The sequence below is a fragment of the Theobroma cacao genome, chromosome 1, assembly GCF_053813885.1.
Source record: "Theobroma cacao isolate CCN51 chromosome 1, ASM5381388v1, whole genome shotgun sequence".
In the NCBI taxonomy this organism is placed as follows: Eukaryota; Viridiplantae; Streptophyta; class Magnoliopsida; order Malvales; family Malvaceae; genus Theobroma; species Theobroma cacao.
Window position 1 is genome coordinate 17279182 of NC_142639.1, and position 70658 is coordinate 17349839.

The 70658-nt window shown below is 34.9% G+C and overlaps 6 protein-coding genes across 13 annotated transcripts; 2 read left to right on the forward strand and 4 right to left on the reverse strand.

Annotated features, from left to right (window-relative positions):
- The first annotated feature begins 17138 nt into the window (after positions 1-17138).
- LOC18612777 (chromatin modification-related protein EAF1 B-like) lies at positions 17139-31454 on the forward strand. 3 transcript variants are annotated; one of them, XM_007049706.3, is made up of 23 exons: positions 17139-17534; positions 18844-19050; positions 19171-19225; positions 19302-19399; positions 19494-20952; positions 21060-21179; positions 21348-21623; positions 22346-22531; positions 22735-22815; positions 23061-23118; positions 23197-23711; positions 23834-23887; positions 24403-24460; positions 24582-24772; positions 24876-24929; positions 25024-25104; positions 25364-25498; positions 25616-25732; positions 26502-26602; positions 26762-26977; positions 27148-27439; positions 28357-30191; positions 30614-31018. In XM_007049706.3, the coding sequence occupies exons 2-22, from the start codon at positions 18908-18910 to the stop codon at positions 30106-30108; spliced, it is 6042 nt and encodes a 2013-aa protein (XP_007049768.3). In that variant the 5' UTR covers positions 17139-17534; positions 18844-18907; the 3' UTR covers positions 30109-30191; positions 30614-31018. The 3 variants fall into 3 exon arrangements, with proteins under 3 accessions (XP_007049768.3, XP_017977668.2, XP_088662984.1); XM_018122179.2 differs by having other exon boundaries at positions 17144-17534; positions 27064-27439; XM_088806858.1 differs by lacking the exons at positions 17139-17534; positions 18844-19050; positions 19171-19225; ... (10 more) ...; positions 24582-24772; positions 24876-24929 and adding an exon at positions 31325-31454 and having other exon boundaries at positions 25006-25104; positions 27064-27439; positions 30614-30673.
- A 1004-nt stretch (positions 31455-32458) lies between these two features.
- On the reverse strand, positions 32459-33716 carry LOC18612778 (Homeodomain-like superfamily protein). Its single transcript, XM_007049707.3, has one exon. The coding sequence runs from the start codon at positions 33619-33621 to the stop codon at positions 32797-32799; it is 825 nt and encodes a 274-aa protein (XP_007049769.3). The 5' UTR covers positions 33622-33716; the 3' UTR covers positions 32459-32796.
- Positions 33717-34053: 337 nt separating this feature from the next.
- Positions 34054-41093, reverse strand: LOC18612779 (Sec14p-like phosphatidylinositol transfer family protein). 5 transcript variants are annotated; one of them, XM_088806868.1, is made up of 16 exons: positions 40611-41093; positions 40204-40246; positions 39802-40114; positions 38649-38748; positions 38165-38431; positions 38014-38091; positions 37809-37910; positions 37639-37688; positions 37441-37540; positions 37188-37277; positions 36991-37083; positions 36748-36829; positions 35629-36026; positions 35464-35538; positions 34459-34627; positions 34054-34378 (listed from the first exon to the last, which is right to left on the reverse strand). In XM_088806868.1, the coding sequence occupies exons 2-15, from the start codon at positions 40208-40210 to the stop codon at positions 34574-34576; spliced, it is 1809 nt and encodes a 602-aa protein (XP_088662994.1). In that variant the 5' UTR covers positions 40211-40246; positions 40611-41093; the 3' UTR covers positions 34054-34378; positions 34459-34573. The 5 variants fall into 5 exon arrangements, with proteins under 5 accessions (XP_088662994.1, XP_088662992.1, XP_017977706.2 ...); XM_088806866.1 differs by having other exon boundaries at positions 34054-34373; positions 34459-34630; XM_018122217.2 differs by having other exon boundaries at positions 34459-34630.
- Positions 41094-43290: 2197 nt separating this feature from the next.
- On the reverse strand, positions 43291-47870 carry LOC18612780 (uncharacterized). Its single transcript, XM_007049709.3, has 3 exons — positions 46657-47870; positions 45091-46325; positions 43291-43631 (listed from the first exon to the last, which is right to left on the reverse strand). Exons 1-3 carry the CDS (start codon positions 47309-47311, stop codon positions 43572-43574), a joined length of 1950 nt encoding a protein of 649 aa, XP_007049771.3. The 5' UTR covers positions 47312-47870; the 3' UTR covers positions 43291-43571.
- A 1093-nt stretch (positions 47871-48963) lies between these two features.
- LOC18612781 (uncharacterized) lies at positions 48964-55793 on the forward strand. Of its 2 annotated transcripts, XR_001926211.2 has the most exons (11): positions 48964-49194; positions 50151-50489; positions 51257-51329; positions 51459-51571; positions 52018-52102; positions 52291-52360; positions 53131-53186; positions 53893-53958; positions 54674-54739; positions 54813-54956; positions 55286-55793. XR_001926211.2 is itself a non-coding variant. In XM_018113967.2 (10 exons), the coding sequence occupies exons 1-10, from the start codon at positions 49013-49015 to the stop codon at positions 54891-54893; spliced, it is 1131 nt and encodes a 376-aa protein (XP_017969456.2). In that variant the 5' UTR covers positions 48964-49012; the 3' UTR covers positions 54894-55793. The 2 variants fall into 2 exon arrangements, 1 of the variants encoding a protein (XP_017969456.2); XM_018113967.2 differs by having other exon boundaries at positions 54813-55793.
- A 32-nt stretch (positions 55794-55825) lies between these two features.
- On the reverse strand, positions 55826-61567 carry LOC18612782 (Leucine-rich repeat protein kinase family protein). Its single transcript, XM_018113965.2, has 16 exons — positions 61257-61567; positions 60223-60763; positions 59690-60141; positions 59498-59615; positions 59347-59415; positions 59182-59250; positions 59037-59105; positions 58807-58878; positions 58625-58693; positions 58318-58553; positions 58032-58237; positions 57567-57693; positions 57374-57442; positions 56698-56887; positions 56469-56601; positions 55826-56199 (listed from the first exon to the last, which is right to left on the reverse strand). The coding sequence occupies exons 1-16, from the start codon at positions 61330-61332 to the stop codon at positions 55981-55983; spliced, it is 2715 nt and encodes a 904-aa protein (XP_017969454.2). The 5' UTR covers positions 61333-61567; the 3' UTR covers positions 55826-55980.
- Positions 61568-70658: the final 9091 nt, after the last annotated feature.

The window sequence follows — 70658 nt, forward strand, 5'->3', positions numbered from 1 at the left end:
GGCAATTTATGGTTTTAAGTCTTAAACGTGTCAGACACGATTAAACACAAACATGACACAAATATTATTTGTGTTTTAAATTTGAAACATATACACGTATATGTTTAATAATCATGTAACACGACACGATTAACACGTTTGAACATGTCAATATATGACACGACACGATTAATAACACGATTAAATAAAAATATTTATAATTAAATATAATTTTATTATTTAAATTTAAAATCAATAATTATAAAAATAATTATAATAAAACAAAATAACAATAACATCAAATATAACAAAACAAAATTTAAAATTAGGGTTTAGGTATGACATAATTACATTATTATCTTTAAAAAATTTAAAAATCTTAATAAAATAATTGTTTAAAATTATTTAAGTAAGGCTAAAATTGTCTTTGACTGTTAATTTTTAATAAGTTGATAAACGTGTCATGTATACACGTTTAAACATGATAGCATGATTAAACACGTTTATACATTTAAACATGATAACACGATTAATTAAACGTGTTTAAATGTGTTTTAAATGTGTTACTTGTGTCTGACACGTTAAAACACATAAATTTTTGTGTCTTAAACGTGTCAGACACAATTAGACATGAAACACGTTAAGACTAAACCCAAACTTGTTTAACCTCGTGTCTTCTCGTGTCTTGTTAACGTGTTGTGTCTAAAATTACCAAGTCTAACCTAAACAATGGAAAATAGAGTCTAGGAAAATTTGATACTAAAAGTGATGAAGGAATCTTTTTAGGATACTCTTTAACTTCTAAAGCATACAAAGTTTTCAATAAAAGAACATTGGTTGTTGAAGAGTCAATATATATTTTTTTTTATGATTCCAATTCACCTCCTAGAAAGGAAGATTTTGATGATGATATAGGTATCCATCAAGAGTAAATTGAAGAACTCAATCTCAACCAAGAAGGATCCAAAGAAATTGAAGAAGCATCATATGAAAAAAAGCAACAAATTGAGCAAGTCTTTGAAGAAAATGAGCCTACTTATCTAATGGTAAGGAAAGAAGTTGATGAAAGTAAGATCATTGGTGATCCTGCTCATGAGATAAGAACTAGAGCAAAAATTAAAAATGTTTTTAAGTACGTTGCCTTTATTTCTTAAATTGAACCTAAGAACATTGATGAAGCATTAAATGATGATTATTGGACACTAGCCATGCGAGAAGAATTAAATCAATTTGAGAGATGTCAAATATGAGAGTTAGATCCTAGGCCCAATGATTATCCAATTGTAGGCACTAAATGGGTTTTTAAGAATAAAATGGATGAAAATGTAGCCTTAATTAGAAAAAAAAAAGTTAGGTTAGTTGTCAAAGGATGTAGTCAAGAGAAACGAATTATGATGAGACTTGCTCAGTAACTAGATTAGAGGCTGTTAGAATGCTTTTAGCTTTTGCATGTTATATGAACTTCTAATTATGCCAAATAGATGTTAACAGTGTTTTTTTTAACGCTCTAATTAATGAAGAAGTGTATGTTGAATAACCTTCCGGTTTTGAAAGCCTTACTTTTCCAAATCATGTCTTTAGATTAAGAAAAGCTTTGTTTGGGTTAAAACAAGCTCCTAAAGCATGATATGAAACTTTATCAAATTTCTTAATCAAAAACAATTTTAATAAAAGCAAGGTTGATAAAACTCTCTTCATCAAAAACAAAGGCAAAGATATTTTAAGTCTGAAAGTTTAAATTGATGATATTATTTTTGGTGCTATTAATGAGTTTTTTTTTTTTTTGTCAAGAGTTTACTAAAACTATGCAAGGAAAATTTGAGATGAGCATGGTGGGTAAACTCAATTATTTCCTTTGACTTCAAATAAAACAAAAGAAAAATGAAAAATTTATAAGTCAAGCCAAGTACACAAATGATATGCTCAAAAAGTTTGGCATGGAAAGTACAAGAACATACCACACTCCAATGAGCACCTTAACAATGCTTCATAAGGATGAAAAGGGTACACTTATTGATCAAAAGCTCTATAAATCCATGATTGGTTTATTACTTTATCTTAAGTTTTAGAGTAGGATTGTGTGCTAAGTTTCAATCATCTCCTCGAAAACCTCATTTAAGTGTTGTCAAAAGAATCTTTAGGTACATAAAAGACATAGGAAATATAGGAATATAGTATCCAAGGAGTTCCACATTTGATCTCCACTCATATTCAGATGTTGATTTTGATGGATGCAAAATAAATAGAAAGAGCACATCTAGCACATGCCAATTTCTAGGTACTATGTTGATTTCATGGTTTTCAAGGAAACAAAATAGTATAGCTCAATCACTACCGAAGCTGAGTCTGTGGTTGTCGGAAGTTGTTGTACTCAAATGTTATGGATGAAATAACAATCAGAAGATTATGGACTAGCTATGAAAAGAATTCCCATTAAATGTGACAATCCTAGTGCCTTAAATCTTACAAAGAATCCCATCCACTACTGTAGAACCAAACATATAGAAATAAGGCACCATTTTATTAGAGATAATGTTAAAAAAAAAGATGTTGTTCTTGAATATATAAGTACCAAAGACCAATTAGTTGATATTTTCACCAATTGGTTGATAGAGAACAATTTAGCAAAATAAAAAGTGAACTAGACCTTATGAATCCACTCTAGATGAAAAGACTGTCAAGGTTGAATGAAAATGATAAATTTTGTTTAAAGCTATTTGAATAAAGTATGTATATATGCTTTACTATTTATATCATTCATGACTTGTAATATGTAATGGGCATATTTGAAGATTGGTTATTACATTTGGTATGTACGCTGCTTATAGAATCATGTCATGACATATATACATTCATATGCATTCATACCATGGCCATCCAACTCTTAAGATATATGATAAGGTGGTTAAGGGAGCTATTTTCTTTAAAATTCATGATTTACTGTAAAAAACTCACTTGCACTAGTTTAAGACAATACTTAAAACTATTTTTAAACAAAAATTTCACATTATTTTGATTGCAAAACATGGTTGGACCAAATCACGAATTTTTAGAAATAAAAAAAATCACTTTTTTAAGGCTGCAAAGACTCATGTATTGATTCTTTCACCTATATATCAATACATGCAAGAACATGTATCAATAACCAGACTATGTCATTATATTTATGTGATAAACTAAGAATGAGGAGGCATGGTTTAGAGTATGGAGTCTTAAAGCTCAATAACCATTTGAAGAGATTACTCTTTTCATTGTTTCTACTGTCTTAATTGTGTTAGTTTATATTCCTTCCTTGTTTATTGCTTAATTTTTTAATTAACTTTAATCCTTTTATTATTCTTGATTTGTTAACATGTTTTGTGGTACTAGCTAGCTTCATTCCATATATTGAAAATCATTTCATTCCTTCGGTTTTTCATTTGAATTCATGTGTCCAAGGTCATTTGAGTTGTTAGTGGCATAGATTGTTCATGTGTGATGCTTAAGTTTTTGTTGAAATTGATTTCCTACTAGTAAAAAAATTAATAACTAATAACAATTTGTCATTTATTTTGTTTAGGGAGTACAACAAAACCTGTTACTTTGATATCCCATGGATTTGACTAACCAACCTCAAATTGAATTTAATTTAGGTTAGTTGGTTAGGTCTATAGAATATACAATCTGTCGACATTGTAATATTTTCAGTTATGTACAAGCAGAGGCAGAGTTAGCCAATTTTTATTAGGGGGGCTAAGAATAAAAGTTAAAAATTTTTAAAACTAATATATTGAATTTAACCATTAATAATCAAAAGATTTATAATAGACAAAAATTTTATATAACATGTAAATCAAAAGAAACAAAAAGAGAAAAACTTATAATAATGCTCTATGAAAGTTTTGTTTGACGATAGTAATATCTTTTTTAATATAAACAACTAAATTATTTGTAAAAAACTTATCATCCATTTTGTTTCAAAGTATTGTCTTTCTCAATATAAACGACTAAAAAATTAATGTAGTCAACATCTAATATTCTTATTTTATTATATTTAAGTTTGTAACACTAAATATTAAACTATAATGCATAAAAATGAATAGTTAAATACGATATACAAAATTAATAATTTCTTCTTATACTCAAGATAATTTCCTTTCAATCAAATATAAAACATAAAGCACATTGAAAACATATACTCAAGATAAGTTTTTCTTATATAATTAGGATTAATAAAAAATAATATATTAGTGAAATTTTAAACAACAACTAATAATGCAACACTAGAACTTATATTTAAAAATTACATATACAATAATTTTTTAATTTTTAAAAATTAAACTCATCAAAAATAAAATCCACATAACATAAAAAAAAAACATGACAAGTAGAAGATATAACTTATATAACAAAAAAAAAAGAATGTGATTGATGATTTGTAGAAATTTAAAAAAGAAAATCTATAGAAACTTAAAATATATGAGCAAATAGAATATAATTGAAATAAATAAATAAAAATATATATATATATATAAATAGAAAAAATTAAATAAAAACTTTACCTCTTTATAATTTCACATGATAAAGACAAAAAAGAAAAGAGAAAAAAATAGATGGAGAAACTTAAAAAATTAAAAAAAATTAAGAATTTGAGTAAAATTTATTGGTCCCGATAATATGTGCTAAAGGGGGGGTGAATAGCACAATTTGGCTCTTGACAAGATTGGAAACTAATTTTCAAAACTTAAGAAAACAAAAAACAGAGTATAAAATGCATAGCAATTTAGAGTGGTTCGGTCCAAGACCTATATCCACTACCTTAATTATCCAACCAATGATTTTTTCACAAATCCACTATGGACCAGTGAAATTCACAAGCTTTCACCAAGCTTTACAATGGCTTTTACCAGGTTCAGCCAAAAACCTTTTACACTAGTTTTTCACGGGCTCAACTAAAACCCAATATAGTTTTCCAAGAGTCAACCACAACCTACAACAATCAAGCTATCCCAAGCTTGAACAACCCCTTAGAGTGACTCCTTCACTCTAAGAATACAATAGAAGTAATAAAAAAGTATCCATGATCACTTACTTTGATCTAGATGGTACAAGATGAAGTGCTGAACTCTATTACAAAGATTGGCGTTTAAGTGCAGTAAGGTCCAGTGAAGCTTTTCTCGTTTTTTCTACTTTCTATAGCTCAAATCTCATTCAAGGCTTCAAAAAACGTGTTTCTCATTGTTGGAAGACCTTTTTATACTTGGAGATGCAACTCTAATGGCAGTTTGACTATTTATGGCTATTGAAAATAGTTGAAGATAAGTTCTAGCCGTTAATCTATCTTGTAGTACTCTAGTTCAAATTACAGACAGAGACCTCTTAGTCGACTAACTTAGTTGACTAAGTTGGTTATGTTTCTGGTTTATAGATTCTAGCAGAGAGCACTTAGTCGACTGACTTGGTTGACTAAATTGGTTCTATTTCTCAAACTCTTCAGCCCGTCATTTCTTCAATTTGAAATTTGGTCAACCAATGTTCTTCCTTATTTCACCAATAAGCTTCCTCCTTGTTATTTAATTACATCTTGTTGATTTTATCCCTTTTTTTCTTTCAAAAATACTCTTTGAAAAGTCAATTAATTAATTTCATATATTGATTTCCTGCACACTCAAGTAAAGGTATTAGATATAAATAAATGGGAATGTTTTATTATCATCAAAAACTAATGAAGCCAACAAAATTGAATGAGGCTTGCAAGATCATTTTGTTAATTTTTAATTATATTAATTATTCAATAAAAATTATTTTAAAAATTTATTAAAAAATATATAATATATAAAAAATTTCAAAAATGCCCCCCCCCCCCATTACAAAGGGATGCTCCGCCCCTGTGTACAAGTGGTCGACATTGAGTACATTAGTCAGGTGGATGGAATATCTGAGCTCTCGTTCAAAGAGTACAACACAATCTAGAACTCGTTGCTTAAATGAACTTAATCGAATTACTTGGCATTATTTACCAAGTAGGCGTTGAGCACATAAATCTTTAATAATGTTGTCTAAGTAGGTTAGGTCCATAAAATATACGAGGTGATGACATTATGTAAGTAGAGGTTGATCACAATGTCAAATCCCTCATAATGTTAGGCAAGATATTGAGGTTTGCGAGCTACCAGTATTCGAGTGAGTGTCCAAAAGATCCTAAATTAGGTGATGTCGTTAGTAATCAATGTCAAATCTTCATCAAAGAGATTGATGGGCCATCATAGCAAAAAGATGATTGATAACTGTATTTTATAGAGTTATTTTATCACATTTTGAGTATTAAATTGTCTAAGTTATTGAAATTTAGTTTAGGAATTAGATATTTTTAACTATTTATCTTGGTTTTGTAAATCATGTTGGATTGATTTAATTTAAGTTACTTTATTTTAGTTTGATGATAGTTTGCTTTTAATTTAGTTATTATTGAGTTAGTTTTATGCTTTTATAAGTGTGCAATTAAAACAGCTTCAATTGGTGAAGAAGAATGCATGAATAGCTAAGTGATTCCCTCGTATATGTTTCATATTTTGAGCATAACTCTCATTCTAGAGGTTCAATTGACACGATTCTTGAGCTATTGGAAAACTAAGATATAGGGCTACAACTTTCATGTTTACACTTTACCCAGTTCTGCACAGATTAAGGAGAAAATGATGTCACAAGTTGATTAAGTGTAGTAAAAAGTGTACTAAGAGACAACAAGTTGGGTACCACGGCACCGACAGGATATCCGGACATTCTGATTCTATATTGGACTCAAATTAGGTTTTTTGGGAGCTTATTTAAAGGCACTTGAGGCAATTGAAAGACACAATAAAACTAAGGGTTTTTTGAAGAAAAAAAGTCATCAAGAAAACAAGGAAAAACTCTTGAAGTTTCAAGACCTAGCAAATCCTAGTTTTCATTTCTTCTTTATTTATTTTTATACTTTCTTTGTTTTGCTTTGATGGCTAATTTTCTTTTTTTGTAATATTTATATGAGTTATGAGGAACTAAATTTCTTATATAAAACTGCAATTGAACCCAACATGTAGTTTAAATTTTTAATATTCTCTTTAATGTAGTTTGAGTTGTTTATTTTAATTCTATTCTTAATACATTTGATTGATTGGCCACCAATTAGATTAACAAGGTAACCTAAATGGAACTGAAGAGGGAGTTTAGTGTAAACCTTGGATGAAATAGCATATGTTCAATATCAATTGCATGAGATGATTGATTTGATTCACGTGTGAGGTAGACATACATTTGCATGTCATATGTAGCCATAATTAGAATATAAGCTTAATGAGTCTTTCTTAACTGTAATTTGCTTAGACATATAGTGAATTGGTTGAGAAAGATGTTTTTATAAGAATCTTGATAGAGACTTATAAATATATTAGAACTCTAGGTTAACAACTCAACTATCTAGTAAGTAAAAAGAGAGTATAAAAGATTCAAATGAAGTGTCGAGGGGATATTGTAATTCTATGTCTTGTTTGATTGATTAATTCTATTTAAACTGTGATTCTTGTTCTTAGTTTTAGTTTCTTTAATTTTCAATAGCTTTAATATTGGTTGTTTGAATAAGATTAGGTTGTGTTAATTTTAATACTTAGCAAAAAATTTTGGTGCAATTCTCCGTGGGAATGATATTCTACTTTCTATTATATTATTTGTTAACGATATGTAGTTACGTGGTAAATCCAACAACAATGATACATAGTAAAAAGATTAATATTTATATTTCATTTGTATTTTTCTTATAATTGTACGTTTTTTACTTTTTATTTTTAATTGATTGTAATAAAAACAATACAATTTGTGTTCATTTTTTATATAATTAATAAAATATATTCAATATTAAAATTTAATGTCACAACCCTGTCCGAGCCATGACTAACACGAGGACTCAATAAAGCTAATCCACCAAGCCCACGTAAGCGTAATTATCTTTTTTGATTACTTAGTCTATCATGGGGACTTTTAACACTAATTCATTAGTCATACTTGATATATAGAACATTTTTGTAAGCATATGCATAAAGCATTACATAGTGCAAAAACATTTGCTATTACTTATAATCGATCTTATCTACCATTTGCCAAAGGGTGGCTACTCAAAGTATATTGGATAATTCATTAAAGTCCCATAACCCACATACATTTGTACATACAAGGCCACATGGCCAAACACATAGCATAACTAAATGACTGACTACCAGTAGAGTGATTCTTTGGTGTGGACGGTATTGTCAAATGCTTTGGTCATTTATTTTACCATAATACAGATACGGATCCCTTATGCGTCTTTGTCTTAAGTAGCTTCAAATCTATAAAACATGAGAGTTTAAAAACATGAGTACAATTACTCAATAAGGGTTGTAAAGGGGAATAAGCATTAATTTTAGAAGGTTTATAAACCATGCTTATTTCTTGAAAACATGCACATTTTCTTATGCAAATCCATGATGCATTTGGGATTTCACCCAATAAAACTTATTTATCTTAAACTCATCCGTTGTTGTCATTCATAGACTTCGGCATCTTGCCTTACTCATAGCTTACTTAAGAATTTAAAACAATACATTATGAAATGTCAAGAGATGAAATGGGCAGATTGCCTGAAAGGCTTTGAATCTTACCTTATTTATCTCGATACTTCAGCTTAATGTGCAAAATCTTATGCATAAATTTTCATTTTAGGGTCATCCAAGCCTTCCCTATACTTACTTTCTACACTTATAGTTTTAACTGACATTTACCTTTCTTAGTTCTCTATTTTAATACATAAACATTAAAACATACATTAAACAATTCATTTCATCATCAATATCAGCATATAACAATGCACACATAAGCTTTTCTTACTCTAGTGGTATTCTTTTGCCCCACCAAGGCAATACATATATGGGTACTCCGACCTTTTATATCTTTGTGGTATTCCTTTGCCCCACCAAGCAATACATTTCAGGTACTTCAACTCCTTTCTATGGTGGTTTTACTCTACCTAATCAACGCAATACATTTTGGGTAACTTTGACCCTTTTCTCCAATGGTATCACTCCACCCCAAACATAATAGCAACATCATATTGCATTCTCATTATATATCATAACATAATGCCTACATAAAATAGCATCTAATAATAAATCATTATATATATATATATATACCCACATGACATGTAGCTCAACTACCATACCCTTTCATAAACCATTCATAACTCAACATATACTTATATGCATAAGCATTACATCTAATCATAATCTGTTCATGGCTTACCACATATACTTATGTGTATTAACATGTCATTTAGTCATAATCCACCCATGTCTTAAAGTTACAGGGGTTTTCTCTTGATTTGTGTGGCCTAGCCTTTACCTTACTCAAAGGCTTTTAGAAAGGCTAGCAGCCTACTCAATTAAAACAAATTAGGATTATTTAAGGCAAGCACAACTGAGAAAGAGAGCTTAGGGAACAAAAAGAGAGTTTTTATTTCATAAAAGTTCAATACATTAGTCATTACCCTTAAATGAGGGAGCTCAAGGGGTATTTATAAGTCGTGGACCCCTTAGAGCAGTCACAAGGCCATTCCTAACAACTAGGAGGGATTTTGAGCTCTAATGGGCCTTCTTGACGTGCCTCAGCCACCATTCCCAACAGTAGGCAGTGTTTGCCTCACAGCCCCTAGCTGGCCAGTAGTTCCCGCCCATAAGACAAACTGCCTGGGCAATCCGGGCACCTCAATTTCGAGTTAGTCTGCCTATTGTGCTATGCGCCCTTTTCCTACTGGCCTATGCATTCAGTTTGCTTGCTGGCCCCGTGCCTAGTCTGCTTGCCTGCTTGCGCGCCCCATTTACTCCCGAGTGCCACTACTTTCGAGCCACAGCGTTATCCCCACATCGAATCGGAGTCCCAACCCATGGTGCTCGTCCATCCCTGAATTGGCTCGCCTACTCTCGAGTCTTAGTCCCCTACTGTCAAGCTAGCCCGCCCATCACCACAAAATGGGCATGACATTAACACATTTACTTATGTATATAAACATTCATCCTAACTTAGGGTTCATATAATATCATAGAATTCATTTCAAAATAGCTTGTTTCCATGCACTTTTCTATAAAATCATTTACATAGCATCATAATTTTAAAACCTTATTTCATGCGTTTTTCAAAACCATTTGGATGTAGTATCCACTCACCTTGTAGTTTTACCCATAACATGATTTTGTTTGTATAGTAGATTAAATCTCCTTTTTACTAGACTTGGTGTTCCAAGATAGTCTATCATTGAACTAATGCATAAATATCAATAATATATTTAATTCATAATCTTTCTATCTAATTACGTTCTACTTAACATTCTCCAAAGCATTTTCTATCACATTTTCAACAAACTTATTGGTAATTGATGCAAGTCTAGTAAACTCACCTTGAGCTAACTCATTTCTAGCTCAACAGCTCCTAAAAAACCTTACTTGATTGAATTGTACTTGTTCTCTGTAAAACCTGACCCTATAAACACATGTCATGACATACATGCACTGAGTAGTATGTTATTACGCTAGGAAAGTCTCTAAGAATAGATGAAACCCGGTATTGTACCTAACAATACACTTGAGTTGATTTAACCTCGAACTACTTCAAATAGGAATCGTAGAATGAAATTTAATATTTTATAGTCTAGGAATGACTAAAAATGATTGTTCGGAGTTTGAAGGTTCATTTGGGAAAAATTTAAAAATTTTGATGTTTAGGGGCAAAATCGTCATTTTGCCACCTAAGATAATAATTTGATCATGGAGTGAAATTTTTGACCAAGATTAACTATTTGGAGTATAACTTAATGATCGGAAGTGAAAAAGTTTAATTCCGATGATTTCTAGAATGTAGGGGCAAATTCGTAATTTTACCATCCGCGAACAAAATTTGAGATTTTGAGAGAATTTAGATCAAATTTGACAAATTGGAGAATGGTATGAGTATAAGGGATGAAAAATATGTGTATGGGTAATTTTTCAGTTTTTGAGGCAAAAATATAATTTTTGACTTTTACGAGGGTAAAAGTGTAAATTTTAAAAATTACTCCACCAAGACTTTGGATAAGTCTGAGAATTTTATCTAAGCTATGGATATGTGGGACAAGTGTATGGTGAAAATTTGGAAACAAATGGATGACTAGAATTTAAGGAATTAATAAAACATTAAAAAATAAATAAAATAATATTATATTATTTTAGCCTTTAAAAAGGTCAAAATTCCAGAATTCTCATCTTCTTCAAGCTGTCCAAACCAGGAGAGAAAAGGGGGAAAAGAAATAAAAACCCTAGCTGAAAATTTTGGGAAAAATCAAGAGAAATTAAGAAATCAAGCATTAAAAAGGTAAATTTCACTGATTTTCCTTGTGATTTTCACTACCCATGCATTTTTTCTCATTTTCATGAAAAATTAGAAAGTGGGTATGGACACCCATGCTGGCCAAACTTCCATGGATGAGTTTTGAGCTTGAGTTTTGGTTGATTTTAATTGAATTAAGTGATTTTAGTTAGGTTATATTGTAATATAGCAAAAATAAGCTAGAGAAATAATTTTCTCTCATTGAAACCCATTATGCCGAATTTTCTAGGAGAATATTGGCTGCTGATTTTGATGTTTATTTGAGGAATTATAATGAATAATGATGAATTATGAGCCTAGAAAAATAATGAGAATTTTCGAAGTAAAAAATATGAATTTTTACCCACTAGGGGTATTTTCGTAATTTGCTATCGAGACTGATAATTTGCACCATACTGAGGGACATTAAGTCAATTTGGGTGCAATTGAGGTATAGAAACTGAAAAAAAAAATTAATTTGGAGTTTAAACGGACGCGTATATCAATTTATCGAGTAAAAGACCGAAATAGGCTAACACCATGTTTAGGCAAAAGTTAGACATTTTGCACTTCATATCATGCATTAGTAGTATAAATTAGTTTATTTTGGTTTAGTACCAAAGTAGTAAACCTCTTAATTGTGCAATTTGTCAAGGTGGCGAATCCTCTGGCAAGGGCAAAGAAATCGCACCCGAGGAGTAATAGTTGGAGTACCCGAATTTAGTTTTTAGAAACTATGAGTAAACCTATTATTATTGTAAATTTTCTAGAGTTTATTTTTAAATGCTCTTTATGTATTTTATGAAACGAAAATGATATTAAAATGAGACTTTTGATGTTTTAGAAATAAATGTGACAAATAAATATATTGTGTTGATTATCTGAAAAGAAACTTTTGATTATGAAATTGAGTAAATGGGAGGCTGCCAATTGTCTTGAAAAATATATTTTCCTATGAATGGCTTATGATATATGAGTATATGTGGCTATATTTTATAATTGCATTGGGAATTTATGTAAGCTATCTTTTACTATGCAGGCTGGGTAAATAAATAAAAGCCACGTTATACTGTCGAAATTTTATTAAAGTTGGTGAGTTTAGTCACTGCAGTGACGGGTTTTCGTGGACTGCCTATTAGAGGGGTACGGTAAACCTGGTTATATAGTTACTCCAGTTGTAGAGGCGAGGAGGGTAACTCTCAAGGTAGTGTTAGAGCTCACTTCACGTCGAACCCCCACGTGAATGTGTAACTCGACCAACGCCAAGGAACGACTTGTTTTTAAAACTAACATGTGTTTAACATGTAAATATCTTAACAACCTTGACGGACTTAGTTAGATGCCTCAGCCAAGGTATCCCCGAAAATTAGTTTTTGGCTTGAGCCCTGTTTCTAATAAAAGTCATAAGCCTTAACAATTGTTTTGGTAAATTACAAATATTTTATGGTTTAAGAAATAAATTGAAAACCTTATGAAATGGTTTGTGATTTGTTGTTTAAACTAGCCTCCATTTTACTCGCCTTTAGATATTTATAATAATGTCTGTTTACTCATTGGGATTGCAAAATCTCACCCACCTCTTTTCCAAATATTTTAGGCCTGTGGTAGCTTGTAAATACCCGATTTTGTCGAGGATTCTAGTTGACCCCTCTATCTCACAGACAATAGGTTACTATTACCAACACTTGGTGTATTTATAGGCCACTTATCATTGTAATTATTATTGTACATTATAACTTTGTAAATTATTGTATGCATGAATTTATTTTACTTTCACGTGTTTCTATAAATATTGTTTTATATAAAAATGCTATATTTTAATCAATATTTTGAATAGTAATATTTGTCTATAAATCTTTTTTTTTAAATAATAATAAAATAATTTTTGTCTTTTGATTTACTTGAGCCGGAAACGACTGGTAATTGTTTAAAACGAAATGTTTAACAACAATTGCTCACAGGAAATGCAAGAAACTTATACGTAAGCCTTGCGGGGTTCCGATTGGCATTCAGGGTAATGAGTGTAAATCGGGACGTCGCGACGGTTGTCATGGGCCCGAGGAAGGTTCCGGGTCGTGACATTCTCTATATCGAAAAGCTGTAAAACTCCAATTTAAATTTTTCTCAAACTTCATAACTTTCCTAGATATTCATAAATAAATTTTCCAATACATTAATTAAGCATTTAACTCTTTTCCATGATTCAAACAGCAACCTTAAGTACGTTAATCAATTAAACATCAAATCCTTACCTTACTAGCTAGATTAAAACTATCAAAATCTCCAAAACCTTCAAACTTGAAAAGGGAAAATAGTGGTTGGAACATAACCAAACTAGGAATTGCAATCGGTTAAATTAAAGCTCGAGCACTAGGGAAGCCTACTCTTATCTTGCTTACTAATTTCGAGCCTCAAATCACCAATTTGGAAGCTAAAAATCAATAAGGAACAACATGTTTTTGGCTGAAAAAGAGAAAACTTCAAAATTAACTTTTAAAAAATGAAATGGGTGGAAGAACTAATGTTGCTGGGTGAAAAAACCAATGCTGCTTTGAAACCCATGGTTTCAACCTCTTGTTTTCCAGCTTTTTTTTTTCTCAAAGGTGAATATATTGGGCTAATTACTCATTAATCCATATCTTTTTTACTTTTTTTTTCAATTTGATCCTCCAAACTTTTTCATTCTTTTCAATTTGGTCCTCTAAACTTTTCATTCTTTTAAATGTGATCCCTCAACATTTTCTTCTTTTTCAATTTAGTCCTCTAATATTTTCTTTCTTTTCAATTTAATCATTCTCTTAAAGTTTGTCCATGATGTGCACCACAGCTAAAGAATATTATTTATTATCTTTAGAAACTTAGAATCACAAACCAAGCATATTGAGTCTTAGCTTTGGAAGTTACAGCTCAAGGATATTGAATATTATCCTTGAAAACTTAAGACCACAACATAAGGATATCGAGAATTAACCTTGGAACCACAAATTCAAGGATTTTGCTTATTATCTTTGAAAGCTTAAAATCACAATTCCAAGGATTTTGCTTATTATCTTTGGAAACTTAACATTATAGACTCAAGGATTTCACTATTATCCTTGGAACTCAAAATTGCAGCTCAAATGCCAAGAACATTGCCACTTTATCTTACATCATTTAATCATCAAACATACCTTTAAACTCATCAAATGCATCTCAAAGCATAATCATTTCCTTGTCAATCCTTTGGAAATTTAATTTCAATTAAGCTAAATGTCACTATGAGTTGTTTCTCTTTATAATGCATGCAAACTCTCGTCATGCATATATTGATACATTCATTTTTCGTTCATATCTAATATGCACAAGTCATACTTAATATGATTGAGCTCAAGTGTGCATATATTTGCATTTCACATCTCATGCTCTAATGACCAATAGCATACTTTACCTCATTTTATCATGCATATGCTTACATATTTACATATTCACATATAGTCATTTAATTTCAGCACCTATGGCATTAAACATATTTGTGCCTTACAAGTTCATATCATATAGCTGCTCATGTTCCAATTCATGTGCATATGTGGCATCATGCCCTATTCTCATAAAACTCAGCATAGTCAATTCAAAATTTACCAAGACAACTAATAACATATATGCATAGATGAAATCTCTTATAAACCATATGCTCATTAATTTACCCAACTCACTAGGCAAACCTTGTTTCCATGCTTAAATTCCTTTACATAGGTAGAGGCGTTACATTTAACAAAATATTTCGTACGTTATAAATTAGTTCTCTTACATATTTCTTTTATATATTTGTACTAATACATTTTTAATTTTTTATCATTATTTTTAAAGGCAACTTAAAATTTTTTTTTATACTGACAAATTCACAATTTTCATGGACAGAAACTTATAATAAGGTCTGCTTCCAATCCATCGATAAATTCCATTGGTACATTACCGATGGAATTTATCGACTAAATTTCTATTTCATCAACCAATCCTATGACTGATGGGTTCGGTATTCTGCTGACCAATAGATTGACGAATTATTCCGTCGAAGCATATTGTGACAAATTTTTCCAACAACAACGAAATGACCATTACTAACGACAATATTTCCGACCACATGCCGATAGATTTTTCCATCGACCATTCCGTCATTAAAGTTGTTACCTCAAATAGCAACAATATTCTTCTAAGAGGAGGGGTGAATTGGAAATTAAAAATTCTTGAAAACTTAAAATTGTTTTTACAACTTTTTCTAGAATACTTTAAAAGTTAAGAAAGCTAATTCGAAAAAAACAAATTCTTTTTGAGATGTTTTTGAAATTCCACCAACTTATCAAGTGAATCAAACACTCTAAAGATTGAGAGGAAAAAAATACACAATAGATTTTATAGAGGTTTGACCTTCTTACTTACATCTACTCCCTTACCCTAGCTAAAAAGTTTAGAATCAATTACAAGAAATATTTTTTCAGAGTCTTTTTAGCTTCATAAATGATGTTGAGGCTTCAAATTAAGGCTTCATAAATGTCTTGCACCTTTTCATGGTGCCTTCCACTATAAAATCTTGAAGTTAACATTAAATTAAGCAACCTTCCACATTAGGTCATTTCCATTCAGAAACTCTACTTCCATGGACTTTTATTAGCTTTAAATAATGATCAAATCACCAAAATACCTTTCAAATTAGTACCACCCATAACAGTCACTTAGTAATCAACAAACAAAGCATTTATAACCATTAATTAACAAAAAGTCTAAACCACTAATGGTTTAGTGCTTAAAAAATTTTTACATAATATTTGAAAAAATCTCCAAACTATTCAAAAACTATCAAATAAATCTTTATTTTTCTATTACATTCAATTAAACCTTTATACTTTTATTTTGAGTCTTATAAACCCTTTTGATTAACAATTGATTAGTTATCATTAGTAAAAATGTCACTTTTCATTTTATGTCTAGATGGTGTTGACATAGAAGATGAAAAATGTTACATAATCATGTCATTATACTACATCATCATATGTTATAATATGTCAGCATGTTACGTTAATGTCATGTGACATAAAATAATAAGTGACATTTTGAGTAACAACAATTAATCAACCATTAATTATAATGATTTGATTGAATGCAATAAAAAAATAAGAAATTATTTGAATTTTCTTAAATAGTTTAGAAACTTTTTTAGATAATATACCAAAATTTTTTTATTCCACTTCCAAAATACTTTTGCTTGTTTATCATCTAGATCATAACGAGAATGAATTAGTATAGTAATATTTTTAGCAAATTTTGTATGTTTTAAAGATCAAAACATTATTATGAATAATAATATTTTACTAGTAGCATTTGATATTTCAAGAATATACATGTACATTCCTTATTCATTCTATTTTAGTTGTTTAATTGTTTTTTTCAATGTTTCGAAACGAAGCTCTTTTTCTTTTTTGAATAGTAATATATTTATATTTTTCATGTTTTAAATTTATTTATCATAATTTTTTAAACTTTTTGATGTAAACAATCACGGAACATCATTTTATATAGAGATTTAAAATTTTTATTAAATATTTAAAGTCAAAATATTTTTCTTAATATCCGTGAGGTAAAAAAAATTGGGAGGAAAGAAGAATAAAATAATATAAGAAAATTGTAATAATCTGACTAAAAAGCCCAAAGAGTACCCAAAAACAAGAAGCCCTTATATCCTCGTCGTCTACCTCAGGAAAACCCAAGCCCATTACTCACTGAGAGGAGTCGCATAGTAACCCCGAAAAGCAGCGAAGCCAAACAAAACCTACACACAGAAAAAAAAAAAAAACTAAAAAAACAAAAACAAAAACTCAAAAAAAAAATCACCAAAAAAAAAAAAACCAACTATTTTTTAGAGAGCGAAAACAAAAAAATTACACAAAGGACTCTTGATAAAGGGAGACTCGACAACGCGCTCATGGCTTGCATTTGCAGGGAGATGTTGCATTTTAGGGTTAATTTGTGTCGTTTTGATTGAGGGCACGGCGTCGGGGAAGGGTTCGAAGCTTCAAAACCCTAGGAGCGAGAGAGAGGGAGAGGTAGCGAGAGTGTTAAAAAGAGCGGGAACGTTTCAGGTGCTCCCCGGTGCTTTGCCCTAGCTCCCAATTGTTCAACTCCGTATCCCAATTCAGGTTATTTTCGCGCTTAATTTTTGTTCGTGTTTTCTTTGGTAAACCCTAGAATTTGAGTAATGTTTCAAATTAGGGCACAATTTGCGTGATTCAATGCGTTTAGGGTTTCTATTTCTCTCTCTTGTGGTATTCTTTGCACGTTTCGATTGAATGCTTGTGGATTTACGTGCTAAGTGGTCTTCTTTTGTGTTTATTTACATTAATTCGAAGTTCAATGCTGAGGAAGCTCATTAGGCTCTACGTTTCATTGTTTTGCTACTGATTTTTGACTTCTAGTGGTTTTTTCCTGGAATTTGACGAGAATTGCTGGTGCCAAACTCTTTCAGCTATTATTATCTGCTTCTATATGTATGCATATTGGATGGCAGTGATAGAATAGTTAATTACTATAATTCAGCATTGCTTTAGGCATTCCTATAAATGGCGGGCTATGCATTTCCTTTTCGAAGCTTTTAACTGTACTAAACTTAGTGGCTACTCATGCAAGTTCAATTTGTTGTGTGAGTTTTCCAGTTAATATAAGATGGTGAATGAACTTGAACTGCCTTTTGAGATAATTTGGTTATATTCAAACTACAATGGACAAGTGGGAAATTAAGAGGTAAAAATATGTGATTGATGTGCTATTGATGATCTAGTTATGTAACACTTTTTTGTCCTTCTGTCAACTCATTGCAGAAAAAAAAGAGAAATAAAGTAGGGAGCACCTTTATTTGCGGGAAAATCACTCTTGTGGATTAATGTTGTTGCTCCTTAACCTTGTTCAAGTCATTATATGCTTACATTTTGTTCTTTCAAATTAATATACTATTCTTTTTTTGAGGAATAATCTTTATACAGTAATCCTTCTTATGGTAAACAATGCATATGCTGCATGCATAGTTCTCCTGTTTTATGTATTTTTGTCCATTTGTTCAGAGTTTCTACCTTGTCTTTCGGTGTTGGTTTCATAAATATCTGAGCTCCTGATAAACTTCCTTTTCTTTAATTATCTTGAGTGAGTTTGATGATAGCAGTTTGCAATCAATTTCTACAATTGTGAACTGTGGCAAATTTGATTTTTTTTTTCGCTTTTTTTGGGGACAAAACTTTAATATTTATTGAATGAAGAAAATTATTACTACTGAAATTATGAGGGTGACTGCATTGCAACTGACTGGAGGTAAAAATATATGTTCATAGTTGATTGCTGCTTCTTTGCAATTCAATGTTTGCCTTAGTTTTACCTTTTTTGGCTACCTTAGTTTTATTTACTGTATTTGTTTTTTTGATTTTTTCTTTTCCATATTTTCTAAACATCCTTTTTTAGGTATTCAACAATATCTTCTTTTTGAATTGATGGGAGGGGCAAGCCTGTAGATATTTAGGTAGGGATGCATGGATGTAACTCAGGATCTGCTCTCCTAGTAAATGCTGAGGTTGATTCCATGGGAGGGGTTGTTGATGGCGGAGTCGGGATTGGTGTCAAAACCTCTCCGCGCAGAGCAGCAATTGAGAAGGCTCAAGCAGAGCTTAGGTGATGCTTACATTCTATTTTTGTTTACTCATTCCCCTTCTAAATTTCCTAAAAAACTTGGTTCACATCCCTAAATACAGGCAACTTGTTTTTATTTTATTTTTTGCTCGTCTGTAACAGGCAGGAGTATGATGTTCGAGAGGAAAGGAGAAGGGAACTAGAGTTTCTTGAGAAAGTATGCATTTTTATCTTCTCTGGCTACGTCCAATTTTTTATAAATTAAAATTTACCATAAGATGCTTCGCTGTCAGGGTGGCAATCCCTTGGATTTCAAATTTGGTAATGCTGCTTCAGTTAGTGTCCAGTCTACTTCTCTCACTGATCAGCAAGCAGAACATTTTGTTACCAGGTATATTCTTTTTACAGTTGTGTGTTACAGAATTATGGTTCTAAATTGTATTGGAGTAATTGGCTGATGCTTCCTCTGTCCATTATTATTACAGTGAAGCGAAAGGTAGCTTTGCACTGACTGCCTCACCTCATGGTGATTCCGTAGAGAGTAGTGGTAGACCAGGGGTTCGTGCAGTTTGTGAACCCAATAGTGCTGATAACCTCCTACTTTTTGATGGTGAAAGTGAGTTGCCTGAAGGTGAAAGAAAGTCTATGCATCCTCGTAAGAGGAATACTGTTGCTCCATCAGAACAATCTTCTCAGATGGATGGGACTCAAAATGCCAAGGAATCTGAAGATTCTGCTATTTTTCGCCCATATGCTCGAAGGAACAGGTCCAAAATAAATCGAGATGGAGCTCGATCAAGTTCGACGGATATGGTTCAGGGTCGAGGTGGTCATGGCTCTTCTTTACCTGCTCGTGGAGCATCAAAGGATGTGAAGGTTTTGACATCTGAAATAAATAACCAAAAGGACAAGAACATACCCTCTGTTAATACTGCAAAATCTGCAACTTCAAATGGTGATTTGGCTTCAAAGGTGATAACTTCTGATAATCAGTTGAATATGGAGTTGGATGGTGGGCAGGCTGTGGAAGATACGACTGAGCAGTCAAAAGCTGATCTATCTGAAACCAAGGTTGATGCTACAGCTTCCAAAAGCGTGACAGATGACCTGCCTAATGAACCTGCTCCAGTGGAGGCTCATGAATCTCCAGTTAACTTGGCTTTTGAGGAACCTGATCTTGTCAGAGGGAAGGAGCAGGTAGTTTCAACTGGTCTTGAATGTCCCCCAGGTACAGGTATGACAAAAGCTGAAAATGATATTGGTTCTAATCAGCTGAATGGCTTTGGTGATGCCAAAAGAGATAGGAAAAACATACCAACTGAAGGACAAAATAGCAGTATAGCAATAGGGTCAAAGGGATTGGATTCGGAGTCCTCTTGTACTCAAAACAGCCTAAGCTTAGATGTAAATAATGATAATGATATGTGTATAAATCCAAAAAATGTTGATTCTAATGGAAAGCCCATGGAACAAACATCAGAAATAGAGGAATCACAAAACTTAGCTGTTGCTGAATTGGCAAAAGAAAAGAATGAGATCAAGGCTGTTGATAATGCTGCTGTTGTCTGTGATACTAATACTTCTCAAAATCACTCTGTTAATGATTCTATTGTAAAAATGGAGGAAGAAATTAGATCTGAATTGCAAAATGAGGTTAGTTGTCCTTCCAACAACGAGGCGCAACAGAGCAGTCATGCTGTATCAGAAGCTGATAGGAAAGTTAGTACTCTGTTGGGTGATGATACCAACTCCAACAAGGAAATTTTTTCTACTAGTAGGCCTCAAGGCACAATGGATAACTCTACTTGTGAGATTCCTGAGACGACTTTATCAGGAAGAACCTCTACTACTACTGCTGATCCGCAAACTAGTTCGGATAATCATGTCAAAGTGGTGGACAAGGCACATGAAGATTCCATCTTGGAAGAGGCACGGATTATAGAGGTGGTTTGTTTATCTTATCGATTGATATATGCCCAGTGATTTCTTAAATTTAAATGGAACTTTTTTTTCTTTAAAAAGCTTAAAAGGTCTGGCTTTATGGTAAACAGGCTAAACGGAAAAGGATTGCAGAGCTATCTGTTGGTACATTACCCTTGGAGAATCGCCGAAAATCTCACTGGGATTTTGTCCTTGAGGAAATGGCATGGTTGGCAAATGATTTTGCTCAGGTATTTTCTTGTAGAATATAAAATTAAATTCATCTTATGCATTTCTTCTTGTTCTTTTTCCCTTCTTATTGAGAACTTTTCTGTTTATTAACTTTACTCAATTAATGTACCTGTATATGAAGCTGACTAGAGAACATATTCCCTTTTTTATTCTTTATGTGCTTATAGGAGCGTCTTTGGAAAATGACTGCTGCTGCTCAAATATGTCATCGTGTTGCTTTTACTTCACGATTGAAATTTGAAGAACAGAATCGGTATTGGAAACTCAAAAGAGTAGCTTTAACCCTTGCTAATGCTGTCATGGAGTTTTGGCATTCAGCAGAGGTGCTTCTAAATAGTAAGGATTCAAGTCTTGGTCCAAAGAAATGTGGTCATGATTTGGTAAGGTCAAGGGTAATTGAGGCCAATGAAGTTTCTGAGAACAAGACTGCAGAACTTGATATGGTACTGGTTATATTTTTGGACTTTTCTTGGTCTTTATTTTTTAATCAATTTATGCATCTCTCTTTCTGATGATAGAAATGATGATAATTTTGTATGTTTGCTTATTAATGTTGGTGCTTGTTTCTTTTATGTTCTTCAACTTCAGTTATCAGTTTTGTATGATCAGTCACGTTGTTAGCTGCTTATAAGTTCTGTTATTCAATACACTGTATCTTTCACATGCTATGAAGGTAATTTACTTGATCTGGGGAGAAGTAACTTATTTTAAATATGTAGAGAAGGGGTTACTGGGAACTTAGGTAGTTATATGGATTGTAGTCATGTTTTCCTATTTGGATCTTAATTGTGTTTTCTAATATATATGCTCCCATGGTTTTCTAAGTGTGTTGACTTGCTGGGGCTGGTTGGATTATTTGATGATTGAGTTCATAGAGACTCTGGATGATAAGTTAACATTCAGTTGAAAATTCAGTTATCAAACATTCAGTTGAAAATTCATAAATGCCTTTGAATTCCAGAAGTAGGATCCAGAATAACCACTTAAATATCTGGAATTGAGTTACAGCTTTAGAGCTGTTTGGTCTCATTCTGCCCTCCCTTCCGGTTTTTTGTCTTGCTAAAGATGCCGAGTAGTTCCCTCATATTCATGTTCTAGTTTGTATCAGATCCATGAAATATTGTTCTTTCTGTCTTATCTTTATGTGCAACATGTTATGGAGCAGGATACAAATAAGGAGCAGCAGGCCCCTGGAAAGAACAATGAACTTGCTATTCGGGCATATGCACTCAGATTTTTGAAATATAGCAGCTCTCATGTTCCATCACTTCAAGCTGAAGCACCAGCAACACCCGACAGGATATCTGACTTGGGCATTATGGACATTTCTTGGGATGAACACTTAACAGAAGTATGGCTTAAAATTTTTCATAGCTTTTCAGGTTTATTTACAAATTTATAGTTGGCTTTTGATTGTAGCTTTTTGATCTATCTCTTTTAGTAGGTTGTATCTGTTTAGCTCTGCGTGCTCAATTGTGGAGTTCTGTATCTTGCAGAAATAGTTTCTTTATGTTTGCATTCTTTGCTCAAACATTTTATGTCCTTTATCTTCAGGAAAGCCTCTTCTATGCAGTTCCTTCAGGTGCTATGGAAACCTACCGAAGATCTATTGAATCTTATTTGGTACAGACTGAGGTAAATAGTGGTCTTTTAATGAGTTTATACATGCTCTTTTTGTTTTGCTTCCCCTATATCTAATAAGGGGGAGTATTTTATAAAAAAAAAGTCTTTCTGGACTAATGTGAATTGATTTGAAAAAGCATCAGTCAAAGTTATCATGGAGAACATATATGCATTTTTGTTGCTAATTTGCTCAAAGGCAGCTATTGAAACTTTTGTACTTACACTTGCTTAATGCTGAATGATTTTTTTTTTTTCAGAAAACTGGGAGTAGCGTGCAGGAGGAGGTTGAAACATCTGTTTATGATGCTGGAGCAGGTAATCATGACACTTTTTTGTTCTGAGTTTGTTAGCCATTGAATAATCTTCTGTTCCTTACAACTTCTTCAAATCCAGAGTTTGGATATCAAGATTTTGTGTATGATGAGGATGAAGGAGAGACGAGTACGTATTATTTGCCTGGAGCCTTTGAAGGTAGCAAATCATCAAAACTAAATCAGAAGAAGCGGAAGAACCCAATGAAATCATATCCTGCAAGACCATATGAAATGGGTGCTGATTTGCCATATGGAAACTGTGCACAGCAGTCCATGTTGATAGGAAAAAGGCCTGCCAGTAGCCTAAATGTCGGTCCAATTCCAACAAAACGTGTCCGCACTGGTTCCAGGCAGAGGGTTTTAAGTCCTTTTAGCAGTGCAGCTGCTGCTGGGGGTTTACAGGCACCGGCAAAAACAGATGCTTCTAGTGGAGATACTAATTCTTTTCAGGATGATCAGAGTACGTTGCATGGAGGCTTCCAGATCCAGAAAAGCATGGAGGTTGAGTCAATTGCAGACTTTGAAAGGCAGCTACCATATGACTGTGCAGAAACACCTACAAAACCTAAAAAGAAGAAAAAGACGAAGATTCCTGTAAGTTGCAATTCTTCTGTTTTAACTGATACAGGGGGTTTGTTAATCCCTGGAATGGTGTGGATTATTTTTGTTATTTGCCTTCATAGTTTCTAAAGGTTCCAGAATTGTGTTTCTTGTAGGGTTCTGCATATGATCAAGGTTGGCAGCTGGAGTGTACTGTTCAGAATGAACAGGTGAATTTCATTAGGTTTTCCAAGTTGCTTATGTTGACATAAATAAACTTTTTTCTTTTATTTTGCTTCATCATTTTCTTTCTAGCTTAAAAATTGTTAAGGATTTCAACTTTTTTCTGCCTGGATGAGTAATTACCTTTTGAGGTTCTCTTGTAAGTTACTTAAAAAAGTGTAATTTTATCAAGCAAGAAATTCATTTTCAAAGGTATTACTGGTTTTTAAGTTGATTGCCAAATTTTCTTTTGAGTCGGGTTTTCCTCCATTTCTTCACTCAAGGAAACTTTTAAAGCTGAATTCATTTTAGTATTTTCAGTTTTACGTCAGACCAAGTAGTTGTAGCAACAAAGTTGACTTCCTGTTTTCCATTATAGATATGAGGGTATCATAAGTATAATTATGCAGCATTGAACTTTATCTGCATGTTCTTCTGTTCTTCCCTATTGTTTGCCTTTTTGTTCTACATGGTAATTTTCTAATTGATAATCTCATGCTTGATGGTGCCTTTTCTTTTGCAGAGGGATTATTCCAGAAAAAGACAGGAGAGTCATCATTTTGATTCTAATGGAGCCACTGGTAAAGCTCTTTTTTTTCTTATATATGATTTAATGGTTGGTTACTTGGTTGGATATATCTATCTGGTATTCTGATAGCCTTTGTTCTTCACCCTTCACATTTTCAATTGCCTTTTTCTTAGGTTTATATGGGCAACATTCTGCCAAGAAGCCAAAGATAATGAAGCAACAGCCAGATAACTCATTCGACATCACTCCAAGTGGATCCATCCCTTCACCAGTAGGGTCCCAAATGAGTAATATGTCCAATCCCAGTAAAATCATTAGATTAATTCATGGTCGTGACAGGGGTAGAAAAGCCAAAACACCTAAGGTATTTCGCTCTTTTCCCTTTTGTTTGATAGTCTGGTTGATCATGTGCTTCCTAGGTGTCTTGGCTCTGGTGTAATTATTAAAACCATGTAAATTTTTTCCAGATGTCTGCTGGTCAGCCAGGTTCTGGTAGTCCATGGTCGCTATTTGAAGATCAGGTTAACTTTTGTTGTCTTTTCTTGAACTTATTCTTCAATTGCTGTTAAGCATTGTGACCAGGCCCTTGAAATGTTATTGTATTTATATTTTCAGGCACTTGTTGTCCTTGTACATGACATGGGTCCAAATTGGGAGCTTGTAAGTGATGCCATCAACAGTACTATTCAATTTAAGGTTAGTACTTGAGCAAATTGTCTTTACGAACATATTCTGTCATCAAGGGCTTCCGTGTCATGTGTCTGAAATAATTTTAATTTGCCACCAATGATGTGTCTATTCCACTAAAAGTGCTATTTGTTCTTTCGTTTGTCTCTATATTTCTTTCTATATCTGCAGCAGACCTACTTGTTTATTTCTTTCTTTTCCCCCTCACCTCCACCCTTCCACCTTCCTCCATTGGGAAATAATCTCATGAACTTCTCAACATGTTCAGTGCATATTCCGCAAGCCTAAAGAATGTAAGGAACGCCACAAAGTTTTAATGGATAGGAGTGGTGATGGTGCTGACAGTGCTGATGATTCAGGTTCTTCTCAGTCATATCCATCTACATTGCCTGGCATTCCGAAGGTTCTGTCTCTCCCTCAAAGCTAGTAGATTCATATTTGTTAATGTATTGATATGGGACATATGACATTGAGCTAATTTTTCTTCTATGATTGGCTTCAATTGCTGTATGTCATGCAGGGAAGTGCCAGACAGTTGTTTCAACGTTTGCAAGGGCCGATGGAAGAGGATACTCTTAAGTCTCATTTTGAGAAAATTATACTTATTGGCAAGAAACAGCACTTCCGTCGGAGTCAGGTACATTTGTGAATTTTAGAGTACATTTATTTAATCTCTAGAGTTTCTGCATGTTGGTAGTTATACAATCAAATCAGCCTGATTTAATCAACTAGTTGAAGGTAGTCTTTTTGTTATCTTGAGTAATTTCATTTTTTCAGTTTTTTTTTTTTTGTATCAGGTTGATGCAAATTCTGACAATGGCATTTTAAAAAGACTTTTGTGCAATGTTAATTTAATTTCTGAAGGTGCATGGGACTTGTTGATATAAAATATACTAGATTTGCTGTACTCCTGTCATTTTGAAACATTTGAATCTTTGCTTCAAGGAAATTGGCAAACTGGCACTTGTTTGGATTGTGTTTATTATTCACAGTTGCCTTTTGATTGACACCACTGTGCTGTTATCCTTCTTTTTAAATAAAGAAATATGTGGATGATGTTGTGCTACTTGAAATTTTAGATTTACTTTGAAAACATTGAATTGAATTAACTGTCTTTGAACTCAAGATGTTGTGCCCCACTGTTCGATGCACTTTGTTTAACATTAGATTGTGCTCTGAAAGAATTTATGAATTCTATTTCAACCTAAATTTATTCTACTTTGAGAAATTTCACACCTTTTGTTGAACAATTGTGTTAGCATTCAGTGGTGTGCCAAAAAGTATGGAGTTGAACAAAAACTGCAGGCTTAATACTTGAAAGCATCTTAAATTTTCCTTGTTTTCTTCACCTTGAGTCTTCCAAACTTTCCTGACTTGGCCTTTGTATCTTGTTCTGTGTTGTGAAGCATGATAACCAGGATCCAAAGCAGATAGTGCCAGTCCACAATTCTCATGTTATTGCTCTTTCACAAGTTTGCCCGAATAACCGTAATGGAGGGGTTCTAACGTAAGCTTTGCTTTCCCTTTTTGATTAATGTTTTAGCTTGTTAATTCATTCATATTTGTTAGTTTTTCACTTTTATGTTTTTTCATTGTTCTTATTAAGTTGTTGCTTTTAATGCAATGTGATGCAACATGATTTTATTTATTTGTTGTCTGGATAAAGGCCTCTTGATCTTTGTGATGCCACTTCATCAAGCCAAGATGTTCTATCCCTTGGATATCAAGCTCCTCATGCTAGTGGTTTAGCAATATCGAATCAAGGAGCTGTGGGATCAATGCTTCCTGCCTCTGGAGCAAATTCCTCACTGCAGGGATCTTCTGGCATGGTTCTCGGCAGTAATTTGCCGTCACCATCTGCCCCACTCAATGCATCTGTCAGGTATTAAGCTAATGTGTAGCTTGCATGCTCAGTGGGTATACTTTCACTTACTAATGGCACAAATTTTGGGTCATATTTGCTCTCAGGGATGGTAGATACGGTGTTCCAAGAACATCTTTGCCTGCTGATGAGCAGCATAGAATGCAATATAATCAAATGTTATCTGGCAGGAATGTTCAGCAGTCCACCTTATCTGTCCCTGGGGCTATTTCTGGATCAGATCGTGGGGTTCGTATGATACCTGGTGGAAACGGTATGGGCATGATGTGTGGGATAAATAGAAGCATGCCAATGTCAAGGCCAGGCTTCCAAGGAATAGCATCATCAGCAATGCTGAATTCTGGCAGCATGCTCTCCTCCAATATGGTGGGAATGCCAACCCCTGTGAATATGCACTCTGGACCAGGTTCTGGTCAAGGAAACTCAATATTGAGGCCACGTGACACCGTGCACATGATGCGAGTAAGTTATTTATTTCTCAAAGAGCAGTGTGAGTCTATGCTTAAACCTACTGGGCTTCCTTTATTTTATATAAATGGTTAATTGGTTATAGTTATATACCAATAATCAGCATTAATTTTCCCCCCAGTTATTAGTGTAAATTGTCATTGATTCCATTTCCAGAATGCGGGGACTTCAATCGTACAGGTTTGAATAAGGATTTTCAATGTTAATTATGGGGAATCTATTGAAAGTGTAAAGAAATAGATTTTGATCAAATGCTTTATGATAATTTATTTAAGTAATTGGAACTTTCAATGACTGAGGATTACCTGCTGCAAAAAATCCCATCAAATTGAATTTTTTTTATGACTGTAAACCAAAAATTTTTCTTTTTCCCTGGTTCTGTCTCTAACAACCAGAAAAGACAATGTAATTGTTCCATTTGGAAGTGTGTGCTTCATATCACAGTGCCATATCGTTTGGCTACTAATGTCAGAAGATGAAATCTTCAAAATTGGAAATTTTGTTCCATTGAACTGTGGGTATCTAAATAATGACTTTCTTCAGATGTAATGACTTGCTGAAACTCGGGAATTAATATAGGCCATCTAATAGGGGGTTGTAGACCTCAATGCCCTTCAAGTTGGAGGATATTTTGTCTGGTTGAGTAAGCAACATCTGTTCTACAATCAATTGTTGATATTAACTAACCTTTGTTTAGTATCTTTTTTGATTAGCTATTATTCTCATCTTTTAAGCTTTGAAGTATTCCTCTGGGTACAGAAATGTGGTTAACTTGGCATTTACATACTTTGTTAATTTAAAATAGCACCGAACTTCTAAATAGTCGATGACTTTTAACTCTATAATTCTTGTACATTATGTGACGGACAACGACTTCTAAATTAATATGATTTTTTTTGTTTTTTTAATAGCCCGGCCACAATCCAGAGCATCAAAGGCAATTGATGGTGCCTGAGCTCCAGATGCAGGCTCAAGGGAACAGCCAGGGAATTTCTGCTTTCAATGGGTTGAGTTCTGCTTACCCTAATCAATCAACTGCACCACCTGTTCAGTCATATCCAGGTCACCCCCAGCAGCAGCAGCAGCAGCAGCAGCATCCAATGTCTCCACAGCAGTCCCATGGACTGAGCAACTCTCATGCTCATCTTCAGGGTTCCAATCATGCTACTGGGTCACAGCAGCAAGCCTATGCCATGCGCCTTGCTAAAGAAAGGCAAATGCAGCAGCACCAGCAGCGTCTTATGCAACAGCACCAGCAACAGCCACAGCAACAGCAACAGCAACAGTTTGCTGCATCAAGTGCTTTGATGCCACAAGTCCAACCTCAGACCCAACTTCCCATATCTTCTCTTCAGAATAGTTCCCAGATTCAATCTCAACCTTCAACTCAGCCAGTATCACTCCCTCCTCTAACACCATCTTCGCCAATGACTCCAATGTCATTGCAGCACCAACAGAAACACCACTTGGCCTCTCACGGGCTTGGTAGGAACCCCCAACCTGGTGCTAGTGGGTTGACCAATCAGATAGGCAAGCAACGTCAGCGGCAGTCCCAGCAGCAGCAACAGCAGTTTCAACAATCTGGCAGGCACCACCCTCAGCAACGACAGCAAACACAGTCTCAACAGCAAGCTAAGCTTTTGAAGGGAATGGGAAGAGGGAACGTGCTGATGCATCAGAATCTTTCTGTTGATCCTGCTCATCTGAATGGCCTTACCATGGCCCCTGGCAACCAAGCTGCTGAGAAAGGAGAGCAGATGATGCACTTGATGCAAGGTCAAGGCTTGTATTCTGGGTCTGGTATAAGCCCTGTCCAACCATCTAAACCTCTAGTTTCATCTCAACCTTTGAATCATTCCCAGCCGCAGCAAAAGCTATTTTCTGGCGCAACGCCCCCTTCTACAAAGCAACTCCAGCAGATGGCTTCTCATTCTGATAGTGGCACTCAAGGCCAGGTTTCAACAGTGCCCTCTGGTCATACACTTTCAGCTGTGCATCAATCTGTCCTGCCAGCAGCTATGGGTCTGAACCACCAGCATTTGCAGCTACAGTCACAGCCACACCAAAAGCAAGTTAATCAAAACCAACCTACCATTCAAAGGATTCTTCAACAGAATCGACAAGTGAATTCTGATCCATCCGGCAAATCTCAAGCTGAGCCAGCTCAAGTGGACCAACAGCCCATGAACAATGCTTCACAGATGGGTACAACCACAACCATGGCAATGACTCAGGCTGGCATTGATTCAGCTAACAACACGGTACAGGTTGCTTCTCAGTGGAAATCATCAGAACCAGTGTATGATCCTGGAAGGCCAAATGTAGCCACTCAAGTGGGATCCAGAGGGAGCCCTCCTCTTACAAATTCTGCTGGTAGTGATCCAGTACCTTCTGTCAGTCAAGGGTTAGGGCAGAGACAATTATCAGGTGGCTTACCCGCTCATGGGAATAATGCTGGGGCACAGTGGACACAACAGCCACAGATACAACAATCTTCCACACCGTCACCATCTCAACAACACCAGGATCAATTACAACAAGATCAGCATAATTCACCCCCACAACAGTTGCCATTGCAGCAGCAGTCACTACAGCAAACTCCGCATCTGCAAGCAGTACAGGGCAGCTTGTATCACAGGCCTTCCAATTCTAAGCTGGAATGAAGCAATCTAGTGGATGGAGCAGTTCCAACAGCCTTGGGTCCTGTAGGGTTGGGTTTGCATGCCCTTGTAACAGCAGTGTACAGGTAATAATGATTTACAGATTTAGGCAGACATGATATGTTGATATTCTAAGTTAGGTTGTCATCACTGGGAAAAAATAAAACATAAAGAATTATCATAGTTGTAATATTATTATGATGATAAATTATATCCTCTCTCTCTTACATTGTTGCTTGAATTGGTTTTGTTGAAGCTTTTCTCTGATTATTAACTCCCAACACACCCTCTCTTGATTGGAGGCCCTTATCTCAAATTTTTAATCCATGGCTACCTTTTAAAGCTAGCTTTGTGTGGGTGCTTGGGCATGTATACTATTTGGATTGTGAAAACCTGTTTTGTTTCGCCCCTTTTCTTTTCTTGTCCTTTTTGTTTGTTTCTTTGGTATATAAATTTTCTTTCACTTGAATGGAGAGTGGACACTAATTATGCTGTGGGTTATATGCAGATGAAGCTGATTACTCCATTAGGGCATTGCAATGTGGAAAGAGGTGGTCGCTATTTGCAGGTTAGAAATTCACAGAAAAACTGTTGGACCTTTTCTTTTTTTTTTTTCTACTTTTATTTTTGGGTTTTTGGGGGATTATGTATATTACCACTGGTTTAGAGTATTGGGAAGATTGAGACAGATATAGAGGCATTTGTACAGGGGTCTCATCTCCCTTATTTTGTACTTTCTTCCCCTCCTTTTCCATGGTCTACCTTCTCATGTGCAGAGGGGCCCTATTTCTTTTTGCCCCAGTAGATTAGTGCATGTATTATTACCCTTTCAGTTCAAGTGGGTAGCAATCATTGTTATGGGCAAAAGCCTTCGGAAATTTTGTGAATATAAGGTTTCTGGTGTTCAGTGGAATTAGAATGATCAGCATGTGTCACTGCCTTGGGCAACCAATGAAGTATTGTAAGTCGTAAGAGTCTTTAAAATTTTCATAATGCAGCAACTTTCAATCGCTGATCCCTTTCCATTTCCACATCCTGCTGGTTCTTTTAGTCACAAGCCTTCCAACCTTGATGCCCGATACATTTATGTTTTTGACATCAAGTATTGTAGTGGATGTATAACATTGGTCCTACCCGGTTCTGAAGTTTTAATAATCCAAAATGTGGTGGGATCTGATCTGAAATTCACTTTGGACCTTTGATTTGTTTCAAATTTCAGTCTGAGAAGAGGCCAACATTTGATGGGGACTCCAGAAAGTTGTATTCAATGTCAATGTAAATATTTTCTAACGGTGCTGGCATGGTATTTGATCTTTATGGGTAATTGATCTTTATCGTGCTTTGTTTTGCTTGGCCCCTGCAACTACACTTCTGTTCAAGTGCCAGATTATTTCCTGAATTAGCTATAAATTATGTATAATGCAAAGTTAACAGTGTCACCTTTGGCTTCGTATTGTGTCTATAAGCTTTGATCTTAATTGTATGAGAGACAAAGGGTTGTAGCCCTGAATCTGCCGGGTGGTTATTGAGTAGCGAGTATAGCTTAAAAGAGTATTATTCAGTATAAATTCCCAGGCTGCAACTCCGGTATATGGGTCCATTGAGGTTACAATATAGACTACAAGCTTTTGAATAATAAATGAGGTTTCACCAACCAAGACAGTTCCTCCCCTGTTATTCAATGCGTTCAACTGCGGCATACATAGGCCATCCGATTCTACCCATGAATGTGTGAATGAGGCATGCAAAAATCACCATTATCGTACATGTTTGTTTATAATTTGCACTCTCCCCTTGGGCAACGAACTAACATGTTTTATGGCTTGCTTACTGGCCAAATTCCTAATAACATAGTTTGTGTTTCTCTCAGCAGCTTGGGACTCCAACCAGAGACTGCCTAATCCTCTTCCTTCTAAAACCAAGCAACAATGTGTTAAACAGAAGCAACTTCACCAAAATTTTGGTGAAACATGCGGTGTCTGATGGACAAAAAATCAGAGTCAAAGATCACCGGATCATGATCAGGAATACGTCAATTGCAAGGAAAATCAGTTAGAAAAAAAAAAGAAAGGAAGTTGAATCAGACTAGGAGAAGTGTACTAAAGAGGGATGCACCAGAGAGCCATAATATTTCCCTCAAATCACTGAAGAAGACGTGTGCACGTTTTCTCCCCAGTGAACTCTTAAAAGTGAGAAACAAGCACAATGCAAACTGCAAGCAAGTAGAAAAAATCAAAGCATCGCTACAGAATCATTCAAGATTTGATTCCCTACCTCTGTGCATGGAGCTCCAACCCTAACCCTCCAAATATATACATATAAATATAAATATAAATACATGTATAAAATAACATTGAAAAAATTGGACATGCCCATGTTTGAAACAAACCCGCACAGGACAGCATCCCCCAAGGACGCCATAGTATTAGTCATATTACAGCAACACCAAGACACTAGCTAGTAAGTGATTCATAAACAACAGCAAACAATGGATAATTAAAAAACATGATATCTTCTTCTTCTCCCTTGGACAAAAATTTCAGAGAAAGATAAATAATTGCACATAAATAATAATAATAATAATACTTTGTTAGTTCCATCCAAGTAAGTCTATACAGAGCTGCATAGAACAAGAATTGAATGATTTGAACCTTAAAAGGTTTCTTCAAGAATCCAATTCTTCCTCCGCCTTCACTGTCTGCTCCGACCCAAACTCGACGCGATCACATCCACAATTTTCCTCTGTGAATCCAATATCATCTCAATCCTTCTATTTTCCATTTCCACTCTCAACCTTTCCGTCTCCTGCATCATTTCCATCCTTTTCCTTTCCACCCTCATAAACCTCTCCGCGAATCTCTTTATTTCCACTGCTAATTCCGCTCCCCTATTCTCTTCCCCAACTGCCACGTCTTCATCCCCTCCCTCTTCCGGTCTAACCCGTTTCCTCGCCCCACTTAAGAACCCTGAAAACCGGTTCACAACACTGGGCCGCCGCAAAATATAATTAATACTCCGGCTTTTACTAAACTGGTTTTCTTCTTCATCATCCTCTTCGTCCTCCTCAACCACGTCGTCGTTATTGTCGTAAATATTTCCTACTTTATGTCCATTTTCGGAATAAAAGTTCTTCCCTCTGTTTGGAACCAAGGAAGTCAACGGCCGAGCCGAGATAGGCAAAGGCCCGTGCTCGAGAGCTTCCATGGCTTCGTAATAAGGCCAAAGGGAGGCCGAAGCGACGCCTTGGCGTTCAGAGCGGTAACGACGACGGAGCTTCTCCATCTTGTGACGGCACTGGAGGGCGGTTTTGGCGGCAGAGTCGTCGAAGAGGCCGCAACGTGCGGCGACGGTTACGGCGACTTCTTCCCATTGGCTGGCTTTGAGTTGGCCGCGTTTGAGAGAATACCATTTCTCTTGGTAGGCTTGGATTAGGTTGAGGGTTTCTTGGGGGGTCCAGGGAAGGGGTTGGGGTTTTTTCGCGGGTTGCGGGTCGGCTGCTGGAGATGGATATGACATTATATTTTTATGGGGGATTTTTTTTTCCTTTGTATCTTTATAAGGATTGGGCAGGGTGGGGAGTGGCGGTGGAGGGGGTGGTGGGCGGTGGAGTGGGTGGGATAGGTGGGAGACGTTTTAGTTTCCATTTTTGAAAAATGAAATGGATCCGGATCTGGACCTGGATCCGGATCCGGTAATGTTGTTCTGGATCAACCCTTGGAATTCAGTCCTCCTAACATCAATAAAAGTTGGGCCAAGTAAGTGTTTCCCTACCCTATTATTTTGGGTGGCCCATCTCAAGGGAGGAAATATCAGCCCTTTTTCATTTGAAGATTTTCCCTTTCCATTTTCAGTTTTTAATCAAGTTTTATTTAAAATTCATTGGATTAAATGGGAAGTAATTATTATCTATTATCATTCTATTACTCACTCCATTTTGGTAGACATTAATTAAAGTCACAGATATCTTTGCTTTTATTATAATTATTGATTTGAAGTCGGAAGCATCTCCAACGCCAATGTAAAAGTACAAAACACTGTGACGTCTCTCTAATTTCTTTTTAATGTGTGTGTTTATTGTTACGAACGAGTTCGCTCATGTATTTGTTCTCTATAACAAAGACCAAAAAATGAGGGGAAAATCAGACTATGTACAGAAACTGTAAAACCTATATGCACAACTGCATCTATTCCTAGCATGCTTCTTCTCACAGAGAATTTAATTCCCACATACTAGCTCTCCAGTCATCTGACAACTGCGTTGCATCAACCTTGACTGCCAAAAAGAATAAAATAATGAGATGGAACATTCAGAATGTGAGAGAGAGGTGAGACTAATGTAAAGAGTTAGTCAACCTGCTTGAATCAGGCAAAAGAATTCCAAATCTTGCAGTTTTATCATTGTTGAGAGACGACAGAAGATGCATATTGGCTACCTCGGCACAATCAAGCAAACACGCTAACCGCAATTTCATCTTCCTGGGTTCAAAGGTTTATAATTTCTTCGCCAACATGAATATGTCCCCTGCTAATGCCACACCCAATACCATCAAATTGTGCACTTTATTTGAAGATATACAAAAGCAATCAATTACATTATCAATTCCGTGTGTATAAGTAAAGAATGAAATATATATATATACATATATAGCCCCAGTAATTAGAGCCAATATATATGTCCATGAATGACAGACAAAATTACATATTCTACAGATAATACAACATGAATGCGCCTTCAATTTCTGAAAACTCAGAAGAAAATAATGGAACCTAGATGAAGAGGTATTTAGGGAGTCCAACTAGCAGGTTTAGTTTTCTATATAAAAGGACAATGCAGGTGTATATTTTGATTCTTTCCTGCAAAATTGCTCAAGTTTGAAGAAAGGGAAACTTCAATTTCATACAACACAGAAACTTAAGGTTTTCTTTTCTCGGGAAGCTTTGGTAACAGCTTTACTACCAAATTGCAACAGCTTTTGTTGTTGTGAAGCGTCTATGCTTACCCCATATTTCTTTTGGCTATAAGAAATGGATAAATCAAGAATTTCAACTATTCAGGCATATGCTGCACCTATTAATAACAAGTATCACTGTGATCATAATTTGAGAGAGCATGGTGAAACTTTATTTCCCACTCAGGTTTGTTTTTATTATAAATTTGTTCAAATATTCATCACCTAGTTCATACACCTTCCCATCTGGATGGGCTGACATCACAGCACTTAGGCAACCAATCAGAACACAGGCTAGTGTGACAAATTACTTTCCTACTCTAAGCAGTTAAAACTCGTTCTTATCTCCCTAATGAAGCACTACCAGACCCAGTTTTATATTCTCTTCCCTAAGGAAATAGAAACTTACAGGTAAGTTGTTCTCTTTTAAATGTTCCAATGACTCAGCAAGCTCTACTTGTTTTGATGCAGTTGCAAGCAATGCCTACAAAAATTAAGTCTGTGTTCAGTAACCAGATTTTACAAAGGCACAAAACTGGTTGCAATCAAGACTTATTGTAGAAAGAGGTCTTACTTTCTTTGTTCTCTGTAAATCTTGTTCAATAGATTTAATACGATTCAATGACTCAAGAAGCATGTCTTCTTTTTCAGGAGGAATTTTCGTGGGTTTGTTATAAAGCTCAGTTACCAACGTTTCCAAATGTTGTAGCCTCTGCCAGCATGGATGGAGTGAGTCCTCTTCTACTTCTGTCAAAATACCACTATCTAGAGAGCCTGAGCCTGCCATCTGGGGATTTGACTGATTTTCTGTTTGTTGTCTTGCCTCTTGCGCTTCAAAAAATCTTCCCAGTCCAGGGACTAAGAAATATATACATGCCAACAATTTGAGTACAAAATGAACCACTAAACTCATTACATGGTGACCAAACTTCTTTCCTGGATTCCTTGGAGTAATATCACGAGTTAGATTATCTGTCAACAGCACCGAATTAAAATGTAATATTTAGCTTACAGGAGAAAAACTAGCATAGCCAATAAGAAGTTCAAGTGCTGATAAATAGGACATAACATTCTTATGCAATAATGACAAGTCAGATTCATTAACAGTCTAAAAGTCACACTTGAAATTTTGATTGAGCATACAATTTCAAACCCAGCATGGCTACTGAAACCAGATACAGAGTTACAGGCTCCATATCTTAATCAAGCAAGGCTGGTTGAGCATAGCTTGTCCTACACATGGCAGCATTTATTAGGGCTACTAGTTTTGCTTTAATCCTGCCATTATTGGTCTATAAGATAGTCTCATTTGTTACGATATGGTAGCAACTATATTTGTTAAAAGTTTAAGAGTCACACTTCAAAATTTGATTGGGCATACAAGTTCAAACCCAGCATGGGCAAAGAAAGCACACACAGAACTACAAACTTCCATATCTTAAAAGCATGGACAATAGGACATAGTTTGTCCAATAGATTCCAGAAAATTAATTATTGCTACTGCTTATCTTTATGCCATCTTTATTGGTCTAAATGATGGTTATTTACTATGTGATAGTTGGAACAACTATCTCAAATTACATGTTAGAACACTACCACAACACACATTTATAACAAATTGAATGATCTGATTTGAATCAAGAACATAAGCACAAATCCAATGTTCAAATAGGATTGCTGAGTGATCACTTACTTATTGAACTAGCATCTTCAATTCTTGCAGCATTTTCTGATTCAGTAATGCTATGCATAGAATTAGAACCATTCATCCTTACCTGACACAAGAGTTAATAGAAATTAAATAATATTTTTGCAGAGTAGCACAAAGAAACAAGGATCATAAATTTTAATGGCTAGAATAAATTCATAATTAAAGTTAAAACTTATAAGAGAAGTCAGAACAGCAAGGTACAACCAATTACTTTGAAAAACTTACTTTGTCAGACGGTGACACTAGTTGCCTGAAATCTAAGGTATCTGGCCTCATATCAGATACTGAATCAGCATAGGATATTTCACTACTTGCAACCTGCAAAAGAACCAATTAACATAGAAAAGATGCATAGCTAAATGATGATAAATTGATAGTAAACAAATGGGAATTTGATTAATAGAAAAGGGGGTGGGAGAAACCTTAGTAGACAAAAACTTGACTTCCAAATTGTCATTCTCAGAAGAACTTTCTGTTTTCCTTGAGTACAAGGCATCTCCCGAATGTATCAACTGAAAATAGAATATGGGCATGACATTTAGGGCATCAAATTATAATCAGGGCATCAGTTTGGAGCCAAATTTCTCGGACATCAAAATGCATGAAGAGAGAGGAATGCTACTAAAAGCTACAATCATATCTACATTTTCCTTTGAATACTGACAAGGATCCAACCTTCATTATTTCTGGGTTATTCCAGGGTCCCTTGTCTGATCTAAGACACCCACCATCACTAGGGCATGAACAAGTTCCACCAAGAAACTCTGGCAATTGGCTGCTTGAGAGATTTTTTGACAAACAAGTTTAGTTACAAAAGTCAGAACATAAGCAGGCAGTCAGACACTGCAGTAATAATATGGAAGAAATCACAACCTTGGATCAATAATCTCCAATAATTTATTATGAAATTTGTTCCCAAGAACCTGTATAATCAAAGAATATTTTTTCATTAGTTGAAATCCAACCTCCAAAAGTTGAACAAAGCATGTATCAATGTATATATATATATTTCTTCATGATCACATGTTTCAATATTCTTGTACATGAATCTTTGCAGTAGTCCTTGGATCAAGAAAGCCTTTTGCTGTGTTCCATAGTAGTTTGAATCCACTTCCAGCGTTAACTATGTACATTTGATGCAAAGTCTGTGGAGAGAATGCTAACATCAGTAACAGTTGAGGAATTATGCATGAATAAGTAAGATATAATGGTTTTTTTTCCCTCAGCTTAATGAAGTAATTAAGCCACCTCAGGATAGTTGTCGCCATCAATTTTCTGCATGCGCATTACAAGATCATGTGCAACCTTGCCAAAGCTCATCCAGTTCTGCATAAAGAAGGACACAATGAGAAACATAAAATTGCATGAAATGTATGTTCTGTAATTTATGAACACTAACCAACCCCTGCACATCTAATATTGTGGTTGTACAATCTATGTGCCTCTTGGCAGCAATAGAACAAGCTGGAAACTTCTCCATGAAAGCCTTCTCAAAGCCCTGTACGTGATATTTCAAAAATCTGTCCACTGTAGTGACCTTCATCAGCTTGGCAGGGTCAATTTTACCAATTCTTTCAATATAAACAGGCCGACCCTGTTTGTCTACACCATGGTAACCCTGCGGGTAACAGTGCTGGACTTCTAGGTATTCATCATATACAAAATCCTGCATATGCATCATAGCATCTGTTAAAACTATGAAATATTAAACTATTACCAACAGAAAAGGCAGCTAGCACAACTTTCAGAAAAAACTAGAAAAACTTTTATAGCTGCCAGAGACAGTAAAATATTAGTTGCTTATCTCCATCAACTAATCATAAGTAGTGCGGGAGAAACCTGACTAATCCAAGTTTAAAGATGATACAAGGAGCACTCTTTACCTGTATAATAGTATCTACTCCGTACTCTTTCCTCCAGTTTAGCATATCTTCCCACATCTGGATTGTTTTATCAAGTTCAAATTTCCTTGCTTTCAAAAATCTGCAAAAACAGATTCCAGATTTTTGAAATTGAATAAAATAGTTGAATGGATTTTTTTTTTGGGGGGGGGGGGGGGGGGGGGGGGGTGCGGGGGTTGGGGATGGGGAATATTGATTACAGCAGAAATGTTTGTTTTAAAAAAAATATATAAAGTGGAGCCGAGGTTCAACATCTGGTAGGAGACGAGCTTTATCGGATTTGAAAGCCTAGCCTAGAGTAAAATCAGTCGTTAAGTAGGGGATTCACCAGCTTAACTCCTAATCGGATGCAAACTCTAAATCTCAAGCTTCACTACAATTCCAGAAGAGAAATTTGCATTATGTCTATCTAAAGTACAAAATTCCAAGATACAAAATCATTATTTTATTGCAATAAAAGGCTACTAATAAATCATTTTAGTTAGACTATAGAATTCTAAACAATTTATTTTAGAGGGAGACACAGTTCCAAAATTCTTGCTGCTACAATTTTGATGACGAAAACTAGTGGAATGCACAAACACAGTAAAGGATCCGTTGCAGTTCATGAAATAAGAAAACTGAAGTTGATTTGATATAGTGCACCAGGCATCCACTTTTTGTAACCAATAAACTACCAACTAAGCAATCAAGAAACATATCTGATGCTTTTTCTTTTAAAATCCCAATGAACCTGTTTCTGGAAAACCTACACATTTTATACACGTCAAGCTTAAATAAACAATCCAAAAATTGCCTTCTAGATTGCTGCTTGTGAAATAATTACAAACTCCTAAGAAAGACAGGAAATTTTGAAAATTCGAGAACATACAGGAAATATGGTTTTCAGGAATAAACAGACAATAAAATTCTTCCTAAAGTCAATTTTATACAATTCAAACCTTGAAATGGATTGCAATATTCAGTACCTTGTCATTCAAGCTATCGCTGGAACCCTAAAACAGCACAGTTTTGCTTCAATAAAATGATCTCATTATCTTATCAACATAGTTTAATGTTAACTAACCACACAAAATCAATAGCATAACTTTCTCCAAAAAACTACAATAAAAAATCTAATAATTGGTTCGATTACCTTAACAAAGTATGGTAATCATCATGACGTGGCGGAAGCTGATCTTTCGCAAGCAATGCCTGGCGAAAAGCTCTAACTGCTTTCTCCTCCTCCGCATCTCTTACATCCTCGATTGAAATTGCAGCGTATTTGCAATCAGCCACGCGTTTACCTCGCTTCCTTAGACCATGCGTTAGCTTCGTTGAAGCAGTCATCGCTTTTTTCTTCAAAGATCTCCCTCGCGTTGTTCTTCTTTTCTCGTCCTCAGACGTCTCGAAATCCAAATTCCCTTCCTTTCTGAACCTCTCATTTTCTTGAACCGAAATTACCTCTCCTGAGATTATAGGAAAAAAAAATCATTAAACGAATCGCCATTTTGATCTCAATTTCGTTAGAAATAGGGTAAAATTAGGCAAAATTTACCAGGCATTGTAATCTGTATCCGAGATCGAGATCAGAATTGTATCTGCAACCAAACAGACGCAGAAAATCTCAGAAATAATGAGACGCTGTTACTTAATATACTAGCAAATCTTCCAGATCTGTACGATTCTCTGTTACAGCTCGTTGCTGTTGAAAAACGACGAAATTGACCAGAAATTCAAGCAGAAATGGACAAAAAAGGACACGAATCAGCATTTACAGAAAAAAGACCATTACGAGTAAGAAAAAGAGAAAAAAATAAACGCAATTAAATCGCGTCAGATCCAAAAATGAAGATCAAACCAAACAGGATTGAAAGATCAAAACATAGCCTTCAATTTCAATGGCATTATTATTGCATCAATAAATAACTACATAATAAAAAAGGCAAACGTATTCGAATATACCTCGAAAAAAACCGTATTCATTTCACAAGAATTAAGCGAGATTAAATTCACGATAAACGGATGATTGAATTTTCAATTTCTCTCGTTATTTCTTTATATATATATATAATAATCAAAGCCAGAGCTAAAAAAAATGAGAAAAGAAAAACTGTTGCTTTAGGTTACAAGGCGGGCTTTTCTCTCTCCAAACGGAAGGAAAAACTCTCTCTCTCTCTCTCTCTCTTTCTCTCTGTCGTTTCCAGAATACTTGGCAAAGGATTTTTTCTTTATTTTTTTCCTTTTGGGGTCTGTTAGCTAAGGAACGTAGCTGAGGCGTGTCGTTGTCAAAAAGCCTTTTCTTTTTTCATTTTTTAAAACAAAATTTCCTTTTCCGAGAGCGAAATCGAAACGTAGCGTGGAACTGCCGCTTCAGCTACTCAAGTGGTGGTCCTTCCGTCAACCGTTTAACGCTTTTTGTTCGTTGCTTTGGCCTGGAAAGGGAGCGGGGTTTTCTCGTTAACCGCCGTTATTTAAAAGAAGAGGGGAGTAAGAGATTATTAGGTGCGGTGGAGTCCACGGTCGGCGTAAAGCAACAAGCCAATAACAAACTGCTTTTTTTTTTCTTTGTTTATGTTAATTTATAAAATGGCAAAACAATAGAAAAAAGTTTGGTATGGAACACGTCAAGTGACACCGAGGTCGTGCCACGTGGAGATTGGTTGGCAGGTGGGACTATAGGAATCGGCTGAAAGAGGCCGACCACGTGCGCTTACAACCAGACCACCACCCCCTGCGTTGATTGGGTGAGTGGAGCCCACTTTTAATAAAGGGTTTAGATTTGTTCTTCGGAATTTGATCATAACTTAATCAGGGATGCAAATCAATTTGACTTCACTTGGGATGTAATCGAAACAAGTGGAGTTTGTCGCATATGATAAACCAGAAATTCCGTCAATCAATGCAAGTTTGTTTTACCTGGAAATAATTTTTGTTGACATGTAAATGGAAATGAGTGTAATTGTAAAAAAACAGTAATTAAGAGGACATTTATTTTGAAATTTAATTAAATTTTAAAATGAGACAGGCAGCTGCTTATGGATTTTAATGTGAGAGCTAAGGTATTTCTCAATCAACATCAAAACATTGAGGTGTAGTTTCTTAACAAAAATAAAAAGAACGAGTTCTCTATATTTATTTTTATATTTATTCCCTTATATCTCATAAAACAGGTACTTTATATAAAAAAAATATTTCTAATATAAATATAAAACCTTTTTCTTGAAAATAAAAATTATTTAAATTAATATTATTTTTATAAGATAATATTTAAACAAAACTTCAAAATATTTAAAAAATTCATTATTTTTTTTATTATATTCATACTTTTATTTTGAATCAAATACACTTTTACACATAATAGTTTATTGATCATTAGTAATTAAATCGTTATTTATTATTTTATTTCATATGGTGCTAATGTCATAGTAAATGAATAAATGATATATTGATGTGTCATGACTCATGATAATATTATCATATGATATTTTTTACTTTTTCACGAACATAAGATGAGAATTGACGTTTTAATTAATGACAATTAATCAACCGTTTGTTATAAATATTTATTTAAATTAAAATAAAAATATAAAAATTTAATTAAATGTAATAAAAATTAAATATTTTTAAATAATTTAAAAATATTTTAAAGCATTATTCTTAATTTTTTTTTTTTTCATTTTCATGTTGGGATCATTTAATTCATTTTTCTCAATTCAAAATCTGGATTAAGTTAGAAATTTTGATTTACTTATGGAGAGCACATACTTTCCAGCTAAGGTCCCACTGAGGCCCTCTTGCTCCTAACGTGGAAAGTGTTATGATTACTATTATTTTCCTTTCATTTCTTGTGCTTGTTTGATTATGATCATAAAAAAGAAAAGGAAAGGGCAAAAACAAGGCTGGGTTATTTGAGGTAGAAAGCAGGGGAAGCATTCCGGTGTGGCACAAGCTCACAAGCAGTAGGGGAGGTGGTCACAGGGGCTTGTGTCGACGCACGTGAGAATGATGAAAAAGGAATGAGAGGAAGATGATGATCAAGGTTAGGAAGAAGAATTACGTGAAACCTGATGCTTTTAATTGTATTTAATTTAAGGTAATAATGGTTATAAATAATATTTGGACAAAGTCATATACAATTATTAGTAATCCAACTTTTTTAAATGAAGGTAGTACGCATGCCATAATTGTTATCCGCATTTAATTTAATAATTAAATTTGTTAGTTGTGGGCTTTATAGTTATAAATTATTATCATCCATTGAGCCAAGTATGGTCATTAACTCGACTAAAAAGTCTCAACCCTTTTAAATCCTGGCCAATGCGTATGCGTTAGGTTGGTGATTAGTTGCCGAAAATTACACTAATCCTGCTGCTGGGATCATCGAACTCTTCACCTACGTTTGAATAATTAACCTTTTTATCCTCCAAATTCTTTTTATTTTATTTTTCATGCAAGTCAGGATGCCATCAACGGCTGAAGAAGAATTAACAAAGCATAAGTCAACTAGGGAGAATATCCGGTCCGCACATATAACGTCCACTTTTCTTCTCATTTCTGTTGGTTAAATCTTCGTTTCAAACAATGATTACATCCATTGGCAGGCAGCCCCTTGGGCCTAACCCTTTTGTACCGGAGAAGAAGCTTGATGATAAATAAGTGATCAAAGTTTGCTTTGATCATTTCATTATATATTTATAGGGCGACCAAAAATTGGACCGACGCCTAGAGACAACTTTGAAGCTACTCTAATTTATTTAACTGAGACTAACATATTAAAAGCTTTACTTACAGTTTTTCAACAGGCAACTAACTTGTATGGACTTTACAGATTTTTATCAACAAAATTTCTATCTAAAACGGGACTGGACACATACCCAGTGCACAAAGGAAAGGAAACATGTTTGTTAACTAACTGCACATGGCTTAGGCACTACCATCCATTTCATCTGATGCACTTCGGCAGCATCTCCGATTTGAGCTGACCTGAAAATAGAGGAATTATCACTAGTAAATATGAAAGAAATGTGCAAGTGAACATGAAAATTAGGGAGAGTTAATTCCATCTATTTGGTAATGATCATCACAAAAATTCATCGAAGGAATAGGGTTGTTCTCATTTTCTGCACATATGTAAAATATGATGGAATTGGGTCCGTTCCAAGTCAATTCTTGAGCCTTTCAGATATAGTAATGGAACCCTAATTAAACTCAGCTCTGAATACCTCTAATACATTAGTATCCATCAACTTTCAGGCAGAGCAGCCATAATCATTTAAAGCTCCTTTCATATTGATGTTGCTAAATGTATATAGCATGTTTTTCTCAATTGGTATTAAGAAATATTCTCAATTTCAGCAATTATATATAGATACAGCTTCATGAATCCACCCTTAAATCCAAATTTCAAATAATCTGCTAAATTATAAGATATTTAAATTATTATTAAACAGATTATTATATTACTCAGCTGCATTGACTTCACATGATGATCATATGGTCCTTTTCTCTTTACCAAGATAACAGCTGTGATACTGATGCTCTTTAAATAAAAAGCTGCTTTAAAATTATCTTAACAACACCTAATTTGGTTTGATTTAGGAGATCTTTTGACAATGAAACCAGATATTATCTTCAACAGGCAGAAAAATATAGAATGTTAAAATCCTCACAAAAGAAGTGCTCTCCGGAGAAGGACCCTACACTTAAAGATATTAGCATCAGGCCTCAAAAGACACATCCATACTACCTAAAAAGCAGTAAGTGAAGTAAGTTCTAAGGAATGACATACAAGCACCTCAACTGTTTATAAGTTTTGGGAGAAAATGGTAGTGGAACGTGGAAAGGAACTTTCCTACATTTTTCTAGATATATTTTCCAATCATTATCATGTGATTAACCCACAGAGTTAGACATGATAAAAGAAGTCCCTCTATGGAATCATAGTGTATTGATCTTCAAAGGGTATATTTTTCATTTCAATTCATAAAAGATAAAGAATCATTTTTGAAATGCTACCAGAGATTGCTTACTAAGGAAATACTAAGACAAACAGCATTATTATGCCATTGATGTAAAAGAAAAAGCATAGCTGTCATTTCTTACTATATTTATACTCAATAAGGAGGGTTACATCTGTGGAATTCATGGTCAATTTTGTTTTAGTTATACACTACATGAACTTTGTATACAGTCACTCACTTGACATAGTCCACTTACCATGGGGACCCTGCACTCTAAATTTACAAAGATTTTGTGTTAACACTAATAATCATGTCTTCGTTGTTTTTATAGGAGAAAAACAAGACTCCTTGTTCCTGTCCTTTCAGGAACTCAAACATGGAAATTTACTGGAAGAATAACAGCATAAAGCCATTATGACCAGAAGATAGCTAAACAAGCATGCAACAATCACTTGCCCTTGGTTTATTAAAATGTTACACACCTTAGAAGATGAAGCCAAAGGAGGTACAGAGCTCTGTTGAACAGGCTCCTTTAGCTGCTGAAATTCTCGAAGCTGGTTTACCATCTCCTCAATGAGTTTTAACTGGGTATCTAACCTTTCCCTCTGATCTGCAGAGAAAGTCAGCTTTTCTTTTTCCCCTTGCACTACTTGTAGCCTTCCTCTAAGGCGTTCAATTTCAGCATCAATCTCCAACCTTTCATTACTGACTGCACAGAAAGAACTCCTCCCTGAGTCACATAGCGAGTTTTTGTGATCTGAAGCAGAAAAAGTTGGCAATGTGCTTTCTTTTATATTCTCCTCCCTAGGAATGTCTAGTGTATCATCAACAACATGGACATCATATATATCTGGTTCCATATCAAGTGTGGAATTGTGCAGATTGCTTCCTAGTTGATCCCCAAGTTCTGCATTACTCTCAAGCCCTTCTTCACTTAAAGAAGTTTTCTCAATGCTACAGACATTTTGGGCTGCTTTGGTTGCTATTGCTTGGCATACTATGGCATCATCAACTTGTGCCTTTCCTTTCCCTGCTAAATTGACAGCCACAGTATGACTTCGTTTTCCAGCTGATGGAGCCTCATTTTTTGAAGGCCAACTAGAACCTTTGCCCACTTCCTTCTTTCTAGTGTATCCACTATTCCCCATCTGATTCATCATTAGCAGTGGATCTTCATCTAAACCAACTGAGACCAAAGGCGTTTGTTGCCCTTTACTCAAATTATAACTCAAGTCATGCTCCTGCTGCAAATCTTCTAGAATATTCATCTGCCTGTAAGCTTCAACTTCTTTCTCCAAAAGGTGATTCTCCTTCTCCCTCCTCACAAGGATCTCTTTTAGAATGTTCATCTCTTCTTCATCATAAGCAAATTTTTCTTCTATCATCCTTTGATATTGCATTGCTTCCATTTCTATTGATGCCTTATCCTCTTGTAGACGCAAAATCATTGCCATGGCTTCATCAGCAGCAGTAGCAGCAGCAGCCCTTTCTTTCTCCAACTCCAGGTATAGAGCAGCATATGCAGCCTTTTCTTCCTCAAGAGCTTGTTCCAACATTCTGATCCGATTTGCTTCATCTCCAGTAATCCCCAATTTTCCGTTGGTGTTACAATTGATTTTTTTCATAGAAGTTGAAACTTTTTCCTCTCCATTGCTAAATTCAAAACCATGCCAGGTTCCGTCACCCCCATCAGTGCCAGTTTGATTATTTTTATTATCTAAAATGGAATGATCACATAGGTAAATACACATGTAAAGCTAGTAACTTATAAGGATCCAAGATTCAATGAAAACTTCAACACAATAAGTGATTTCCTTAATTTACTAAGAAACAGAGCCAGTCTATATTGGTTCAAAATCAGAAAACTTCTACCAATTTTAGAGTGAGCATTTAAAACTTTAGCAGACAAAACCCATAATATTTTCAAATGCAATCCTATAATGGAGCAGAAATTCACAAAAAAATGTGCCAACATTGAAGCTAAAACTATCAACTGGACCAAAAATTGCAATTATAAGGATGTCACACTAGATATTTTTCTTACTTACCAGGAAAGCTATCGTCTATTTCACTAACTGGACCCAAATGTTCACTAATTTCGCTCCTCGTTTCACCGCCATTATAAGAGGAACATGAAACACCAGCAACAGCTGATGAGAAATTACCAGACAACAAAACTGGAGAAGATTTTCCATAACCAAAAGCAGCTCTCCTACATCGCCGAATTCCAGATTTCTGCTTCTGATTTATAATTTTTTTTCCCTTGGCATCATATCCACTCTCTTTATCCACCATAGTTCGCAATCTTAAACCTGAAGGTGAACTAGAACATGCTTCACCATCCGATTCAATAACCCCATTGCCAAATTTTCTATCTTTAATGTACTTGGCATTCAAATTGCACTCTTGATCATTGAACCAAACTAGGTTAAAAGGGAACCTATTCAAAGCCAACTTTTGAACAGAATAGATCTTTCTTGCCGGCCATTCAATGAGCAGCTTATGCCAGCAGAGGTTGCTATTTTGGTACCCAAAAAACCCAGTACAAGGACAAGGCAAGTAATAAAGTCCAAAAACATGATAAAATTTCCAAGCAAAAAACCCTAAGGTTGATCCACATAGAAGGAAATAAGCTACAGCAACGTCAAGAAAAGCTCTTATAAGACCAAATAAGGTCCATGAAGGAATTGTACGGGAAACCATTAGAATTTGAAGCGCTCAAGATCCCCACAGAAATGCAACTCTAGTGAATGTAATAAGAGTGAAAAACCAAGGAAAATAAAGGCAATCTCTGTAGTAATTTGGTGCCAAGAATTAGCCCAGGAAAAACAACCCACCATGAGAAATACAGTAACAACACGGAATTCTAAGTAAACTCTAACAGTACATGAAGAAAGGGAAAGAAAAAAACACAAAGAAGCAAAGTCCAAGACTTATGAACTTATAATTAAAAATGGGGAATTTTCAAGATTTAGAAGAGCAGCGTACTTTCCAGGATAAGTGAATAAAAACCTGGATTTTTACAGGAAATTGACTTGATCAGTTGAGAAGGGGAAGTGGGAACTTAGGCGTTAAGGAAACAAGAGAAGTCAGGTTCCGGAATCCCCACTTAGCCCGGAGAAATTTCGTGGCACCGGACAAGAATGGAACAGCCGTCGGTTTCTACGGTATTGATAGTTACGGTAATGGGACAATGGCCGAGTCTGACTAGCTTTATGGGTAAGTTGAAAGCCACAGTCTTTCACTTCTGTTGGCGGTTTTTGCCTGATGTCTGAACAAAGATTACTGCTGTCAACTGCTAGTGCCTTTTCGATACGTTAAGATCAACGGTGTCGTTTAGACTATGTATCAGTTGTTCAATCTCAAGAGTTAACCCAAAATGCAGGCAGTTTGGAAAGGTACGTACAATCTTGAATTACGGTTACTTGATCCATTTGTAAGTGGTTTTTAATTAAGGTGAAATCATGCAATTAGTAGATTTAAATCTTTTATAATAATTTATAAAATTGAATTTGTATACTTTTCAAAATTAATAATGTTAATTTAAATTAAAATTTTTTGAGTTATTTATTATACTAAGGAATATTTGATTATATTAACTTTGTATTGAATTTGACGGTGTGAACATTTAAGAATGCTGCAATAATTATGCTCATCATCTCTAGCAAATCATCTCTAATCTTTACATCATATTTTGCATTTTTAAATTTCTATTTTCATTATTTTTTCAATTTTTCAATTTGATTATAAATTAGGGTAATTTTATAAATGGATAAGCGATTTTTCAATTTAATTAAAATATCAATTTGAAAGATAATACTGAGAGAATCGAAAAAGGAAAACAATGAAAAAGGGAGAATAAGAATAATCAAATGAAGGACTTAAAAACTTATTTGAATCTTTATTCATTTGGATAAAATTGTTTAACAAATTTCATTGTGTAATTATTACATCATTTTTTTATGTCAAGTCATCATTATTACATCATCAAATTTAATGTCACGTTAACATAATGAAAATAAATCACAAAATATAAAAACTCAAAATTTATAAATTATTATATAAAAATTAAATCACAAAATACAGAGACATAATTAATTATTAAATAACCAAGTTTGTCACTATATCAATGTCATCAGTACATCAATACTTTAATATCATTCTACTGGAAAGCATATGAATAAAGAAATATAATCAAAGGCTGAAAAACAAGATCCTTTTTCCCTGCAGAGAAATAATGGAATCTCACATGTCACATCAGTTACGTAATAAAAAAGGGATATCCCCATTATTCTCTTCAAACTACGCCACGTGCACCCCCGAATCCCTGCCCTTTGCCTCATTATATTTCTATCAGACTTCACTTCCTGGCCTTGCAAAGTAGCAGTTGCAGAGCTTCTAAAAATGTCTGTTATTGCAGTTTTCTCCAATTGGTTCTCCTCATACCCTCCAAAACCAGTTCCCAGCTCATTCCATCGACGACCTCTAAAGCAGCCTGGCTGCTTCATTTTTCCTCCTTATAGAGTTTCCGCTGATAATACCAGACAGTTATCAGCTTATCACTTCTTTAGACAGCCAACTTTCAGGTAACTTCATTTGTTTGCCTTTTCAGTTTGGGTCAGGTTGCCTGTAGGCATTGGCTAAAAATAGTTAAAATACTGTTTAAAAGATTTTTTTTTAACATTTGATACACTATTCTTATGGAATCCAAAAATGTAAATTGTATTAATTATACATTTCTTTATATATTGTTGGGTTTTACATGTTTGTTGTGATAGCATTAGTTATGTCTGGCATGCATAAGGATTCTAATGCTTATTCCAAGGTTGACCAATAGCCCCACATCCTTAGTAATAAGATTACTTGAAACATTAAACGAGTCATGATGTGAAAGGAAGTAGTAGTATTACTTTTGGACGAAATTTAAAACTTGAGTTTAGGAGGAATTAATTCATCATCCCGTTTGAAGTCGCAAATTTTTTTCTTGAACACTAATCAATCTACTTGGTTTTGTGAGGCAACCCCTAAAATCAGTTATCAAATTCCATCATTAAGGATTAAGCTTTGGTTGCAAGTAGCTCGAATTTAATGCTGGGTTAGTGTCCCAATGCTATTAATTTGTTTTAGCAAGAGTGATTGTTTTATTGAGGCAGATAGATTTAATGTAAATTTGTTGGGCAGTTTGAGTACCAATACCATTTTTCTTAAGCCAGGACTGTTCTGAAGTTTGATGTATTATTAGAATTTAAATTGGATATCACTGGCCTCTTCACCTAGACATCATCGATTTATGTATGCACTGCTTCTCCATCTTTTCAATCACTTGACATGCTCTGATTTCTGGGTTTTCACATTATTCTTGTGTAAAAAGTTTTGCCTTGTATGCCCAAGTGCAGTCACTATCAAATGAGAGAAATAATGTTTTTAACTTAGTGTTACTCCGTCAATTCATTTTTATACTAGAGAGTGGTGTCATGCTTTATCTGATTAATTCATGCAACTGATGCATGACAAATGATTCATTTCATATTATTACAAACAGGACTAGAAGTTTCCAGCATGAAGATACTGAAAACATTGGGGCTGCAGAACCTAAAGATAAGCTGGAGAAAGGAGATAGAGCTGCTGATGAGGTACTTGAAAATCAAACCAGTGGGACTGATAGGACAGGAAGTTCATTTCTGGCAAAATTAGCAATTGCATTAGGTGTAGCTGCAGCTCTTACTGTCATATCGTTTGGCCTCAAGGGGGCTAGTTTTGGATCATTGCTAGGAGTTCAACACCTGGCTGAAGGTTCATCCTCTTCAATTATGGACTCCTCTCTTGGTTTCACTTTCAAAGCTTTTGGATACCGATTTGTACTTCCAGAATATGCACCAGGGTATGCTCCTGAGCTTGAATGATCATCAGAACTCTTACCAGCTTTTTGGACACATTTTTTTAGAACAAATTGCAATTCTAAAATTCTTCCTCTTTTACACTTTTCTTTGTTAAACACACGTTAGTCTTAAAGGAGAGAAAAGTGGTAGGATACACATGGAGGGTGGGAAGGCGATGGTGGGGGGATGGAATCCATACAGAATGCATTTTCCAACTACACCCACTATCTTTAGTTCTTTGGAGATTGACACTAGGGTAGAATCAAGTCAAAGCTGAATAGTGTTTATATAGTAGTACTACTTCCCTGAGTTTGGCTTGAGCTTCATTTGAAAAGAAAATTTAAAAGTTCAAGCTCAGCTTGGCTCAATTCATTATTTTGTTAATTAAGCTAAGTGAGTAGGTTGCTAAATTAGCAGAGTTCAAACAGTCCATAAGCATCTCAGCTTGTTTGCACCCTATTTAAGGGAGAAAAATAAAGGGAATACAAAGAGTATTCTGATTTCACAAAATTACAGTTCGATCACTCAGAAATTTAGTTTTACACAAATAAAGACCAAATGACTATGCAACTTGCATGTGCTGATTCAAAAGAATTGAAGCATTGTCTTCTCAGCAGAGTAGATAGTTTTTTCAAGATTTATATTGGTGTGGGGGGAATAGGGAGAAGTGAGTTTGCCCAGAAGCTGTCTGGGCTCTGCCTCTCCTTCTCAAGTATGTATTTTACGAATAAAACGGTTTTGAAGATTTTCACTGTATGCAATGTTTCAGATGGATTTACTTTTGGTTGCTTATGGCTGCTGGGTTTGGACTTTTCATTAGTGAAGAGGCTTTAAATATCTGGGTCTGTCTTTTGAACTGGTGCTTATGTTTCACTGCCTCCAACATTTGCTGGCTTTCTTTGCTTTCGTTAAGTTTCTAGTTTTAACTAAGAACTCCTCTTTAAATTTTAAATTTTGTTTGAAAAATGTAGGTTGGCATAACTTTGGCACGGATGCTGTCATTAGATGGAACATGGCATTCCTTTGTTGAATCTCTCTCAAGAAACACCCCATACATAATATCCACAGTTCTCTGGGTATACTGGTTAGTGGCTGCTTCATCTTGTTCGTTATTGCTTTGATACTTTGTAATATGATTAGTAATATATTAGCACTCAATGTTTGAAATGAAATTGTAAATACGGTCAATGGGGTTTTCTCTAGCTACAACAATGTGCTTAGATTTCAACCTCAGGTTTTATAAGACTTCTAAGTTTTGAGGCTTACACCTGGAAGGTAAGGATAATAAGGATGAAAGGAAAAGCCTTGAACCTCTTAATCAAGGAAATTGAGGCCTAAGTAATCCAAGGCATAAAGCCCTTGGTGATAATCTACCTTTAACCACAAATTTTACCATTTTTAAATTATTTGAGTCTAAATGTGTGCCTGACCTGGTTATGACTTGTTCTTTATTCCTTTTCTATGACATGGTAGCTTATAATTCTTAATTGTTTTTCTTCCTTATTGTTATGTTGCAACTTGAAAAATCAGGGGAGTTTGCATCAGTGATATGATACCATTTTACTTTGGAAAGTTGTTTAGACAAAGTGGAGCATCTGATGATGTTTGTTCAAAGGTTTGTTTTGTTCCTTCTGATCAAGTCTTAAGGATTTCAGCTTCTCAAAAAGAGAAAAAAGGTCTTAAGGATTTCTCTGCACATATTTTATGCACAAATATTTAGCTTGTTCTATTTGGAATATTTATGTTTGCTGCATTTTCAAGATAATAATTTATTTATTTTATTTATATTGATGATGACTACAGTTAGGGATTGGTGAAGAGAAGGTGTTGCACATCACACGGGTTCAAAAATATGGCAATCTCATAGGCTTCAGTGAGTTACAAGAGCTTCATTACTGTGCCTTTTTGCACGATTCATGTGGAAAAATGTAATTCTATAGAGTGACCACACTGCTGCCATTAGTAGAAGTCAATTCAGATATAGTCGTCATTTAGCATGGCAATATTCATAAGGCTTTTAAAAATTTTTTTGACCTTGATATACCAAGTGCAACAAGTAAACTGCTGTCTAAATAACTAGGTACTGATATAGCACCTGAATTGCTTTGCATATAAAATTTTGGTAATGATAAATCAATAGTTCTCTCCGAAATATGCATATTAATAGACTCATACATTTTTATGGTGCCAGTTCTTAAGACAAAGGGTTATACTACTGCCTAAATCGATAATAATGTTTAGTCACCCAAGCAAATTTAGGATATCTCAACAGTGGATATTCAATCAGAATCATCTTCTCTTGCATTATATGAGACTAGTAACATCTTGCTTTCTTAAAAGGAATCAGAGTGCTCAATTATGTTTTTTAATTTATTATCATGCTTCACTTGGCTTGTTTATAGGTTAAGTTTGAAATGTTTTATGCCATTAGGCCATATTGCAAAGCCAGGTGATATTCTTTAAAAGATAAAGTTGCATAGTCTCTGCATATTCAATTTTGTTTTTGACATTTTAGAATACTTGTAACTATATTGGACAAATCTCTTCAATACTTGCTATTAATGCATTATGCGTGAGCTTTCCTTATACTTGTTTATGAAACTTAATTTACTCTTTCTAGTGGTCTTGTATTCTAATCTGCAGTAGAGCGATTTTCCTTAGGAGTAAGAAATCCCACGGCTTTCCTAGCAGGGTCCCTGGTTAGTAACTGCTTCTAATTTTCTCTGCACGGCAACACTGGCATATTCCGCTTATTGTAAATATGTTCATTAAACATGATCCATCATTATGCTTTCTAAGCATATCACAAGTTCATAGCCGGGTTCATTAGGAAACCCACAGAAATTGATGATCTATACCCATTAATGAGCATAATACCGTGGAGAATAGATTGTTGGTGACTCGATAATGATGCTGCTGTCCCAATAATGAAGTTTACATTGTTGTTAGCACAAAATATGCTGATGATAAGAGATGCCAAAGACGGTGGAAAGTGGAAACTAACATAGGAAAGTATGTGTTTGGTCCTTAGTGAGGTGTGACATAAACTGAGAAGTGAGTTGCATGATGGTCTGTTATACATTTTGTCATGTAATAAGACTGATCAGAAGTAACATGGAGAGAAAAAATGTGGAGTATACATAATTGGAATTGAGGAGGGAATGATCAAAATTGCAAGTTAGCAAATGCAATCAGGAGGAAACTGAGTTATTAACTGATTTCAGGCTAATAGATAATTCCATGCTTATGGCTAGAAGTATCATCTAATGATTACAATGATGCATCTGTTTCATCTGTGCTTGCTTAACATGGCCTTTCCATTCCTAAGTAATATGCACCATATCTATTTCCTGGCTGTCAATTGTGTTGATAATTGAGTTGATGATATGCTTTTATGAAATGAAGGGAATATCACCTGAATTCTTCTTCGCTGGAGTTTGTTGTGGTGGCTTGGTCACTGTTCCGATTCAGGTTAGTCATTTTCTGTTGGCAATAATTCTATTTTACACATTTACATATACTTGCATTTCTATTGGCAGTAATGCTATTTTGCACATTCAGATATCCCTATGTTTTATAGTCTTTGCATGTGTGTGTGGGTGGGTGCTTTTTTGGTTAATGATAGCTAAATTTAAGCAATAGTGTACTAAGTTTTCGGGGAGAAATCTTTGTCAGATTTCTCTTGAAAAAAGCTGTGGAATTGGGGAGGCAGTAGACAGTTGACTCATCTATTATAAATTACTGCAACTGCGTGGTGTTTCTTAACATATTATTATCTTCACTTGCTTCTGGTATCATCTTTTTGTACCTCCTCCTTTCCCTCATGCCTAATATATTAGCACATTCTGGTCAAGATCGAACCCATCCCCCGGATTCCACCTCATTCTTATTCTTCATTTAGATAACCAAATTTCAATTTAGGTCTGAAATATTTTTAATGGGAAAAATACGTAAAACAACTTTAAACTTATTATTATTGGAAGAAAATTAAAAGCCTGCCTCTAATTGGGAAATTTTATAGTTATGTTTAGATATATAGAAAAGTATTTTGCGCTAAGTCTGTTGGGGATGTCATTACAAGTATCTAAGAAAACTTATAATCTCTGTATACAACTCCTATTGTGATATATTTCAACTTGCTCTTCCTAGGACTAACGCTGTGTACCCTTCTTATTCTTGAGTCCAGCTGGGAATTGGATTTCTGATGAGGAAACGTCCTGTCTTTGCCCTTGCAACTGTCGCCACAGTAGTGGTAAACAAGTTGTTGTGTTTCATGATAATTTGATTTTGTAAATAGAGGTATTTAACATATTACAATCCTGCAGGGAATTTGGACTGCGTTGCCATATGTTGTGGCTGCTGCAACAGCATTATTCCTTTTCCTGCGGCACCGCTACTCAACCTAGCCCTTTCAAATTGTTATCAGATTCAGAAATGCAGAGGAGATGCTACTAATTTGTGATTGGATGGTTGTTATATTATTTAGTTGAATATCCATCCCCATTCACCGTTTTCAATTTAAATTACTAATTTTCCATATTGGACAGAAAGAAAGAGTATAAAAACTAGTAACTTTAGACAACAAGAATTGCTGTAAAGTTCATCTAACATAACTTGCTGGCATGGGGAACTACTGCCCTTCCCCTTGCAAGTTATATCCATAAAACATTTTAAGATGTCTCTATGTTTTTAAGGGATTAATTTTAGACAAAGCTGTTTTCTGGCACCCTGGTGCTTTCTGACCAAATTCATGTCCATTTGTGAGTGCTAACACTGACGAGTTTATCTCTACTTCCAGTGCAGGTTACCGTTAATGATAAGCCAATTTAAATATATTCACCGAAAAATCACCCTCTAGTATCTTGCATTACATCTTGTAATCCGTTAAAGACGGGACCTTCTGCTGAACAAGGTTGGATTTTGGCTTTACATTTTCGGCTGTTGCCTAGGGAGTAATTGGTCCTCAATGTTGATAGCCTGTAGAGTGAATTGGTTCTTTGAAGGTGATACCAGTATCACTATTCACCAACCGAGCAGAAGAGCTTGGTTCCTTCCTGAGGCTGATGACAAGCTATAGTTGACTAGAGAAGAAAAGTACTGAAATTGTAACTTCTTGGAATGCCAAAATAGGCAACAAAGATAATGGTGAGATTGTTTGTAGCTAATCCCTTATAAAGAACCATCATGAAATTGTATGTCCTTTGAAAGGCCAACGAGTATGGCAGCACTTCATGTGTTTTTTTCCCTCAATTGCTGGATGGTTTGGCAAATTGCTCGAAATAAAGAGAAATTATTATTGCTTGGCATTGACAGAATAGATACACATGCACTCTTAATAGACACACTCCGAAATAACCTTGTGCTCCATAACTTACTCTTCATTTTCCGCAGAAGGCTTTATACCTCACCTCCCCAAAAACCAACTCTCTGCGGGAAAAGTTTTCAAAGTTTTAATATAAATATAAACATTGTTTTAATCTTGCATTTGCTAGCTTAACCTGAGTGTCCCAAAGCTGCAAGGTACGAGAGCTGAATACTATAGGCTTCTTTCAACTCTGCCAATACCTCTGCAATAGTTGGTCTCCGGGATGCATCTCTTTCTACAGACCTTACGGCTATTAAGGCTGCTTTTCTCATGCTTTCCATATCAAAGCTTCCCTTTAAGCTGTCTTCCACTATCTCCAATGCACCTGCCTGCAAGTAGGGCTTCGCCTGCCATTAAATCAATATGAACCCCGTTGTTTAGTGCTAGGTGTTAAGATACAGGTTTCAGAATTATGCATGTATAAACCAATGTATAGGAGTTTAAAAATTTGCACAAGACCTTGACCCTTAATTGTAAGCATTTTTCAGTTAACATGCTTACACTGATTTGCCTTATTAAAACCATGATGCTCCAGCAATCAAACTTGAAAATGTGCAGGATTTGAATGACAATGTACAGTGAAGAACTTGTTAAAGAAAAAGAAAAATTAGGTTACCCATAGCACTAAATTGAAGGAATCTGGGGTTCCAGAGTGGGTCAGTGGTTCTCTTCCACATATGAGCTCTAAAAGGACAACCCCAAAACTGTAGACATCACTTTTCTCAGTCAGCTGTTGAGTGGAATAATACCTGCAGATAAAATCAGTCAATGATAAAGACATCTATTCCTGAGTTGGCGCTGTAAAGGAATCAATTATCATTTGCATAAACTTAACTAAGACTTACTCAGGATCTAGATAGCCAGCAGTGCCCTTGACAACAGTGGTCACATGACTTGCATCTGCCTGGGTTACTTGCTTAGAGAGGCCAAAATCACAGACCTTGGCATTCATCTGACCGTCCAAAAGGATGTTACTGCACTTGATATCACGGTGTATGATTCTTGGATCACTCCCATTATGCAAATAGTCCAGCCCTTCAAAAGAAAAAAACAAGGCTAATGATGGAGGTCTAGAATATTGGAATAGCAGTAATTATGCCCAAAGTTTCGACCTCCCGGTGTTTGTGCTAATAAGTGTATAACTATACCGTTTTGTTATCCCCACCACCACCGCACACTCACACACTCACGAAGAAAGCAACTATACCATTGTGGCAAACAAGAAGACAATGCTAACTGCCCCTGCAATAGAATGTTATAATCCTATACAGAGAAATTGGCTAAATCTTTCATCCAGAATTCCAGATGAATCTCATCACTGTATAAAAGGATCTTTATGTCTGAAGAAAGAAAAAGTTATGATATCTAGCCTAATTCATCTGGTACGAAAAGTTCAAACTGTAGAAAATGGATCTTTCCCATTGCTAGAGGGCCTAAGACATCATGGTTTTTTCATCTGCACAGCTCCTGTCCCTCCTTAGTAACTTTATATGAAGGCTAGAAACAGAATACTAGACATACCTTTTGCAGCATCAACAGCTATTTTCAGTCTGCGAACCCAGCTTAACGAAACTTTTTGACTATTTGGACCTGAAACAAACATCAAGAAAGAACCAGGCATTTTGTCATATGAAAGGAGCAAATTTAAAGATATGTAACAAAAATTAGAAGAAAAAGAGGAAAATGTTACATCTTTTAGTCAAGCAGAACATACCATACAGGTGATCAGCCAGTGATCCACCCGGTAGATACTCGTACACTAGTATCTGCTGCTTTGATTCATGACAAAATCCTTCCAAGCAAACAAGATTTTGATGACGAATTTGTGACAAGAGATGAACCTGCAGGCAGTCCAAGGTATGGACGACAAGGTAACATTTACAGTATCAACAAGAAGATTAGATCTAACAAGAAAGCAGAACAACATGCATAAACTAAAGAATCAAACTGCATACTTTAGATTTAATAGACGGTACATGCATACAATGCAGAATGACAGATCTTACTGGATCAAGAAAAAATGAGCCAGACTGATGCACACTTAAAGATAATCCATGGTCTATATGACTGTTCTATAGGGTCTTCAGTTAAGTTCATCAATGGAATACTGATAAAATTACTGAGCTCACACTTCCTTTTGGTTAGACAAGGAAATTGTAGAGAAGTTTAGATGATAAACCTCATTGATAAAAGAATCAGCACCCAATTGAGTTCTATCAAACCGCACTTTTACGGCTACCAGTTTGCCATCTGATAGCTTTCCAAGGTAAACAGATCCAAAGCTACCGCGACCTATGACTTCCTTAAAGTTATTTGTAGCTGCCTTTATTTCTTTGTAGGAAAAAATTCTAGCTGCGTTCCAGTTTCGCATATCAATCGCTGGACCTGAATATGAGAATAATGTGCATATAATAATCATGTTTTCAGTTTTCATGGTAACAACGATGTGAATAACTATTACATACTTGTAGTATATGTGGCTTCGGTTTTCCTTTTCTTTATGTACAATAATAATAAAAGAGAAGTGAGGAGTAGAGCAAATAAGGCTCCACCAGTTGCACCAAGTATAATTAGTAAATGACTACGTCGAGTGTGCTTCCTATTGGTAACAATAGTAACTTGTGGTGTCTCAATTGAAGGATCTGATGAGACATCATTGCATGCCATTGTGGAGAAGGAAAGGCACAAATTTCCTGATGTTCTGCACAAAAGTTGATCTATCAGGGCACATGAATAAATAGCTTGAAAAAAACAAGAATATCAGTGCCATACCTAACTTCCAGACTTTCTCTGTTCAAAGATAGGGGGAGGGTACCTTGCAGTTTATTGTTTTCCAGATTCCTGAAGAACGCAGAAAACAGTTTTTCATCCAGTGAAACACAGGGTGGCTATGACAAAGAAACTGCATATCTGGTTCTTCACCAAATGATACAATATTTATAGAAGTCACTTACAGTAGATGTAGATTCTCTAACTCTCCCAAGCTGTCTGGAACTATTCCCAGTAAACTGTTATTATGCAAGTCCCTCCATGTAGAAAAAAGTAATAATCATGCAGAATTAGTACAATCATATTTTATCATATTACTTTCATATAGAGTGAAAAAATTATTGTGTGACTACATAAGAAAACATTCTTTGAGTGTATATCTCAATCAAGACAAAGAAAGAAGATTACAACTTACAGAACTTGAAGGTTAACCAAGTTATCTAAATCAGAACCAAAGGATGTTAGCTCGTTGAAACTTAGATTCCTGAAAATTTAGTTAAGTGGTATTAGACATGCTATATGAGATACTAATAACAGGTGAAAACTTTGAGAGACATTACAATTTCTCAAGATGCTGCAGGCTACCCAGATTTTGTATTGCTCCTGAAAGTGACGTGTTATGAAAATTCCTGAAACATCACATGAACATTATAAGCACAAGGAAGTGCTTACTTAAGGATGCCATAATATTAATAGTACAAAGAATCCACAGTTAAAGACATTACAGTATTTTAAGATCCAGCAAGTCACCAAATGTTGGACTAATTGACCTCAAGTTGATGTCTGAAAGGTCCCTAAGAGAAAATGATAAGTCCATATGAGTAGGTCTGTAAGGTAGGATAGAAATCCCAAAGCTACTATTTATTATGCACATACAATGATGTCACTACACTTCCTTCGCATTCAATATGATCCCATGGAGTTGGGAAGCATGGATCATCTTGCCACCCAAGATCAAAACCAGTAGACTGCTCAATAACTTGAAGTGCTGAAACTGGAAATCATGCATAATGGAGTCAGGTTTAGTCAGAAAGAAAAACTCATCAGATTTATGCAAGAAAATGCCACCTGTAGTTGAGGAAGCCTCGGGTGGAATATTGATAATTTCATAAACCTCAAATGCATTAATTTGAGGGTAGAATCTGATGCTCCTAAGTGCAATATCCAGACTTGTGACTCCCTTCTTTGTAAAATATAGAGTACTGGCTTCTGAGGTACTTACCGTGAAATCTGACTGCTGAACATCCCCATTAATTAACATATCAAAAGAAACAGACACAGGAAGAATGCCAGCAAAATACAGGACAATGTAGTAGTCTCCCAATGTTTGGAGAGGTAAGTTATAATATAACACTTCCCCTCGTGCCAGAACTCTAGCAGTCTGCAATACATCCAAAGGAGGGCTCTCCTTTTGACTCGACAAATTGAAGCTAAGAAGAATGTCAAACCCAGATGAGACATGAAAGGGTGTGTAACTTTGATCAGCATCCCAAATGCGGTCAAATGGATCTACAGGATACCTGTTTTAACTGAAGTTAATCACAAGCATCCTGACAGAGCACAGAAGCCACATATGGAGAAGGGTCGTTAAATATTCTTACCTCAGCGATCCATTGGTGTAACCACTATTAATCCGATAACACTTACGAAGTGCTTTATTTGGGAAATCTTCCATGCCACCTTGGTAAGCGCCTTGAGGAAGTGGCCGAACTTCAAGTGAGGAAATAACAGGAGATCCACCCATTGGAATAGCATTGAGGCAAAATGGGGGTGTGTCCTTACTCACCGGCCATATGAACTCTTCATTCCATGGATCTTTATTGGTGAGGTTCACTGTACTAGTGATAGCTGTCCCGAGAGAAACGGAGAAAGCTGGAGGTTTCCAACGTCCATCATAGTTCTTATACACAAATTGGGCTCTCACAAGAACCACGGACGATATATTCTTTACTGGTAACTTATAGCAATTGCGACCTTGAGATTCTGGGAAAAATCGAAGTGGAACACTGGATGAGGAAGTACCCTCAACATACTCAACGGTAGTAGTGTTGCCTGTGCTTATGAAGGTATTATCTGGGACCCATGTTATCTTAGATGAATCAATATAACTCCTAGCTCCACCACAAGATAAGCTCAAGAAACCTGTCTCATAGAAGCTCAAACGTAAATTAAGACATAAATTCCACAAATTCAAAACCTCAACATTCTGTTTTAGACATTTTGTTAGACCATGCTGTTCTATAGTGATTTGATGATCAGAGCTTTCAAAACAAAAAGAACTTGAATTGCAAATTTCACAAATTGTAGAAAGACGTAAGCTAGATGAAGCTAAATAGGCATACATGAACTGCATTTTTCCATTCTTTTCTGAAATTTAAGCACAAGAAGCAGAACCTTAACTTCAAATTCTGTTGTTTCAAGCAAAAAGAAAAAAGAAATTGTTATTTCTTGTCAATTTTCTCAGGTGTATACAAATGATCAAAGTTAGCAGCAAAAAGCAAAAAAGTGGAAATCTAGCAAGACAAGAAAATTGGATCAAATTCACTTTGACTGTACATGAGCAGCAAAAGAGCTTCCAGACAATAAAATCTAGTAATGCAGACTAGCCAAAAGGTGTAAAGCAAATTACACATACCATCTTGATCACAGAAAACAACCACCCAAAAGCCGCAGAACAGAGTCAAGCTGACCCAGAAGCATTTCAGGGCCATAGAATCCAGCTGTAGCCTCTCTTCTCACAAAAACAGAAGGAATATCTATTCAAAGAAATGAAGAGAAATTCTGAATAAAAACAGAGTGGAGTCCCTCAACGAAACGCTAATGGAAGGGGATTAAGAGAAAGTACATGTGCCACATTGGTGGGATTGTAATAAGATTAAGAGAGAGAGTTCTTGAGTAAAGAGGAGTGGCAAGTAATGAGTGGGATTAAAGAGACAGGTGATGATTAAGGGGTGGCAAGGATGGCATTCATTGTTATGGTTCTAGGTTGGTGATGATTGTTTGCTATCATATAGACAACTCTAACGCCACTACTACCACCATCACTGCTACAGTAGCAGTAGTTGAAAGGGGTCTCAAAGTGCAAGCACGAAAATGGCACCTCCGCTTTCTCTCTCTCCCAGTGGACCAAAGTCGTTAAAAGTTTAACTTAAAAGTCGAGACCATGAAAATGATGTCAGTTAACCAACTCCTACTTTATCTTTTTCCTACTGGCGTATTTCTGTGTCTGCCCTTAGCTTCTGTATATTGCGTTTCGGGCATAGAAAATTTCAAAAAGCCACCTGCCTTGGTGATAGTCTCTTAAAGAGGTTTTAGCTTTTAGGTTTAAGTCTGGGGCAGAAATTTTGGTTCTTGGGAAACATATTCCTTGCCTCAGATGAATAGCTGCAAGCGGTTCAAAAATATAAACAACCAGGTATGGATAATTCAGATCAGAACATTTGTTTGTTCTAGTGGTTGTATCCAAAGAAACATGCAGCTTGAATATAGTTCTATAGGTTAGGTTGGTCTTCACAAGTAATATAATAATAATAAAAAAAAAGCATAATTCTGAAAACTTCTAAACTATTCTATAAAAATTTAAATAAGTTTTTATTTATCTATTACGTTCAATTCAATTAAGTTCTTGTATTCTTATTTTGAGGTAAATAGATTCTTATCACTAATAGTTGACTAATTGATATTAATTAAAATATCACTTATCATTTCACACTCATTATACATGCTGACATGAAAAGTGAAAAAAATCATATGATCACGATATCAAGCTACAACGACATGCCACATTACATGTTAGCATGTTATCTTTACGTCATATGACATAAAAAAATAAGAGATATTTAAATTAAATAATTATCTATATCGGTTATGAGATATTTGATTCATAATAAAAATATAAGATAAGAATTTTTTTGAATTTTTTTAATAATTTAAAAATATTTCTAAGTAATATGCTTAAAAAATTTCTGTCAATTAAAAATTGAGAAGATTATGGCATTTTGGAACACAACCAATCTATTTTCTATTTCAGTTTAAGAAAATAGTTGCTTGTACTCATGAACGCACATCCCCATGAAGGCCTAAATGAATAATATGACAAGTTTTCAAATATAAAAAAGAATAAAATAATAAAACTAGCTAGCAACTTTCAAACTTTACATGAAAGGATTTCACATCTTTTTATAAGTCTTCTGCCGAGTGAATAAATTAGTAAAATATTAGGGCCATCTCTGTGGACTTAGAGACTTGAATGCATTCATATGTTGAAGCGTTAAAAGCAAAATGGCAGCTGTTCAATTCAATTGATTTACATTTGGTAGATACGACGCAAAGGATGCTTGCCGGACCCGCATCACTACAATGATACTTTGTGTTGCTCTCTGTTTATTGTTCCAGCTTTGCTTGCAAATTAATTCTCACTCCAAAAATGTATCTTCTTGATAAAGGAAAGCTGCTTTCTACTTTGAAGAAGCCCAAAGTCAATAATTTGACTGTTTTTAGGGAACCTGAATAATGCAGCAATGCCATGCATAACAAATATATAGATGGTGAAACCTCTCCTTTTTCGTAAGAGTGGAAGATGTTGGTGCCTTCATTATATTCTCTTTCACTTTTCTTTCTTTTGTTTCCCTTCTAAGTTTGTACTTTGTTCATATGTAGGCCAAGGCCAACAAGTCAAAAGCCCAAAGAATGTCAAGTTGGATACCCAATGATGATTATAATCGGTAAGGGAGACCTAAGGGGAAAGTAATCTGGCCGAGGAGCTGAGCTAAACCATAGTGACCCCAATAAAAACCACCAGTACAGTATTCGTACTTGACCACAGCTTTTTGTCTTGCTATCTTCTGGAGTGGGAAATAAGCTGCAGTTATAACCTAATATGCTAAAGCAAATCACATCAGGCAAATTACGCTTCTTGGGTACCTGAAGGGAATGTTTACCTCTACTGTGGCAAAGGTTGATATGTTCGAGTGGTTAAGGACATAGACTTGAAATCAATTGGGCATCACCTACACAAGTTCCTTTTTATTAACCGGTGATCAATTCGATTTAAATTGGTCAAGTCAATAATTTGTTGAATTTGATCAATTCGTGGATTTTTGCTTTTTGTTGTTGTATTAATTTATTTTTGACTTAGATGATTAAATCGATTTTTATCTGATTTGGTTAATTCAAAAAATAATATTAAATTTGTAGATGCTCAATTCTGGTTAACTATTATTTTTGAAGTACTGTTTATAGGAAAACTACATTAGGGTGTTCCAAGCGTACAAGAGCCTAGGGGTGTTTTGAGCGCAGAAGCACTTAGGGGTGTTCTAAACGTAGAAGCGCCTAGGGTGTTCTAAGCGCAAAAGTGCCTAGAGGTGTTCCAAGGAAAATTACATCAAGGTGTTCCAAGCGTAGAAAAGCCTAGGGATATTCCAAGCGCGGAAGTGCCCGAGGGTGTTCCAAGCGCGAAAGCACCCAAGGGTGTTCTAAGCGCAGAAGCGCCTAGAGGTGTTCCAAGCACAGAAGCGCCTAGGGGCGTTCTAAGCGTGGAAACACCTAGGGGCGTTTCAAGTGCAGAAGCACCCATGGGTGTTCCAAGCATAGAAGCGCCCAAGAAGCGTTACAAGCACAAAAACACCCAAGAACAAGCATGGAACAACTATTGCAACACATCCTTTCTCCTAACCAAAAGAACCCTCTACATTTTGGCGACTCCACTAGGGAAGAGTAATTGCAGTAAGTGAAAAAGTTACCGAAAATTTTTTGCTAAAAGATATGGAGAGTTCACTCGACAACCAAGAAATACCTGTTGCTACTTATGTCCAAGAGCTCATGAAAATGCTCCAAGCCTCCCAAGAAAGGATGCAAGTTTTAGAAGAAAACAACAAGTGGATAGTGAAGACCATCAACCAATTTGCGTCTTCAACTACCATAACCTCTCAACCTCCACCTGTGCTAGCAAAAAATGTCGCTAATGTGGTCAATAATAACGAAAACGGAGGAAATGGAGAGAACAGTACCAACCCACTCCTCAATACTACTCATCCTTCTATTGTAGGCAATCCCATCATGGTAACTCCTGCCACTAGCGCTCAAAGTTTTGTCACAAAGGAAGAATTGGAGAAACTACTCGATCAGAAGAATAAGAGTCTTAATTTCTCAAAGTTTGACCTGAAACTACCCTATTCTGCTAAAGTAGCCGCTAAGCCATACCTCACGGATTGCACCAGCCCAAAATTCAAACAATTCAATGGCAAGATCGGCGATGCTCGAGAATATGTCATGAAGTTTGTAGAAACTTTGAGAGTCGCAGGCTTAGACGACAATTTAAAATTAGAGGAGTTCTCTAAGACCCTTACTAATAAAGCTTACACTTGGTACGTAAATCTCACTCTTGACTCAGTTGATTTTTGAAATCAAATGTGTAAGATGTTCGAAGAAAAGTTCTTTTCTACCCAAGATAAAGTGACCCTTATTGACTTGGGGAGAGAACATTAGAAAGTAAGAGAGGATCCTATGGAATACATCTAGCGATTCAAAGAACGTGTATTGGATATACAAGATTCTCATGATGAGAACGAGTTGGTCAAAGTATGCATCTAAGGTATGTTTGATGAATATAGGGTGCATTTGGAAAACTTACCTCTTACTACTTTTGCCACTTTAGTTGAAGCTGCACGACGGACCAATAATACGATCTTTAGGCAAAAAGGAGCTAATCGTTTCAATAGGAGGAACACTTTGACTGTGAACGCAATTTAAGGATGAGATAGGGAAAAAAGAGGATCTCGAGAAAACCTGAGGCCAAGGAGTGATAACTTTAAGAGAAGACAAGATGAAGAGATTGCTGCACCTCTTCCATTTTTAGCTACTCTTGACAAAGTAAGGGCACTTATTCAAGAATGGATTAGAGATGGACAAATAAATTTACTTTACTTATTGAGACCCCTAATAGTCGAAGAGAAGTCCAACCCTCGTTATTGCAATTATCATCATGTAGTGGGTCATCCTTTTGCTGAATGCGAAAACATGCATAAGATATTTCATAGAAGGACACAAGCAGGAGAGTCCTAATTGGAAACAACCGAATTCAAAATAATTCACTCCCTACGAATCAATATGCCTGAAAATATGTTAGTGCAGTGATCAGTATTCAAGAAGAGCTTAGTCCACCTTCTAGTCAAGAAGATGATACATGCGCAGCTGCTATGGTTACCTCTTCTACTGTTAACTCACTCATGAAAACACCTAGTTACAGATAGTTCTTTGATAAACTTGGCTTTTCAGAGGAATCAATGAAGACGGCAGCCACAATGTTAGTATAGATAACTAGTTTGTAGCATGAGGAATACAACTTGGTGGGACAACTTATGAAGAAAATGACAAGTGGATATGATAACGCCATAGTATTCACAGAAGTAGACATGTGCACACCACATCCTTATCACAATAAGCCACTTTATATGGAGAGCAATGTCAACGGATACCTAATGCGAAGGACGTTCATCGATGACGGTTCCTTGATAAACCTCATGCCATTGTCTACTCTAAAGGCTATGAATATAGACTTAAGGAGTTTGTGTCATTTTATGCCTATCATTTCCTTCGATAACAAGGAAATTAAAACTCTAGGATAGGTCATGATGAATTTCAAGATGAGACTTATTCAAGACCAGACTTGCTTCTATGTTATTGAAACTAATGCGGCTTATCACCTCCTCATAGGAAGGAAGTTTCTTCACACTCACTATATCATTCTCTCCTCGTGCCACCAATCTATCAAAGGTTACTGGAAAGGGAAGGAAATCTTCATTCTAGTAACCAATGCACCATTTGAACGCCATGAGGTAAGTTACACTGAAGCTTATTTCTTTGAGGAACTAGCAAAGGAAGGTGAAACTGTCATAGCTAGGCCTATAAGTGTTCCATTTCCATGATGGGAAGAATACACCCAAAAAGAGAAAGAAAGCATACTAAAGAAAAAGAATTGAAGAGGAAAGAAAAGATGCTCTCAAAGAAAGAAGGAAAACTTTACTAGAATAAGCTCATATGCTTGTGAAGACAAAAAGATGGTTTATTATCTATGATAAAGAGGGAAAACTCTACTAGAATAAGCTCCTATGCTCGTGAAGACGAAAAGATAGTTTACTGTTTATGATGGGGTACGCGATCTAGGGAAGCTTCTTCTCTTAACCTCATATCACATGAACCACTTGATATACCATCGTCTTACCTTCAGGTAGAAGATATAAAAAGGGAACTTGAAAAATTGCTTGTAGTAGAACAGCTTTAAAAACAACCAAAGTTGCAAGGTAATGAGTTGGAAGAACTCAACTTAGATGAAGAATGAGAGACTCTAAAACCACTTTTCATAAGAAAGAGCCTTTCAGAGGAACATCAGTGGCTAAGTTTAGTCTAAAGTGGAAAAGACCATACATTGTTCATGAGGTGAACGAGAATGGATATTGCACATTAGTGAATCCAAAGACCAATGCTATTACAACACTAATCAATTTTCAATACATTAAGAAGTATCATGTATGACAATACTATCCACTATCTATCTTTTTTATATGAATGATTTTTTAGAGCTTTTGCCAATTGCCTTGTATTTCTTTTACTTTGAATGCATTATCAGTCATAGCTTTATCACTTTCATTTTGGCTGCCTTGTGATATGTTAAAGTAAATTCATTCAAAGTAAATTTATTTTCAGCCATAAGCTTTATTACTATTATTTTGGCTGTAATATTATTGTTTCACTTGGTCAAAAGTTTTATCCTTGAAACTTTCACCATATGATTCATATTTTAGCCGTAAGCTTTAACGCTCATAATCTAGCTTTATGTTATTGGCCGCAAGCTTTATCGCTCACTTCTTGGCCATAGTTTGCTATTCACAAAAAGGTCGCAGCTTTAAACGCTCAAGTAATATGTCATTCTTCTTCCTATTAGGTTGAGGATTATTCTCCCTAATATGAAGTTGAGAATCCCTTTTGGTTGCACACAGCAATACTTGTGAAACATTCATATGTTTGGGAAGAATGAAATACGGAACCAAGCAACTCAATAAAACCATGAAGCAAGCAAAGTAAATGTTCACTTTGGAGAACAAGTTTACAATATCAAAAAAAGAAGAACAAAGAAAAACTAGTTAAGTTTGAAATTCAAAGGGTAGGAGGATTTATCATTCTCAAAATTTAAGAGGTTGTCTAATCTTCCTTGCATCAAGCTCTTTTATCGTGGCCTCTATGTTAGGTTTGTCAACCTTTGTCATAATGTATTCTTTGGCGTTAGCCATGCAAGCGTTAAGGCATTTAATGTGACAACCAAAGATGAAGACATCTTCCATGAGACCCACAATCTTCTATAATTCTTCAAGGACTGCCCCAGTCTTCCTCTTTATTGCATCTAGCACATCTCGATTCACTCATTGCAACACCTCTTCTCTCCTTAACCAAAAGAACCCTCTACAAAATTCAAATCGACTTGGTAACTCCGTACCTTTTTTTATGGTTGCAGCAACCAAATGGGTCATTTTATTAAGCTTGAAAGGAAGGAACTTTTAATTGAATGATAAACAAAAAGTCAACCTACTTAACATGTTTAAAACAAACATGAGAAGAAAATAAATAAGTTGATAATACCAATGACAGTAATATTTTACTAAGAATTTAATCAATCACTTGACTTTTACAAGTTTGTCAATTGGAATCCAGGCTAAGGAAATATGTCGCTAGCAAGATTTTGAAGTTTTGAATCCCCATTATCTTTATCTTTAAAACAAAGATGTAACGCCTTTGCATGTCAAAATAAGGCCAGATAGACTTGTTTCTCAGCCTTTCAAGGGTTGTCTTAAGCATAGATTAAAAAATACTTAAAATATTAAAATATTTACAATTAAATATCCAAATAAGTAGATAACTTAATTGTTCATAAAAAAATGAGAGAGAGTTATAAGTTTTTTTCAAGTAGGCATGGAGGAGTAGCAGTTGTCATGGGTAACAGTCAACAAAGGTTTTAAGGCACAAGGTATCGTGGCCAATCTGAGTTGGCACAATGGAAAAGGTCTTTATACTTTGTCTTTGTTGAGATTCTAGTAGTGTCATGGGCTAATATCAAATCGATATTTGATCAGTTGATGTTAGGTTGATGTATTTGTCCCAAGATCTGTTAGAAAAATAGGTAGGTTTTTTGCTTTACATGTTATATGTTTGCTAGGGAGCAGTAAGTGGCAATCCATCAAGGTAATGAGATGATTATTTTTAGTCATTGAATTACAGTGAAGAAGGCATTGGAAAGGGAACAACGTACACGTGATATAACTCATGGTTGAGTAATAGAAAATTTTCCTTAGCAACGTTCATTTAAAGATGTAGTAGTTAATGGAACACAAAACGGTAACGGATTCATGTGCACAAACAAAGATGGTGGATGACAAGCCTAAGGTTGAGAATGTTAGGAATTTAGGAACATAGTGCCTTGAAAAGTAAGTATATTATTATATTTAATTTCATTTATTTTATTTGTAATGAAAGTATAATTTTGATAATAAGACAAAGAGTTTGCTTTAAGTAAATATTTATTTTCTAGTTATAAAAGTACCATGATTCTATTGTGATATTAAAATACATTTGTATAAGAGTCATAAATAGGAGACACGTATTTTAATTGAATTCAAAATTGTTCATAGTCATATAATAAAGCTGATCAATTTATTATGTTAAAATTGTAATGTTCAGATTCACTTAAAAGGGAATGATGAATCTTAAATCATCGTAGTAATTGATTTCAAGTAATAACACTATAATTTGAACTAGAATAACGTGAGAATCGAGTTTAAGTTTAATCGTTACTTAAACTTGATCTCACACTTATGTATTCGCTTGTGGTAGAATCAAATCTTGATGGATAGTAGACTCATATTTTATCTCCTTATAATCCTTGATATATCGTGGGCATGATCATCTTATAGCATTAATATAAACTCCATAAATTGGGATTATAACTAAGGTGACCATCTAGAAACATATATCCAAAAAGTGAAGTTCATAGCATTAACATTACTTCAAGTAATTTTAAAAAAATTGGCGATTAATCTAGGCCTAGTGGATTGATGAATTAGCTACTCATCACATCTTGATACTTAAAAAATTAAATTTAGAGTATTGGATCACTAATTAGATGAAATCTAAGACTAAGGGAAAAAATTGACAAAATGGGTAAAGCGATATACATTTTGTCAATGGATGGTTATAAGGATTCACAACATAAGGTTTGCAATTTGGACAACGAGTATTGAATATTGAATATTGGATCATTTCTTGCAATTGTAATTAATCCAAGAGTGCAACCATGAATATATGGTGGAGTGATTTCATGGTTAATAAACTTGAATAATCTTAATATGATTAAAAGTAATTTTAAGTTTATTGGAGCTTGGAATATCTACGTCCAAATAAATTCTCCATTTAGCTTCATAAAATTCAACTTGTTTAAGTTAGAATGCATGTATTTTTAATTTATTAAATTAATATTCAAATTGGTAACTTTACATATTGTCTTAATTAAGACAAGAGTTGTCTTAATTTAGACAAGGTACATATGTTGTCTTAATTAAGACAAGAATTGTCTTAAATTAGACAATGGTATATGTGTTAATTTAAGACAAGTGATGTCTAATTATATTATTTTATTTTTGGTAAGTTAAAAATTATCTTAAAGATTAAATATTTTTTTAAGGCGAGAGTTGTCTTAAAATGAAAAATATTTATTAACGTAATTATTGTCTTGAGATAAAATAATATTGGAGGAATTAAAGAGTTTATTCTTTATTTATAATTAATCATAATTTCTTGATAAATTATAAGAGCCCATGTTTGACTAGGATTCTTTTATTTTATTAGTAATTCTTTTTAATTAAAGATGAATAATAATAAAATAGAATAATTATTCAATAAGAAATATTATTTTGACTTAGACAAATAACTATGATTAAATAAATAAATTGTTTATTATTTAATTATAATTTTAATAATTTTTAAAAGAGTA

Bases quoted from the DNA above. Each gene is read 5' to 3' on its own strand.
- LOC18612777 (XM_018122179.2), top strand. From the start codon at position 18,908: ATGCATGGATGTAACTCAGGATCTGCTCTCCTAGTAAATGCTGAGGTT. The intron at 24,930-25,023 runs GTTAACTTTTGT...TTATATTTTCAG, and splicing joins GGTCGCTATTTGAAGATCAG to GCACTTGTTGTCCTTGTACA. The intron at 27,440-28,356 runs GTAAGTTATTTA...TTTTTTTAATAG, and splicing joins ACACCGTGCACATGATGCGA to CCCGGCCACAATCCAGAGCA.
- LOC18612778 (XM_007049707.3), bottom strand. From the start codon at position 33,621: ATGTCATATCCATCTCCAGCAGCCGACCCGCAACCCGCGAAAAAACCC.
- LOC18612779 (XM_088806866.1), bottom strand. The intron at 38,432-38,648 runs GTAAAGAGTGCT...ATGCATATGCAG, and splicing joins GAGTAGATACTATTATACAG to GATTTTGTATATGATGAATA. The intron at 36,027-36,747 runs GTAAGTGATCAC...TGCTGTTGACAG, and splicing joins TGAAGATGCTAGTTCAATAA to ATAATCTAACTCGTGATATT.
- LOC18612780 (XM_007049709.3), bottom strand. From the start codon at position 47,311: ATGGTTTCCCGTACAATTCCTTCATGGACCTTATTTGGTCTTATAAGA. The intron at 46,326-46,656 runs GTAAGTAAGAAA...ATTCCATTTTAG, and splicing joins AATAGACGATAGCTTTCCTG to ATAATAAAAATAATCAAACT. The intron at 43,632-45,090 runs GTGTGTAACATT...CTCTATTTTCAG, and splicing joins CTTTGGCTTCATCTTCTAAG to GTCAGCTCAAATCGGAGATG.
- LOC18612781 (XM_018113967.2), top strand. From the start codon at position 49,013: ATGTCTGTTATTGCAGTTTTCTCCAATTGGTTCTCCTCATACCCTCCA. The intron at 51,572-52,017 runs GTTAGTGGCTGC...TTGAAAAATCAG, and splicing joins ACAGTTCTCTGGGTATACTG to GGGAGTTTGCATCAGTGATA. The intron at 53,959-54,673 runs GTTAGTCATTTT...TCTTGAGTCCAG, and splicing joins TGGTCACTGTTCCGATTCAG to CTGGGAATTGGATTTCTGAT.
- LOC18612782 (XM_018113965.2), bottom strand. From the start codon at position 61,332: ATGGCCCTGAAATGCTTCTGGGTCAGCTTGACTCTGTTCTGCGGCTTT. The intron at 59,616-59,689 runs GTGGCATTTTCT...CATGATTTCCAG, and splicing joins CGAGGCTTCCTCAACTACAG to TTTCAGCACTTCAAGTTATT. The intron at 58,238-58,317 runs GTATGTAATAGT...TCTCATATTCAG, and splicing joins CGAAGCCACATATACTACAA to GTCCAGCGATTGATATGCGA.